The following is a 72,089-nucleotide window of genomic DNA, read 5'->3' as shown; positions in this document are numbered from 1 at the left end:
TAATAATAATAATAATAATAATACTCTTATTTCATTTCTCTCTTCCAGATCTTCTTCAGTCCTTATCTAAATAACTCAAAGTTGAACAGTAACGGTAAAAGAAAGTAAAGCAAAAAGACCTGTGTTGGCTCAGGAAGGCTATTAAGCAGCCATCATCCTACATAGCCGGGGCATTTGGTTTTCTTATAGTTCTTTTACAAGTGAGGCTCACTAGAAGACCTAGAACACCCTAAAAAAAAAGAGTATAAATGGTATCAGAGCCTTAAGATTCTCTTCGGACTAGTTTATGAACAAGCTCCAATTTTCTAATTCCCATTACGAGGAAGATTTAGACTATTCCCAATAATTTGTTAAATCCAAAGACATAGGCTATAGCAATTCTGCCTTAGTAAGCCAAGGAGACCAAATTCTAGTACAACAGAATAACACGATCCTAGCCTTACTTACTTCTTTGCATTATAGAGTTACAATCTTAGAAAATCAAATTCGTACTTTGGAAAATCACATACATAAAAACACTCAGACACAGGATCTAAAGCAAAACTTAGAAAATATAAATAAAGATCTTAGTAAACTTTTCCTAGGAAAAATTATTACTAAACACCCACCTACCACATATAAATTCTTAAAAATACAAGATTCACCTTCTAATGGCTCTACAAACTAAAACACAAGTTGAAAGTTTTTCTGGTTCCTCACATACACTAAGACCTCAAAAGAATCTCTCTATGATATCCAGAAAATCTACAAGCACTCAAGCTACCTATCAATTAGAAAAACTTATAGATATAGACCAAAACTTAGACACTTTCTCTAATGAACAATTAAATACACTAAAAAGACAAAGCGGAATCTTTTAGTGGGTTGTGTACTGATCTCATAACAAAAAAAAAAGAGTATAAATGGTGTCTTCTAGGTCTTCTAGTGAGCCTCACCTATAAAAGAACTATAAGAAAACCAAATACCCTGGCTATGTAGGATGATGGCTGCTTAATAGCCTTCCTGAGCCAGCACGGGTCTTATTTTGGGTTACTTTCTTTTACCATTACTATTCACCTTTGAGTTACTTAGATAAGGACTGAAGAAGATCTAGAAGAGAGAAATGAAATAAGAGTACGTATTATTAAGCCAGGTATTTTATAGATGCATACATGGTTTAAACAGCAGAATTACCATTTTACAAATGCATACATGGTTTAAACAGCAGAACTATCATACATGGTTTAAACATCAGAACTATCTTACAAATTGAGAAGTAAACTTAAGCAAACTCTTACATACTGAAATAAAAATAGTTAAAAGATATTACATATTGAAATTGACTTATTTTACATACTTACAGACAGAAAGGAAGGCCTTTGAGAGGGAGCTAGAGAGGGAGGTTGAGAGAGTGTGAGGAGGCAAAGAGGGAGAGATGTCTTCGGGAGGAAGGAAACATTTGCTTGGGAGTGAAGGAAAGCATCTTGGAAAGTAAGACAGATGGAAGGAAGGTGTTGTTTAGGGTTAAAGGAAGGCATCTGCAAAAGAGACAGGTGGAAAGTAGTATTGGTTTTAGCGGTGGCACTGGTGAGTGGTGGTGCCACTATTGAGTGCTGTTGTTGTAGTAGTGGTGGCACTATTGAGTACAGTTGTTGGCATTCTTAGTTGTCTATCATATTATCAATGTTGTCTTCTCCGGTTGAGTCTAAAGATGGTGCTTATGAGACGGAAGCTTGGTTTGGTGCTCTGTGTCTGGCTAAGACAGCTCGATAGGCTCTAGCTGAAAGGGTGGAACTTGCTAACCTCTTGTTACTCATTCTCTTTATCTTTCTGGTAATGTTGAAACATGGTAGTATGCTGTGTAGTAAAGTGAAAAGGGAAAAACCTGGTACCCATATCTTTTGGCCAATAAATTTTTTCAGTGAATGATTCTTCAACCAGGAGATAAGTATCAGGATCTTCAAGTCTGTCCCAGCCCCAATGCGTCCCTTGGACTGAAGCTTTCTAGTGTTTGAGTTGGTCGGAAAAGGAGGGAGGAGCTTCCCAATCACAGTCTGGGTCTGTATGATAGTCTTGTAGCTCGGCTTGGTAGCCACCAACTTCATTTACGTCAATTTTAACTAAATGTCAGGTTGGCTCGATTTTGAGGTCCAGCCATTCTGGAGGAGTACTGTCAAATGTGCATACTACAAATGTTTCTTCTTCTTCCAAAGCAGTAGAAATAACAGTACCAAGTTTCTTTGGGAAATCTTTAACTGAGTCTGGGTCATGAATCCATAATTTATGTAAGAGGCCATAGTCAAGAAGAGTAAAAGGGGTAATTTGTCTCCCTTTGTAAACTGTAGTAATGTAGGATTCATAATCCATGTTAGCTCTTCTGAAAGCATAGAGAAGCTGGCATTGACATCCATATTTATCTGATTCTATACAAGGTGGCCCATTCTTTTGGCATTTAAGCTTTGGGTTGAACTCAGCTTCATATACAATAGTCATTCCTTTAGGAGGTGTTTTGTGAAAAGTTTTTAGGGCTTCACATAATTCGATAAACGTTTGTAAATAGATTTTTCAGCCAGACTACGAACATAAATATGAATGTCCTCAGGAATAGTATTTGGGAAGCCTGCCAAGCACATCTCAGATGCTCTTTGTAAAGCTGTACTCTTATTTTATTCTTTAAGTTAAGCCAAAGTTAGATATTCTGGTCTGATAGGAGTAGTGGTGTGTTCTATTGAACGCTCTGCCATGCTATTCTCAGGAGTGCGTTGTACAACTTAAGCATAAGTAAAAGTATTTGTATCAAGGCTAGTAGCTTGTATTGGTGTTGTTTGCAAAGTTGTACTAACAAAGAAATGTGGTCCTAGATGGACTCTGGCTGCTGTAAAAGCCTCTTCAAGTGAATAATAACCTTTAAATTATGGATGTTCTAGGTTTTGAATGGCTAAGTTGGTTTCTTCCCATGTAGAGTATACCCCTGCCTGCAGTCCTTAAAAGACTACGTAATAGGAAAATTTCTTTCTTGCTGGTTTCTAGATAGTAGTAAGAAAATAGTTGGAAAGAGCGTTTATTACTGCAATTTTATGTCCACAGCTTCCTAAGAGTGTAGGGATATGTCAAATATTGTCAATAAGACAATTTTGGATGTGGTCAAGTCTGTCTCTGCCAACAAAGCGAAAATGATCTTCTGGTTGTGTGAATAGTTGTAAATCTTGAGTGCCAAAATGCATGAATTTGGTGGAAAAAGTACGAATTTTCCTTGGTCTGTCCATCCTATAAGGACTAAATAAATAAAATGTTAATGTAACAATCTTGATAATGCATCTACTAAAGAATTATTAACCCCTTTAATATGTTCCCATTGTATCTTAAGTCCTTTATTGATTATGGTATCTGTAAATTTTAACCAACGCTTTGTACTGAGGCCTTTTCTGTCTGTTTTAATTTGTTGACCATATTTGACTATGGCTTCGCAGTCTGTTCTAATAAGGATTTCTGGTTTGTTACAAATAAATAGTCTAAAAGCTTCTAAGCAGTAAATAATTGCTAAAATTTCATAATCTAATGATGTTGATTTAGGTTCATATTTGGAAGTTTTGCGATATAAGATACCACCCCAACCAGTCTCACAGCCATCTGTTTCAATAATTAAATAATCTGAGTCAAGAGGTAAAGTTAACTTAGGGATAGTTTTAACCAGTTGTTTGATTTGCTGAACTAAAGCAATATCTTGTTGGTTGAAATGTTTTTGTCCAGTCAAAGATGTCTTATTGTATAAAGGTCCATTAATTTTTCCTATATCTTTTAGATAGGGTCTTGCATAAGTTAGAAGACCTAGAAATGCTCTTAAAGTCTTAGTATCTTCCATTTTGTTAGGAAAGGCCAGAATTTTAGCTGAAATATGAGGTTGTAAGGTGATTTGTCCTTGGCCTATTTCAGCCCCTAAGAATTCAACATGTGTAACAACTAGTTTCATTTTCTTTCGTGAAATAATCAAACCATGTTTTTCAAATAGATTGAAGATTGTGTGTAAATGAGCATAGTGTTCTTGTTTAGTTTTGGAAAAAAACTAAGATATCGTCTATGTAGACACAGGTGAAGTGAGCAACATTTCTAAAAATATCATATATTTTTCGTTGAAATATTTGAGGATCTATTTTAAGACCAAAAGGCATAACAAGTCACTCAAAGTGGCCTTCAGGACAGGAAAAAGTCATCCATTCTATAGAGTATGGGTGCATCCTTACATGTCAGAAACCTAATTTCATATCGAACTTTGAGTACCATTTAGAATGTTGTATTTTATTCATAAGTTGGTATTTATTTGGTATTTTGTAGCCATCCTCCTGGTAGTTATCATTTAGCCTTTTGTAATTAAATACCATTCAGGATTGACCTCGTTTTTGCTCGGCTCCTTTATTTACTATAAAAGCTGGGCTTCTATGTCTGGAGGTAGATCTCTGAATGGCTCCTAAGTGTAGTAATTGTTGAATATGTGTTTTGTATTCTTCAATTTCTCAATTTGTGTATCTTAAGTCTTGAGCCTTAATAGTTAGGTCAGAGTTAATGATTGCTAATTTATAATAAATGTTATCCCGTTCCCAATATTTAGTTGGGTTGTCGCAATTAATTTCTAGTTTTTCTAGTCGAGAGATAAGAGAGTCTATATCTGGCTGATGGGTGTTGATAGTCTAAAGCAATTGTTTAGGGAGAAGTAGATCATTAGGAATATCCCAGAAGGAAAGATCATTTAGTGGGCTTGTCCAGCCAAGTAAGTCTAGTTTTCCTGATATTCAGAAAAGGCAAGGTCACAGGATGACATGAGAGGTGTCTGTTTGTATGCCCCTTTTATAGTACACTGGCAAGTAGTGTCCTTAGACTAGGTTCGAGTTTCTGTTGTCCGTGATAAAGCTGTTAAAGACTTAACTACAGAGGGATAATCTGACACAATAGGTGCAACTATTGGATTAGAGAAGAATAGAGCATAATCTTTTGTAAGTAAAAAGGTTCTGTCTGTTGATATGAGAAAATTTTATCCCAAGATAAGGTGGATATTCTGATGTAGTAACGGTTTAACCCATAATTTGGAGAGAGTTTGGGGAACACTATAGGTACCATAGTTATTATAAAATTTTATATGTATGTTTGTGACAAATTGGGTACTAATAAGTTGTTGGCCATCAAATTATGCACTAATTAAAGGTTGTGATGAAATTTTGATCAAATTTTTAGGTAAAATAGACAGAAGTGTAACCTCATCTATAGTAGAATTAGTGGCTCCACTATCTAAGAAGGCTTGTAATGTAAATTCATGGCCATGTATATTTACTAAGCATTTTACCCTAACATCAAGAGTTCTATTTGTATTACAAATACTAGGGGTTTTTATAAAAACCATATCAATGTTTGGTGAATTTGTTATTTGTAAACTTTTACCCTTGTTAGGTGGTGGCAACTCCTGTGATGTCAGTTCTTCCATTTGGTTTGTTATTATATCCACATGAGTTTTTAGTTGGTTTATTCGTGTTTCTAACGTTGATACTCTTGTTTCTAAAAGGATATTTCTAGTACTGCTTTTAATAGGTTGTGTTATTGGGATTAGAACATTAAAATAGTTCTGAAGACAAAGATTACAAGCCTATTTTTTACAGTTTATACAAGTACCTCTTTTATCAATGGCTGAATAATAACTACACCAATAGTAAGGTATATTATATGTTCTTCTTTTTAATTTCCAATCATGTGTACAATTAGAGTCGCTTAAATTTGTAGTTAGTTGTGTAAGCATTAAATATGTATCTATAAGAGGAAAGTCATCCCATAATTCTTGTTCTAGGTTTATTGATTTGTAGTCAAAGTCTGTATAATATGGAGGTTGTAGGAAGGAATTACTAGACTATAGTCTGAAGAGGGGGGAATTTCTTCCATGTCATCTATGGAAATAATAGAGTAGATGGAAGATGTGTCTGAGACGTCTGATTGAATTTCTACTAAATCTAAATTTGTGCAGGTGACTAATTTAGCTTCTCTAGTATATAGGCTTTTCTTATTTGGGCAGACAGAAGACAAATGTCCTAGTTCATTACAAGCAAAACAAGTAATAGTGTTAGCATAAGTTTTCTTTGGTTTGTATTTTCTGACATGTTTTTCTTTATTTAAATATGGTTTCTTTTCTCTGCTTTTCCGAACATAATATGTTTTTCTTGGCCTGACATTTTTAGTTTTAGCTGGTTGTATAGTTGCTTTAGTATTTCAATAATGCCTTTATTTTTGTTTAGGTATCATTGAACCATACTGTTGGGGGTATATATTTGACTACAAAACTCATATTGTTGGTTTTTAAGTTATTTTTGAATATGGATATAAGTACATTTTTCTTTTAATACATAAATTATGTGTTGTATACGTATTCCTATATTGTCATATTGTGGTGCTACTTTCATGTCTATCCAAGCCTTGTGTATTTCCTTTCCTAATTCCCTGGAAGTTTATTAAATAGTCATTCTCCTAATTCTGGGTTACAGTAATTTCCTGATACTGCTGTTAAGGCAAGGAAGTCATTGCAAAAAGGTTTAATCTAATTTCAATTAAAAAGTTGTAATTGTTCTAAATCTCTCATAGCTTCTTTTTGTCTAATATCTAATCATATATTAGTATCTCTTGCTGTAAAAAGTCTGTGGATAGTATAACAAAAATTAAGTATATTATTACCTTGTGAAGCAATCCTAGCTATTTCTTCAGAATGAGTAGTTTTATAAGATTCTCATGCTGCTCTAGCTACATCACCTAAATAATTTTCTCCTACTCTTATCATAGCTTCACTAAATTCTATATCTAATTCATGTTTTGCCTGGTAGTCTCTTTTGACAGAGACTATCCATTGTTCTAAATAAGTGTCATACATTTGTGGGTTGTCACATTCTCCTATATTATGTAAGACTGAATTCTTTCCAAAGTATGTAATTTCTGGTGGTCTTCTTTTCCCTATAGTTCTTGACAAAGGATTATTGTTGGTATAAGGATGAATTTGTGTTCTTGGAGGATGCCCTTCTCCATAATCCATATTTCTCATAGAACTTTCTGAGTATCTTACCTGTAAAGGTTGTGGTGTATTAGTAGCACTAGATTCTGCAGGATTCATTAAAGCAACGTTGGAAAAATAGTCTTTCTTTTTAGCTATAATATTATGGTCCTCATCAAAATATAACTTCCAATCTTCATCTAGCTTATGATGCAGTATGTCAAAAGTTTCTAATTCTGTAAGATCTTCTTGTGTAAAATAATTAGCTATTTCAAATGGAAGGTAGATGTATTCATTTAAATCATCATAAAATATGAAGTTGTCTTTTTATTTTTGTGAGTGTGTACTGATCTCTATGTTTATTAGATTTAAAGTAGGTTGGTTATTTTCCTGGTTGTCTTCTTGGGAAGTTGAGGGTTTGTAATTATGAAATCTTACTATTGATTTACCATGTCTATCTTTATAGATTATGGATTCTCTTGGTTGTAGTGTTTGTGGGGTAATATTTAGATCTAGGTTAAGATTCCAGTCTAATCCAGCAAGTAAGTCAAATGAAAAGTCTTTGGGTTTGATGAAATAGATTCCCCTTGTCATGAGGATTTCTATTATATTATTAATTTGTACTTTGAAACTGTTGTTTATGCTAGTCATTGTTTTTCTGAGAAAAATTATGTTTATTTGAATATTATGTTTCTGAAAATCAACATATCCCCTAGCTTGAACAAAAATTTTAATATGGTCAATAAAGTCTGGAATGATCATATTAAAATTAGGACAAAAATACATAATTCCTAAATTACTATTCATATCTACTTCTATAAGTCTAATAACCGCTTTGTCATTGTCAAAGAACCTTGAGTCATATAGTACTAAAAAGACTTTAGCTCCTATGCTTTTTCGAGTAAGTCCTCTGAGGCCAAACACAATAAGTCCTAGGTGAATATAGTTATGTTTTCTTTGTAAGAGTAGTCTAGTTGATTCTTCATTCATAAGGTTAAATCTTTCTTCTCCCCTATCTGGTAGGTGTAATGGTTGGGTTCTATGATGTCTATAAAGTGAAGTGGAAAAGGATAACAACCCTTGATGATATAATCATTTTGGGTTTAGTGTATTTAATTGCTCATTAGAGAAAGTGTCTAAGTTTTGGTCTATATCTATAAGTTCTTCTAATTGATAGGTAGCCTGAGTGCTTGTAGATTTTCTGGATATCATAGAGAGATTCTTTTAAGGTCTTAGTGTATGTGAGGAACCAGAAAAACTTTCAACTTGGTTTTAGTTTGTAGAGTCATTAGAAGGTGAATCTTGTATTTTTAAGAATTTATATGTGGTAGGTGGATGTTTAGTAATAGTTTTTCCTAGGGAAAGTTTACTATGATCTTTATTTATATTTTCTAATGTTTGCTTTAGATCCTGGGTCTGAGTGTTTTTATGTATGTGATTTTCCAAAGTAATGTTAGTTAGAGCCCTAGAGCCAATCATATGATGATTGTTATATGGACTCGATGTATCATATTCCTATATATATATAAAGGTATTTCTTTTATGATTATTATACTTACTTGTATTGGTGTCAAATAACTAAGTATAATAGCGTCCCTGAGTAGAAGGTTCATATCTATATCAATCGATTGGTTGAATCGATAGTGAAATAATATAGAGAACACTACTCTTAATCATTCCTAGTCAAGTATTAACATTCAGGGACAATGTTAATGCGACGAGACTAGCATGTAGGTCAACTCGATGACTTGATCTCACAAGTCATGGATATAGAGATATCAAGTTGACACATGGGTATGCATTAGAGAATGTATACTGAATGACCCGCCATGAGAAAGTATCATGGATCGTTATATGAGTGTCATATACTTTCTCATGTGACTATTAGTATGACTATCAGTCATTAGACCTGAAGTCACCATGGTTCCCTACATAAGGAGTTACATACTTTGGCTTCATCAAACGTCACCCGTAACTGGGTGGACTATAAAGGCGATTACTGGGTATTTAACAAATTATGCGGAGGGATGTGAGTGATGTAGATGAGATCTATCCCTCATATATAACGGGAGTGACATCATCATTCTTGATAGAGTGAGACTACTAAGTGCATGGTCATGCCCAAATGAGTCAATATGAGATATTGAGCTCATTTGTTTAGAGTGAGTCTACTTGGAGTTCAAGATATAGATTGATTAGAGGATGACATGGTCTATGCCTCAATTTAATCAATCTAGATGTCAAAGATAGAAGGACATTATCATATATTGTGAAGGGTCACAATTAGTAGTCACAAGGTGATGTTGGATCTAAACATTCTTGTAACTTGGGTAGTAATGATGTGTTGCTAGATACCGCTCATTACTTATGCTTCTAAATGAGTTTAGGAGCATTGCCAACATTACAAGAACCTATAGGGTCACACACAAAGATCAATCAGATGGAGAATGAGTTCATATGATGAACTAAGAGGATTAGGTTCATATGATGAACCAAATTGGATTAAGAGTAATCCAAATTAAACTAATTGAGTTGGACTCAATTTGATTCATGTGTTAAATGAGTCTAATTTAGACTAGGATTTATTAAGAAAATTTAATCCAATGAATATAGATTCATTACATTAAATTGATATGAATCAAATGGTTGGATTTGATCAACCATGGGAGATAAGAGGTCAAGTTTGACTTGACTTGAGAGGGAAGATGAAGAGTCAAGTTTGACTTGACCTTGACTTGACCAAATGTCATGTCATTGTGACTTGGCATATGGTCGGCCAATGATGGTGTTACACATCATCAAGGCCACATCATTTGGTCAAGATTGACTTGACCAAATGCCATCTCATGAGGGAGACCAAGAGCCATGACTCTTGGTATCCCATGGAGGTTTATAACCTCTCTATTGTGGCCGGCCACTTGAATGTGTAAGTGATTGCATTTTTTGCTCATTCAAGAGGTCTTCTTCTTCCTCTTCTCTTCCTCTCTTCTCTCCCTCTCTTCCTCCATTGTCGTGACCTTCTAAGGGTTATAGCACACTCTTAGTTGTGTTTTTCTCCACCTATTGTTCGTGTGGATACATATAGAGGAGTGTACGTTTGACACTCTCGAGATCCGGCAACCCTTCTGGATGAGCGGGATTTGCGAAGGGCTTCGCTTTAAAGGTATAAACCCCTTTCTTGTAGATCTAGTGTAGATCTAGGATTAGAAAACATGTACATGTAAATTTTATATATCTTCGCACGGATTCGTGGCAAGACTTCGGGGTTTCCACAACGCAAAAAGCGGTTTTTACGGCCCGAATGTCCCAACAGTGGTATCAGAGCCACGTGCGAAGCATGTACTTTTTTCGTTTTGTATTTTTATGAAAAATATAAGATCTGTAAGTTTATGTAAATTTTCTATTTTTATGTATTTTATCGGTATTTTTCTCGTAGAGGCAAAGCAACAAGTGTTTGGACACTTGTAGGCTACGACTATCGAGAAAAACCTTCCGAATCGGCAAGGTCTCTCCCAAATTGTTTTGGGACAGCGGCTCAAGGTGCTGTAAGATCATAAATGGACACTCGTGTGACTCATTTCGTGAGAAGAGGCGCTGCCCCTAACCCCGCAAGGGCATTGTGATGGATCGAAAGCGCTAGAGGGGGGATGAATAGCGCTCGTGGCTATTTTATCGATTTAAAACACAGAGTAGAAACGCAGCGGAAAGTAAATGCAAATACACAAAGACACAAGTGTTTTACTTCGTTCGGAGCCTATCTCGACTCCTACTCGAAGGCCCACGGTTCTTGACCGCTTTTGGTGGGCAACAACTATATAGCGCAAATCTTTACAAGTGAATAAGTATAATAAAGTGCAATAAAGAAACTATACCAACGAAAAAGAGAACAACGAACTTTGGAGTGTTTTGTTGGAGTAGCAGAGCGTTGTTGAGGCGTTAGCAGTAGCACATGGAAAAGCGCAATTTTCTGTTCGAGATCGATGTTCTGAGCTGCACCTCGAGACCTCCTTTTATAGCTCTGCAAAGTCTGATCCAGATCCCCAAGCTTCGGGATCAAGTTTGACTCGACGCGGATCGATCGACCGATCCCAATGTTCGGTCGACCGATCAGGCGATCTTCTCCCATCCGATCCGCCCAATCCTCTCGCTCCGCTGGTCAAACTCTATCTGAGGTTGGGTCGACCGATCCCAGGGTCCGGTCGACCGATCAGTCTCCTCTGACCCGCACACCTCGGCTTGATCCAGTCGACACCTATCCCAGGTTCGGTCGACCGATCCCGAGGTCCGGTAGACCGATCCCTGGTCGAGCCTGTTCAACTTCTGGAGACCTGATCTGTTATCTTGGAGGTTCGGTCGACCGAATCTAAGGTTCGGTCGACCGATCCCGGTTTCTAACCCTGCACAAAAAGATTAGTTTCATGCAAAACAGAGTTAGAACACAAAAGATAATATATAGTAATTAATTTGACAGTCATCGAACTTTCCAGATCTGACTTCGGGTTTCCGACCGGAAACCCTAGGTCGACCCGACGCCTACTGTTCCCTCTAAGGGGAACGCGTCCTCACCTACTCCTCTCAGGAGATTTACTTGTTGCCAGTACGATCCTCCAGATCGACTGGACTTTTGCTCAGCGTCCGATGCTTCCGGTCTTCATACTGGATGTTCGGTCCTCGACCCATCCAGACTTCTACCTGGTTCGCGACACTAGGATTTTAACCTAGGGTTACCACCCCCTAGGATTTTTTCCCGAAGCGCCAACCCGCCAAGACTTCCCGCATAGGGTTACCACCCCCTATGACATAGGGTTACCACCCCTAGGGTTTTTCCTTGCCTAACCGCAGTTAGGACATTTCTCCACCTAGGGTTACCATCCCCTTGGACCTAGGGTTATCACCCCCTAGGGTTTTCACCTGCCTAACCTCAGTTAGGACTTTCATGAAACGCTCATTCAACATGTTAGATAACAAATAAACTTAACTTTGAATCCCTTTGCCATTATCAAAACTAAGGTAAATGAGTACAAGCATAAATAAAAATCTACGCACATTGAAGCTCCCCCTTAATGGAATCTCCCCCTTTAACTGATTTCTTTTCGTTTTTGAATTTTTGATTTTAGTTTTCCTTTTATTTTCCTTTGAATTTCTTCTTTTATTTTCCTTTGAATTTCCTTATACTCTCCCCCTTTGCCATATATCAAAATAAGGAGGGGAAAAAGATGAGTTCTGAAGTAAACACTTAGCTTTTCAAATTAATTTTCTTGTAAACATTAAAGTCTAAGTGTTTCTTTTAAAAGAAATTCCTTCTAAACTCTAAGTTTTTTAAATTATTTTGAATTAATTTTCAAAGTATTTTACAAATAATTTTTAAAATTAATTTTCAAAGTATTTTTAAAATTATTTTGAAATTAATTTTCAAAGTATTTTTCAACTGATTTTGAAAATAATTTTCAAAGTATTTTTCAAATAATTTTTGAAATTAATTTTCCAAGTATTTTTCAAATGATTTTAGAAATTAATTTTCAAAATAATTTTTCAAAGGATTTTTCAAATAATTTTTCAAAGGATTTTTAAAATAATTAATTTATTTGATTTAAGTTAATTAAGTCGTTTCATTTGATTAGATTGAATTTATTTAAGACTAAGTTTAACCTAGATCCATCTCATCCGACTCTAAGTTATCAATCAGGTAATCTTATATAATTTTGTGAGATGGTTATATGTAATTTAGGTTATTTATAAGGATTAATTTACATTTGAGTTAAAATTAGGTTTTTTTAATTAGTCAATTAAATAAATATTTCAATGATTGGTTCCCAGGTCAGGGCGAGGCTCTAGGCCTTCTTGGGTATGGGATCATCCACCCCTTCTAGACAGAACCGTTCAAAGAAGATATATATTTAATTTTCTTTTTAAAACCCCTAGATTTAACTAACAAGTGTAAATTATGCCTAGGTCCTTAAGCTATCCTAAATCTAAACATGCATAACGTAAAGAAGAATAAATAAACAAGCAACAATCTATCTCTTGGTAAAGATGGTCTTTCTATAGGCTCCCCCTGGATCATAGCCTCGATAGGGTCTATCAAGGTAATGGATCTGATCCTTGGGGACCCAATATAGTCCAAGTCCAACTTGATTAACCAAGTTTGACTTGGGGATCCATGCTTGAATTATGGTTTTATTATTTCTATTTACTAAAGATAGATATGATTTATATTTGTTTTTGGTTTTAAATCCAAGTCCGGATTTGTTGTAAACGGCTCGCTGTTTTCCAAGAATCAGATCCAAATTCTTGGAACCTATAGTGAATCGTTCCAACGTGTCCTTGAGTTCTTTAATTTGAGTTTTCAAATTGGAATTTTCTTCCTCAAGTTGTTGGACTTGAGTTGAACTTCCAATTCGAATAGGCTCAGTTAAGGAACTCGAGTCCGTCACCTCCTTAAGGGTTGTTACCTCCTTTTGGAGTGACTTGACACGAACATTGGATTTAGCTAATTTCTTAAGCAAGTAAGGAATTAACTTTTGCAAATCAAATTGAGTTTCGGCAAGTAAGGCACTTACAGTGGGGTTCGGTCCTTCGGAAACGAATGCGGATCTGTGGCTTCGCTCGGACTCAGTTTCCGACTCACTCTCGGTTTCGGACTCGAATTCGGACTCAGTTTCGTCAATATTTACTTGTGCTGGCAACGCGAGGAAGCTTGTCGGTTCTTCTTCATCGGACTCGGATTCCTCTGATGACTCGGACGAGGTCGCCTTTAATGCCTTCCTTCTTTTCTTCTTGTTTGGACAGTCGGGCTTGTAGTGCCCCTTTTGGTTACAGCCGAAACAGGTGACTTCAGATTTCTCCTTCGGGTCCATTTGAGTTGCCCTTTTTGACTTGCATATCCTCCGCATGAGCTTTATTAGTTCGGAAATAACTTCATCTTCGTCCTCTGCGACTGATTTGTCTTTGGACTCGGGTTTGGATTTGCGCCTTGACGTCGGTTCACGCGTTCTGCTGGTACTTGCAACCAAAGCAACACCTTTCTCGACCGTGCGTGTATTAGTCTGTTCATGCAATTCTAATTCCGAAAAAAGTTCGTCTAATTTGATTGAAGAGATATCCTTAGAAACCTTGTAAGCATCAACCATGGATGCCCACAAGGTGTTCCTTAGAAAGGCACTAAGTGCGTACCTTATTATGTCGCGATTATCTACCTTCTGTCCAATTGCAGAAGACCGTTGAGTAGATCTTGAATCCGAGCGTGGAGTTAGGCAGCTGTCTCACCTTCCTGCATTTTGATATTAAATAATTTATTGAAGATTAAGTCTCTTTTACTTACTTTGGTGTCGGACGTTCCTTCGTGAAGTTCAATGAGCTTCTCCCTCAGCTCCTTGGCACTATTGAAGGGGCCGACGCGGTTGAGTTCTTCTTTTGATAGGCCACACTGGAGGGTGCAGGTCGCCTTGGCATTAGCTTCCACCTTCTTAATCAGAGACGTGTCCCAGTCCTCGTATGGTAGTGGTTTTCCGGCGCTATCAGTTGGTAGTTGGAGTCCGGTTTTGACGATCATCCAGACTTAAAAACGAGTCTGGAGATATGCCTCCATCCGACCCTTCCAGTACCCGAAGTCATCTCCGGTGAATAGAGGGGGGGGGGGTGGGCGGGTTGTACTGTAGCCTTCTTGAAGGGTCATTTTAGATCAACTATGAAACAAAAATAAACAACAAGAAAATTCCAGGACTTGGCCCTGACTTAGTAGTGCGGAAGAGAAAAAAATAGAACACGAACTCGGGTGGCGTTGCACCAACCTCGAGCAAAGAATCGATTCGAGAATAGAATTAGAATATAGCTATAAAGCTAAATTCTAATTGACTCCGTAAAATCTGAAAATACCACGAAAAAAATTGTTTTGAATGGTGGTTGCACCGATTCAAAACGACCCCGCTCTATTACCAATTGATGGATCGAAAGCGCTAGAGGGGGGTGAATAGTGCTCGTGGCTATTTTATCGATTTAAAACACAGAGTAGAAACGCAGCGGAAAGTAAATGCAAACACACAAAGACGCAAGTGTTTTACTTCGTTCGGAGCCTATCTCAACTCCTACTCGAAGGCCCGCGGTCCTTGACCGCTTTCGGTGGGCAACAACTATAAAGCGCAATCTTTACAAGTGAATAAGTACAATTAAGTGCAATAAAGAAACTATACCAACGAAAAAGAGAACAGAGAACTTTGGAGTGTTTCGTTGGAGTAGCAGAGCATTGTTGAGGCATTAGCAGCAACACACGGAAAAGAGCAATTTTCTGTTCGAGATCGATGTTCTGAGCTGCACCTCGAGACCTCCTTTTATAGCTCGGCAAAGTCTGATCCAGATCCCCAAGCTTCGGGATCAAGTTTGACTCGACGTGGATCGGTTGACCGATCCTAATGTTCGGTCAACCGATCAGGCGATCTTCTCCCATCTGATCCGCCCGATCCTCTCGCCCCGCTGGTCAAACTCTATCTGAGGTTCGTTCGACTGATCCCAGGGTCCGGTCGACCGATCACTCTCCTCTGACCCGCACACCTCGGCTTGATCTAGTCGACACCTATCCCAGGTTCGGTCGACCGATCCCGAGGTTCGATCGACCGATCCCTGGTCGAGCCTAGTTCAACTTCTAGAGACCTGATCTGTTATCTTGGAGGTTCGGTCGATCGAATCTAAGGTTCGGTTGACCGATCCCGGTTTATAACCCTGCACAAAAAGATTAGTTTCCTGCAAAACAGAGTTAGAACACAAAAGATAATATATAGTAATTAATTTGACAGTCATCGGATTGTCCGGGTCTGACTTCGGGTTTCCGACCGGAAACCCTAGGTCGACCCGACGCCTACTGTTCCCTCTAAGGGGAACGCGTCCTCACCTACTCCTCTCAGGAGATTTACCTGTTGCCAGTACGATCCTCTAGATCGACTGGACTTTTGCTCAGCGTCCGATGCTTCCGGTCTTCATGCTGGATGTCCGGTCCTCGACCCATCCAGACTTTTACCCGGTTCGCGACACCAGGATTTTAACCTAGGGTTACCACCCCTACGATTTTTGCCCGAAGCGCCGACCCGCCAAGACTTCCCGCATAGGGTTACCACCCCCTTTGACCTAGGGTTACCACCCCCTAGGGTTTTTCCTTGCCTAACCGCAGCTAGGACTTTTCTCCACCTAGGGTTACCACCCCCTAGGACCTAGGGTTACCACCCCCTAGGGTTTTCACCTGCCTAACCTCAGTTAGGACTTTCCTGAAACGCTCATTCAACATGTCAGATAACAAATAAACTTAACTTTGAATCCCTTTGCCATTATCAAAACTAAGGTTCGATCGTCAGATGCTTCCCGCACCAACAATCTCCCCATTTTTTATTATGGCAACCGAAATTCAAAGTTAAATAAAAAAAAATGCAATAAAGGTAAATGTAAATGAGTACAAGCATAAATAAAAACCTACGCACATTGAAGCTCCCCCTTAATGGATGCTCCCCCTTTAACTAATTTCTTTTCGTTTTTGAATTTTTTATTTTAGTTTTCCTTTTATTTTCCTTTGAATTTCTCCTTTTATTTTCCTTTGAATTTCCTTATACTCTCCCCCTTTGCCATATATCAAAATAAGGAGGGGAAAAAGATGAGTTCTGAAGTAAATACTTAGCTTTTCAAATTAATTTTCATGTAAACATTAAAGTCTAAGTGTTTTCTTTTAAAAGAAATTCCTTCTAAACTCTAAGTTTTTTAAATTATTTTGAAATAATTTTCAAAGTATTTTTCAAATAATTTTTAAAATTAATTTTCAAAGTATTTTTAAAATTATTTTGAAATTAATTTTTAATGTATTTAAAATAATTTTGAAATTAATTTTCAAAGTATTTTTCAACTGATTTTGAAATTAATTTTCAAAGTATTTTTCAAATAATTTTTGAAATTAATTTTCCAAGTATTTTTCAAATGATTTTTGAAATTAATTTTCAAAATAATTTTCAAATAATTTTTCAAAGGATTTTTAAAATAATTTTTCAAAGGATTTTTAAAATAATTTTCAAATAATTTTTCAAAGTATTTTTAAAATAATTAATTCATTTGATTTAAGTTAATTAAGTCGTTTCATTTGATTAGATTGAATTTATTTAAGACTAAGTTTAACCTAGATCCATCTCATCCGACTCTAAGTTATCAATCAGGTAATCTTATATAATTTTGTGAGATGGTTATATGTAATTTAGGTTATTTATAAGGATTAATTTACATTTGAGTTAAAATTAGGTTTTTCAATTAGTCAATTAAATATATATTTCATTGATTGGTTCCCAAGTCAGGGCGAGGCTCTAGACCTTCTTGGGTATGGGATCATCCACCCCTTCCTAGACAGAACCGTTCAAAGAAGATATATATTTAATTTTCTTTTTAAAACCCCTAGATTTAACTAACAAGTGTAAATTATGTTTAGTTCCTTAAGCTATCCTAAATCTAAACATGCATAACGTAAAGAATAATAAATAAACAAGCAACAATCTATCTCTTGGTAAAGATGGTCTTTCTATTGACTCCCCCTGGATCATAGCCTCGATAGGGTCTATCAAGGTAATGGATCTGATCCTTGGGGACCCAATATAGTCCAAGTCCAACTTGATTAACCAAGTTTGACTTGGAGATCCATGCTTGAATTATGGTTTTATTATTTCTATTTACTAAAGATAGATATGATTTATATTTGTTTTTGGTTTTAAATCCAAGTCCGGATTTGTTGTAAACGGCTCGCTGTTTTCCAAGAATCATATCCAAATTCTTGGAACCCATAGTGAACCATTCTAACGTGTCCTTGAGTTCTTTAATTTGAGTTTTCAAATTGGAATTTTCTTCCTCAAGTTGTTGGACTTGAGTTGAACTTTCAATTCGAATAGGCTCAGTTAAGGAACTCGAGTCCGTCACCTCCTTAAGGGTTGTTTCCTCCTTTTGGAGTGACTTGACACAAACATTGGATTTAGCTAATTTCTTAAGCAAGTAAGGAATTAACTTTTGCAAATCAAATTGAGTTTTGGCAAGGAAGGCACTTACAGTGGGGTTTGGTCCTTCGGAAATGGATGTGGATCCGTGGCTTCGCTCGGACTCAGTTTCCGACTCGCTCTCGGTTTCGGACTCGAATTCGGACTCAGTTTCGTCAATATTTACTTTTGCTGGCAACGCGAGGAAGCTTGTCGGTTCTTCTTCATCGGACTCGGATTCCTCTGATGACTCGGACCAGGACGCCTTTAATGCCTTCCTTCTTTTCTTCTTGTTTGGACAGTTTGGCTTGTAGTGCCCCTTTTGGTTACAGCCGAAACAGGTGACTTCAGATTTCTCCTTCGGGTCCGTTTGAGTTGCCCTTTTTGACTTGCATATCCTCCGCATGAGCTTTATTAGTTCGGAAATAACTTCGTCTTCGTCCTCTGCATCTGATTTGTCTTTGGACTCGGGTTTGTATTTGCGCCTTGACATCGGTTCACGCGTTCTGCTGGTACTTGCAACCAAAGCAACACCTTTCTCGACCGTGTGTGTATTAGTTTGTTCATACAATTCTAATTCCGAAAAAAGTTCGTCTAATTTGATTGAAGAGATATCCTTAGAAACCTTGTAAGCATCAACCATGGATGCCCACAAGGTGTTCCTTGGAAAGGCGCTAAGTGCGTTCCTTATTATGTCGTGATTATCTACCTTCTGTCCAATTGCATGAAGACCGTTGAGTAGATCTTGAATTCGAGCGTGGAGTTCGGCAACTGTCTCACCTTCCTGCATTTTGATATTAAATAATTTATTGAAGATTAAGTCTCTTTTACTTACTTTGGTGTCGGACGTTCCTTCGTGAAGTTCAATGAGCTTCTCCCACATCTCCTTGGCACTATTAAAGGGGCCGACGCAGTTGAGTTCTTCTTTTGATAGGCCACACTGGAGGGTGCAGGTCGCCTTGGCATTAGCTTCCACCTTCTTAATCAGAGATGCGTCCCATTCCTCATATGGTAGTGGTTTGCCGGCGCTATCAGTTGGTAGTTAGAGTCTGGTTTTGACGATCATCCAGACTTCAAAATGAGTCTGGAGATATGCCTCCATCCGACCCTTCCAGTACCCGAAGTCATCTCCGGTGAATAGCGGGGGGCGGGTTGTACTGTAGCCTTCTTGAAGGGACATTTTAGATCAACTATGAAACAAAAATAAACAACAAGAAAATTCCAGGACTTGGTCCTGGCTTAGTAGTGCGGAAGAGAAAAAAATAGAACACGAACTCGGGTGGCGTTGCACTAACCTCGAGCAAAGAATCGATTCGAGAAAAGAATTAGAATATAGCTATAAAGCTAAATTCTAATTGACTCCGTAAAATTTGAAAATACCACGAAAAAAATTGTTTTGAATGGTGGTTGCACCGATTCAAAATGACCCCGCTCTGATACCAATTGATGGATTGAAAGCGCTAGAGGGAGGGGTGAATAGTGCTCGTGGCTATTTTATCGATTTAAAACACAGAATAGAAACGCAGCGGAAAGTAAATGCAAACACACAAAACGCAAGTGTTTTACTTCGTTCGGAGCCTATCTCGACTCCTACTCGAAGGTCCGTGGTCCTTGACCGCTTTCGGTGGGCAACAACTATATAGCGCAAATCTTTACAAGTGAATAAGTACAATTAAGTGCAATAAAGAAACTATACCAATGAAAAAGAGAACAGAGAACTTTGGAGTGTTTCGTTGGAGTAGTAGAGCGTTATTGAGGCGTTAGCAACAGCACACGGAAAATCGCAGTTTTCTGTTCAAGATCGATGTTCTGACCTGCACCTCGAGACCTCCTTTTATAGCTCTGCAAAGTCTAATCCAAATCCCCAAGCTTCGGGATCAAGTTTGACTCGACGCGGATCGGTCGACCGATCCCAATGTTCGGTCGACCGATCAGGCGATCTTCTCCCATCCGATCTGCCCGATCCTCTCGCTCCGCTGGTCAAACTCTATTTGAGGTTCGGTCGATCGATCCCAGGGTCCAGTCGACCGATCAGTCTCCTCTGACCCGCACACCTCGGTTTGATCCAGTCGACACCTATCCCAGGTTCGGTCGACCGATCCCGAGGTCCGGTCGACCGATCCTTGGTCGAGCCTAGTTCAACTTCTGGAGACCTGATCTGTTATCTTGGAGGTTCGGTTGACCGAATCTAAGGTTCGGTCGACCGATCCTGGTTTCTAACCCTGCACAAAAAGATTAGTTTCCTGCAAAACGGAGTTAGAACACAAAAGATAATATATAGTAATTAATTTGACAGTCATCGGACTGTCCGGGTCTGACTTCGTGTTTTCGACCGGAAACCCTAGGTCGACCCGACGCCTACTGTTCCCTCTAAGGGGAACGCGTCCTCACCTATTGCCAGTACGATCCTCCAGATCGACTGGACTTTTTCTCAGCGTCCGATGCTTCCGGTCTTCATGTCGGATGTCCGGTCCTCGACCCATCCAGACTTCTACCCGGTTCACGACACCAGGATTTTAACCTAGGGTTACCACCCCCTAGGATTTTTTCCCGAAGCGCCGACCCGCCAAGACTTCCCGCATAGGGTTACCACCCCCTAGGGTTTTTCCTTGCCTAATCGCAGCTAGGACTTTTCTCCACCTAGGGTTACCACCCCCTAGGACCTAGGGTTACCACCCCCTAGGGTTTTCACCTACCTAACCTCAGTTAGGACTTTCCTGAAACGCTGATTCAACATGTTAGATAACAAATAAACTTAACTTTTAACCCTTTTCCATTATCAAAACTAAGGTTCGATCGTCGGATGCTTCCCGCACCAACACATTGTCTAGCGATCGTGCCCGAAAATCGCTAAACGGAACCGTCGGGAAGTTGCGACTCAAAAATCGTAAAATTAGTAGTAAAATTATAGAAATTTATGGAAATTATATAATTTAGAATTATGTATAATTTTTGTGATGGTCATGGCCCAAGAACCCAATTTGATTGGACAAATGTGTTGTAATTCATAATATGACCTGCGTGCCATTTTTGGATTGTGAGTGTTGTATTTGATATGCGACCTGCGTGTCATGCCTCCTCTATTTTAATATTCCTATTGTAAAATAGTTTTAGACTCGAATGTAACTCGAGTTTCACCTTTTTGTAATGTACAAAATGAAGCAGTGGAAGGTCAGAAGCTATTGACCCTAGGTTGACCGTCCGATCTTCTCATTGTCTTGAGAAGATCGTAGTAGGGCCATGACCTAATCAAAATTTAATTAATTTCTTGTGTATGTGATGCATGGTAATGTAGAGTAATTAATTAGTGTCATGATGCGTATAAGATATAAATCCACGATTAGATTAGATCTAAATCAACTCAACTCGAAATGCCTACCAAGTTTTGATACCCATCACTACCTCGATCACATGTTGTTGTTGAATCTGCCAAAGCATAGCAACGTATATTATCTTAGTAGGGTGTTGAGGGACAATCTTGATCCCGCCTATCAAGGCTTGGGAGAGTACAAACTCAATTAGATTGAGTATAACTAGTTAACTCAATTGGATCGAGTATAACTATAGGCATTTTCCAACGGTTGGACGATAGGATAAAAATCACATTTATACTAAATCTTGGGCAATTTAGCCAAAGCTAACTCAAGTTTTAATGTAAATGAGATTTTTGATCATATAAACAAGAGTTGCATAGAGATGTAATTGATAATTAGTTATCTACCGATTATACTAAGTCTTGGGTGATTTAGCCAAAGCTAACTCAAGGCGTAGTATGATGTGGATCTTGTCCCGCAAGAATTATAACTAATTGGTTAGAATCTAGTAAGTGTGGTTTGACCACATCCATGACTTGATTCTACAAAAATTCTATAATTCAGTGGGAGCATCATTTAATTAAAGACCTAATTAAATGATTAGTGGAATATGATATTTATTTTCTACATTTTTCTGTTGTAGATTGTCATGTCGACAAACACGAACACCTTCTCTCTGCGTTCTGTCCTTGATAAGGACAAGCTCAATGGAGCTAATTTCCTAGATTGGTACAGGAATCTGAGAATCGTTCTCACACATGAACGAAAATTGTATGTCCTGGAGCAGCCCATTCCCGAGTCACTTCCTGCCATTGCCACGCGAGCTGATCGAGATGCTTATAAGAAGCATCAAGATGACGCATTAGATGTGGCATGCCTCATGCTCGCGACCATGAACTCTGAGCTTCAGAAGCAACACGAGTTGATGGGTTCTTATGATATGGTTGAACATCTTCAACAATTATATCAAGGACAAGCAAGGCATGAGAGATTCGAGATCTCCAATGCACTGTTTCAGTGCAAGATGCAAGATGGGACTCCCGTAGGTCCATATGTGCTCAAGATGATTGGATACATAGAAAACCTACAAATGTTGGGATTCCCACTTAGCCAAGAGTTGGCCACCGACTTAATCTTGCAATCCTTTCCAGAGAGCTACAGTCAATTTGTCATGAATTACAACATGAACGAAATTGACAAGCCACTGCCTGAACTGCTAAGCATGTTACAAACTACTGAGCTTAACCTTAAGAAGGTAAAGCTCAACTCCATTTTGATGATGCAAAGGCATAAAGGAAAGGGCAAGCCTAAAGGTAAGGGAAAGTCCCAAGCCAAGGGCAAAGGCAAAGCACTGAAACCCAAAGGAGGGGTTGCTAAGGATGCTACCTGCTTCCACTGCGGTCAGACCGGGTATTGGTAAAGGAACTGCAAAGTTTATCTGGAAGATCCTAAGAAGAAGAGAAGTGAGACTTCTACTTCAGGTATATATGTTATAGAAGTCAATATATCTATTTCTGCATCATGGGTATTAGATACCGGATGTGCTTCTCACATTTGTACTAATGTGCAAGTGCTGAAAAATAGCAGGGTATTGACGAAGGGCGAGGTGGACCTACGAGTAGGCAATGGAGCACGGGTTGCTACTGTTGCTGTAGGGACTTACTTTCTATCTCTGCCCTCTGGGCTTGTACTAGAATTAGATGAATGTTGTTATGTGCCTGCTCTTACTAAGAACATAATTTCAGTTTCTTGTTTGGACAAGAAAGACTTTTCATTTATCATAAAGAACAAATGTTATTCCGTCTATTTAAACGAAATGTTCTATTGTAGTGCACCTCTGATGAACGGACTCTATATTCTAGACTTAGAGAATTCCATCTATAACAAAAATACCAAAAGGTTCAAATCAAATTAACCAAACCTATCTCTGGCATTGTCGCTTAGGTCATATAAATGACAAACGCTTATCCCAGCTCCATAAAGATGGTTTGCTGGACTCATTTGATTTTGAATCATATGAGACATGCGAGTCATGCCTACTAGGCAAGATGACCAAGACTCCCTTTAGTGGTGGACATAGCGAAAGAGCGACTGACTTGTCAGGACTCATACATAGTGATGTATGTGGCCCTTTCAATGTCGCTGCCAGAGGTGGTTACAGGTACTTTATTACATTTACTGATGACTTCAGTAGATATGGTTATGTGTATTTAATGACACATAAGTCAGAATCCTTTGAAAAGTTCAAAGCATTCAAGAATGAAGTACAAAACCAGCTTGGCAAGAGTATTAAAATACTTCGATCAGATCGAGGTGGTGAATACCTTAGCCATGAGTTTCGTGACTATCTAGCTGAGTGAGGGATTCTATCCCAACTCACTCCTCCTGGAACACCACAGTGGAATGGTGTATCCGAAAGGAGGAATCGTACCCTATTAGATATGGTACAGTCTATGATGAGTCACACAGATCTTCCTATATCTCTTTGGGGCAATGCTCTAGACATAGCTGCCTTCACACTTAACCGTGTTCCATCCAAGGTTGTGATAAAGATACCATATAGGATATGGACTGGGAGAGATGCTCAGGTGTCTTTTATGAGGATTTGGGGTTGTGAGGCTTACGTTCGACATCAAGTCTCAGACAAACTCGGATACTGATTGACATTAGTGCTAGTGGAAGATTGTTAGTTAGAGCCCTAGAGCCAATCATATGATGATTGTTGTATGGACTCGATGTATCATATTCCTATATATATATATAAAGGCATTACTTTTATGGTTATTATACTTACTTTTATTGGTGCCAAATAACTAAGTATAATAGCGTCCCTGAGTAGAAGGTTCATATCTATATCAATCGATTGGTTGAATCGATAGTGAGATGATATAGAGAACACTACTCTTAATCATTCCTAGTCAAGTATTAACATTCAGGGACAATGTTAATGCGACGAGACTAGCATGTAGGTCAACTCGATGACTTGATCTCACAAGTCATGGATATAGAGATATCAAGTTGACACATGGGTATGCATTGGAGAATGTATACTGAATGACCCGCCATGAGAAAGTATCATGGATCGTTATATGAGTGTCATATACTTTCTCATGTGACTATTAGTATGACTATCAGTCATTGGACCTGAAGTCACCATAGTTCCCTACATAAGGAGTTACATACTTTGGCTTTGTCAAACGTCACCCGTAACTGGGTGGACTATAAAGGCGATTACTGGGTATGTAACAAATTATGCCGAGGGATGTGAGTGATGTAGATGGGATCTATCCCTCCTATATGACGGGAGTGACATCATCATTCTTGATAGAGTGAGACCACTAAGTGCATGGCCATGCCCAAATGAGTCAATATGAGATATTGAGCTCATTTGATTGAGTGAGTGTACTTGGAGTTCAAGATATAGATTGATTAGAGGATGACAAGGTCTATGCCTCAATTTAATCAATCTAGATGTCAAGGATAGAAGGACATTATCATATATTGTGAAGGGTCACAATTAGTAGTCACAAGGTGATGTTGAATCTCAACATTCTTGTAACTTGGGTAGTAATGATGTGTTGCTAGATACTACTGATTACTTATGCTTCTAAATGGGTTTAGGAGCATTGCCAACGTTACAAGAACCTATAGGGTCATACACAAAGGGCAATTAGATAGAGAATGAGTTCATATGATGAACCAAGAGGATTAGGTTCATATGATGAACCAAATTGGATTAAGAGTAATCCAAATTAAACTAATTGAGTTGGACTCAATTTGATTCATGTGTTAAATGAGTCTAATTTAAACTTGGATTTATTAAGTCAATTTAATCCAATGAATATAGATTCATTAGATTAAATTGATATGAATCAAATGGTTGGATTTTATCAACCATGGGAGATAAGAGGTTAAGTTTGACTTGACTTGAGAGGAAAGATGAAGAGTCAAGTTTGACTTGACCTTGACTTGACCAAATGCCATGTCATTGTGGCTTGGCATAGGGCCGGCCAATGATGGTGTTACACGTCATCAAGGCCACATCATTTGGTCAAGATTGACTTGACCAAATGTCATCTCATGAGGGAGACCAAGAGCCAAGACTCTTGATATCCCTTGGAGGTTTATAACCTCTCTATTGTGGTCGGCCACTTGAATGTGTGAGTGATTACATTTGTGTGCTCATTCAAGAGGTATTCTTCTTCCTCTCTTCTCTCCCTCTCTTCCTCCATTGTCGTGACCTTCTAAGGGTGCTAGCACACTCTTAGTGTTGGGTTTTACGGGCCGCAAAAACCGCTTTTTGTGTTGCGGAAATCCTGAAACCCCCATGCCACGGATCCATGCGAAGAAATAAAATTTCAAAAAACATTCACGTACGAGTTTCTAAGCCTAGATCTATACTAGATCTACAAGGAAGAAAGGTTACCCTTGATGCGAAGCCCTTCGCGTATCCCGCTCGTCCAAGTGATGTCGGATCTCGAGGTTGTCAAGTGTACAACCCTCTATGTGTATCCACACGAACAAGTCGATGGAGAGAACCTCTAAGGATGAGCTAGCAACCTTAGAAGATCAGTAACTATGGAGGAGAGGGAGAGAAGAGAAGAACTTGAGGAAGAAGATGGGAGTTTCAACACAAAATGAAACTTACCCCTTGAATGAAAGTGGCCGGCCACTTTTGAGTGGTTTGTAACCTCCATGGGATGCCAAGAGTCACAACTCTTGATCTCTCTCATGAGGTGGCACACACATGTGCTAACCTTGATGATGTGGCACATCATCAATAGCTACTTAATGCCAACTCACCAATGAGGTGGCAAATGGTCAAGTCAAACTTGACCCTTCATCTTCCTCTCAAGTCAAGTCAAACTTGACCACTTCTCTCCCTTGGTTGATCTAATCTAACCATTGGTTCAAGTCAATTTTAATTTAATGAATCTCTATTCATTGAATTAAATTAATTCAATGAGTCTAAGTCCAAATTAGACTCATCTAATACATGAACCAAATTGAGTCCAACTCAATTAGCCTAATTTGGATTACTCTTAATCCAATTTGGTTCATCACATGAACCTAATCCTCTTGGTTCATCATATGAACCTAATCTCCATTTAATTACCCTTTGTGTGTGACCCTATAGGTTCTTATAATGTTGGCAATGCTCCTAAACCCATTTAGAAGCATAAGTAATGAGCAGTATCTAACAACACATCATTACTACCCAAGTTATAAGAATGTTGAGATCCAACATCACCTTGTGACTACTAATTGTGACTCCTCACAATATATGACATTGTCCTTCTATCCTAGACATCTAGATTGATCAATATGAGGCATAGACCGTGTCATCATCTAATCAATCTAAATCTTGAACTCCGAGTAGACTCACTCAATCAAATGAGCTCAATATCTCATATTGACTCATTTGGGCATGGCCATGCACTTCGTGGTCTCACTCTATCAAGAATATCGATGTCACTCCCGTCATATAGGAGGGATAGATCCCATCTACATCACTCACATCCCTCGGCATAATTTGTTACATACCCAGTAATCACCTTTATAGTCCACCCAGTTACGGGTGACGTTTGACGAAGCCAAAGTATGTAACTCCTTATGTAGGGAACCATGGTGACTTCAAGTCCAATGACTGATAGTCATACTAATAGTCACATGAGAAAGTATATGACACTCATATAATGATCCATGATACTTTCTCATGGCGGGTCATTCAGTATACATTCTCCAATGCATACTCATGTGTCAACTTGATATCTCTATATCCAAGACTTGTGAGATCAAGTCATCGAGTTGACCTACATGCTAGTCTCGTTGCATTAACATTGTCCCTGAATGTTAATGCTCAACTAGGAATGATTAAGAGTAGTGTTCCCTATATCATCTCACTATCGATTCAACCAATCGATTGATATAGGTAAGAACCTTCTACTCAAGGACGCTATTATACTTAGTTATTTGACACCAATACAAGTAAGTATAATAACCAAAAACAAATGCCTTTATTTATATACAAGAATATGATACAACGAGTTCATACAACAATCATCAAATGATTGGCTCTAGGGCTCTAACTAACAATCTCCCACTAGCACTAGTGCCAATCAGTGTAGGCTCTAATGCCTAATGACCTAGTGTGACCATCATGCTTTCTCTGTGCCAAAGCCTTGGTCAAGGGATCTACGATGTTAGCCTCTGTGGGTACTCTGCAAATCTTCATATCTCCTCTATCGATGATCTCTCGAATGAGATGGAAGCGCCGTAGTATGTGTTTGGTCCGCTGGTGTGAGCTAGGTTCCTTAGCATGTGCTATTTCTCCATTGTTGTCGTAATAGAGCTCTATGAGATTAGCTATGCTAAGAACCACCCCAAGCTCAGTAATGAACTTGTGGATCCAAACTGCCTCCTTTGCTGCCTCTAATGCAGCAATATACTCGGCCTCTGTTGTAGAATCAGCGACTGTGTCCTGCTTCGAACTCTTTCAACTCACAGCACCACCATTTATGCAAAACACGAAGGCTGACTGCGATCGATAATCATCCTGGTCGGTCTGGAAGCTAGCATCACTGTAACCCTTTACAGCTAGCTCGTCATCACCTCCATATATCAAGAAATATTCTTTAGTCCTTCTCAAGTACTTAAGAATATTCTTGACCGCTATCCAGTGACTTTCACCTGGATCTGACTGGTATCTGCTCATCATGTTCAAAGCATACGAGACATCAGGACGAGTACATAGCATAGCGTACATGATAGATCCTATGGCTGAGGCATAAGGGATCTAATCCATGCGGTCTCTCTCCTCTCTAGAAGAGGGACCTTGAATCTTCGAAAGACTCACGCCATGTGACATCGGCAGAAATCCCTTCTTGGAGTTTTGCATGGCAAACCGTAGGAGTACCTTGTCAATATATGTACTTTGACTTAGGCCAAGCAATCTCTTAGATCTATCTCTATAGATCTGTATGCCTAGAATGCGGGATGTTTCACCTAAGTCCTTCATTGAGAAACAAGTCTTGACAGACTGCAGCAAAGGGATGTCTTTCCCAATGAGTAGTATGTCATCCACATTCAATATAAGGAAGACAACTGTGTTTCCTACAACCTTCTTGTAGACACAAGGTTCATCTTCATTCTTGATGAAACCAAACTGTTTAATTGCATCATCGAATCGAAGATTCCAACTCCGAGAAGCTTTCTTTAGTCCATAAATGGACCTATGCAGCTTGCATACTCTGCTAGTATGCTGTGGAACTACAAAACCCTCAGGTTGTGTCATGTACGCATCCTTGAGCAGGTTTCCATTCAGAAACACGGTTTTGACATCCATCTGCTAGATCTCATAATCGTGGTACGCTGCAATAGCAAGCATGATCTGAATGGATTTAAACATCGCTACTGCAGAAAAGGTTTCATCATAGTCAATACCATGAATTTGTTTGAAACCTTTAGCTACCAAGCGACCCTTATAAATAAGACCATCCATGTCAGTCTTTCTTTTAAAGACCCACTTACACCCAATGGGATTGACCCCTTCAAGTGGATCAACCAAAGTCCATACTTGGTTAGTGTACATGAATTCCATCTCGGATATCATGGCCTCTAGCCATTTATCAGAATCTGGTCTCATCATAGCTTCCTGATAGGAGGTAGGCTCATCCTCAATGAGCACAACGTCATCATGGTCAGACAAGAGAAATGAGTATCTCTCAGGCTGACGACGTACCCTATCAGATCTGCGAAGAGGTAGGTTTACTTGAATTGGTTGTGGTTCCTCAACTCCTTATGGAACAACATCATCCACAACACTTTGTGGTTCCAGTTCAACTTCCATCGAGGCTTCAGTGCTATGGTTCACATCTTGAACTTCTTCAAGATTGAACGTACTCCCACTAGTCTTTCTAAAAACAAAGTCCCTTTCTAGAAATATCCCAGTCTGAGCCACAACTATCTTGTGTTGACTGAGAATGTAGAAGTAACATCCCTTCATTTCCTTGGGATATCCAATGAAATAACACTTGTCAATTTGGGTCCCAGTTTATCCGAGACTTGACGTCTAACGTAAGCCTCACAACCCCAAATCCTCATAAAAGACACCTGGGCATCTCTCCCAGTCCATATCCTATATGGTGTCTTTATTACAGCCTTAGATGGAACTCGGTTGAGAATGAAGGTTGCTGTGTCTAGAGCATAGCCCCAAAGATACATAGGAAGATCTGTGTGACTCATCATAGATCGTATCATATCTAATAAGATACGATTCCTCCTTTCGGATACACCATTCCACTGTGGTGTTCCAGGAGGAGTGAGTTGAGATAGAATCCTACACTCAGCTAGATAGTCACGAAACTCATGGCTAAGGTATTCACCACCTCGATCTGATCGAAGTATCTTAATACTCTTGCCAAGCTGGTTTTGTACTTCATTCTTGAATTCTTTGAATTTTTCAAAGGATTCTGACTTATGTGTCATCAAGTACACATAACCATATCTACTGAAGTCATCAGTAAATGTAATGAAGTACCTATAATCACCTCTAGTAGTGACATTGAAAGGGCTACATACATCACTATGTATAAGACCTAACAAGTCAGTCGCTCTCTCACTGTGTCCACTAAAGGGAGTCTTGGTCATCTTGCCTAGAAGACATGACTCGCATGTCTCATATGATTCAAAATCAAATGAGTGCAGCAAACCATCCTTATGGAGCTGGGATAAGCGTTTGCCATTTATATGACCTAAGCGACAGTGTCAGAGATAGGTTTGGTTCATGTCATTTAACTTCAACCTCTTGATACTTATGTTATAGATAGGGTTCTCAAGGTATAGAATATAGAGTCCGTTCATTAGAGGTGCACTACAATAGAACATATCATTTAAATAAACTGAACAACATTTATTCTTTATTATAAATGAAAACCCTTTCTTGTCCAAACAAGAAACTGATATAATGTTCTTAGTCAAGGCAGGCACATAACAACATTCATCTAATTCTAGTACAAGCCCAGAGGGTAGAAATAGATAGTAAGTTCCTACAGCAACAGCAGCAACCCGTGCTCCGTTGCCTACTCGTAGGTCTATCTCGCCCTTCGTCAATGCTCTGCTATTTCTCAGCGTTTGTACATTAGTACAAATGTGAGAAGCACATACGGTATCTAATACCCACGATGAAGAAATAGAGATGTTGACTTCTATAACATTTATACCTGAAATAGAAATCTTATTTCTCTTCTTCTTAAGATCTTTCAGGTATCCTGTGCAGTTCCTCTTCCAGTGCCCTGCTTGTCCTTGATACAGTTGACGAAAATGTTCAACCATATCATAAGCACCCATCAACTCGTGTTGCTTCTGAAGCTCAAAGTTCATAGTTACGAGCATGAGACATGACACATCTAATGCGTCATCTTGATGCTTCTTGTAAGCATCTCAGTCAGCTTGCGTGGCAGTGGCAGGAGGTGCCTCCGGAATGGGCTGCTCTAGAACGTACAGTTTACATTCCTGTGTGAGAACAATTCTCAGATTCCCGTACCAGTCCAGGAAATTAGCTCCGTTGAGCTTGTCCTTCTTAAGGACATAACGCAGGGAGAAAGAGTTCGTATTTGACGTCATGGTAATCTACAATAGAAATTAAATCAAAAAGTAAATATCATATTCCTTTTATCATTTAATTAGGCTTTTAACTAAATGATGCTCCCACTGAATTATAGAACTTTTGCAGAATCAAGTCAGTGATGTGGTCAAACCACACTTACTAGATTCAAACCAATCAGCTATAATTTTGTGGGACAAGATCCACATCATACTATGCCTTGAGCTAGCTTTGGCTAAATCGCCCAAGACTTAGTATGATCGGTAGGTAACTAATTACCAATTACATCTTTATGCAACTCTTGTTTATAGGATCAAGATCCGCATTTATATTAAAACTAGTTAGCTTTGGCTAATACGCCCAAGAGTTAATATAAACGTGATTTTGACCTATCTACCAACTATTGGAAAATGCCTAGAGTTAAACTCGATCCAATTGAGTTAACTAGTTACTCAATCTAATTGAGTTGTACTCACCCATACGATGATAGGCGGGACCAAAATTGTCCCTCCGTACCCTACCAAAATAATATGTGTTGTTCTGCTTTGGCAAATTCAACAACAACATGTGATCGAGGTAGTGGTAGGTATCACGGCATGGTAGGCATTTCGAGTTGACGCAATTGAGATATAATCTAATCGACGAGGTGTATCATATACGCGATTTAGATCTAATCTAATCGTTAGGGCGCATCATGTACGCGATTTAGATCTAATCTAATTACCGAGGTGTATCATATACGCGATTGATCGAATCAAATCATTAAGGCGCTAATTAATTACTTATTCTAGCATGCATCACATATACACACACACAAGCAATTAATTAAATATTTTATGATTAGTCATGGCCCTACTACGATCTTCTCAAGCCAATGAGAAGATCGGATGGTCAACCTAAGGTCAACAGCTTCTCAAGCTCCTTCCTTTGACCACCTTGTGTTGCTCGCGCCCTCCTTGTAACTCTGTCTCGAGTGGACCTTCCACCGCTCCAATATGTACATTACAAAAGTGAAACTCGAGTTACATTCGAGTCTAAACTAATTTACAATAGGAAATAAAATAGGAAAGGCACGACACGCAGGTCGCGTATCATATACAACACGCACATCACAGAAAATGACACGCAGGCCATAATATGAATTACAACACAATTTTTCCAATCTAATTGGGTCTTTTGGGCCATGTGTTAGCTAGAGCCCTAGAGCCAATCATTTGATGATTGTATTTTGGACTTCTTGTATCATATTCTATATAAATAAAGGCATTTGTTTGGTTATTATACTTACTTGTATTGGTGCCAAATAAACTAAGTATAATAACGTCCTTGAGTAGAAGGTTCTTACCTATATCAATCGATTGGTTGAATCGATAGTGAGATGATATAGGGAACACTACTCTAAATCATTCCTAGTCGAGTATTAACATTCAGGGTCAATGTTAATGCAATAAGACTAGCATGTAGGTCAACTCGATGACTTGATCTCACAAGTCATGGATATAGAGATATCAAGTTGACACATGGGTATACATTAGAGAATGCATACTAAATGACCCGCCATGATAAAGTATCATGGATCGTTATATGAGTGTCATATACTTTCTCATGTGGCTATTAGTATGACTACTAGTCCTTAGACCTGAAGTCACCATGGTTCCCTACATAAGGAGTTATGTACTTTGGTTTCGTCAAACGTTACCCGTAACTGGGTGGACTATAAAGGCGACTACTGGGTATGTAACAAGTTATGCGGAGGGATGTGAGTGATGTAGATGGGATCTATCCCTCCTATATGACGGGAGAGACATCGGTATTCTTGATAGAGTGAGACCACGAAGTGCATGGCCATGCCCAAATGAGTTAATATAGGATATTGAGCTCATTTGATTTAGTGAGTCTACTTGGAGTTCAAGATTTAGATTGATTAGAGGATGACACAGTCTATGTCTCACATTAATCAATCTAGATGTCTAGGATAGAAGGACACTTGTCATATTTTGTGAGGAGTCACAATTAGAAGTCACAAGGTGATGTTGGATCTCAACATTTCTTGTAACTTGGGTAGCAATGATGTATTGCTAGATGCCGCTCATTGCTTATATTTTTAAAGGAGTTTAGAAACATTGCCAACGTTACAAGAACCTATTGGGTCACACACAAAGAACAAGTGGATGGAGATTAGGTTCATAGGATGAACCAATTGGATTAGGTTCATATGATGCACCAAAGATTGGATTCGGATTAATTCAAATTAGACTTATTGAGCTAGACTCAATTAGATTCAATTATTGAATGAGTCTAATTTAAATTTGATTCATTAAGTCAATTTATATTAAAGAATTGAGATTCGTTAGATTGAAATTGTCTTGAATCAAAGAATGAATTCAACTCAACATGGAAGAGATTTGGTCAATTTTGACTTGACCAAAATGGGAAGTTGAAACATCAAGTTTGACTTGATGAATTGCCACTTCATGGAGGATGACTCATCCTACATGGCAGCCACATCATCTCCTAGTTGTCAAGGAGGTTACAATCCTCCATTTAATATGGCCGGCCACATTAAATGAGGGGGTTACCCATGTGTGGCCGGCCACATAATGAGAGGGGTTTTCATTTTTGGTGGCATATTGATATGGTGGTAATTATTCCATCTTCTTCCTAGCTTCTTCCTCCTCCTTTGCTGTGGTTGCCGTGAGCTTTCATGGAGGGAGAAGGTGTATGAGTTGTGTTCCAAAAAAAGGGTGAAGTGAAGGTCACAAAGGAGGGTACCTAGAGGATTATGTGAGATCTTTTTCTTTCTCTCCTTTCTCCCTTTTTAAATCCTACCCGAGAGCCCTAGAAAGTGCTAGCACACTTGGGTGCTCTCTTCTCCATCCTTGTGTGTTAGAGAACACACCTTGTTCGTGTGGATATCACTAGAGAGTTGTCTACGTTGACAACTTCGAGATCCGGCGTACCATTGGACGAGCGGGATTTGCGAGGGCATACTTCAAAGGTAAAATATTTTTCCTTTGTAGATCTACTGTAGATTATAGTTTAAAACTCGTACTCGTGTTTTCGGAAAGTTTTCTTCGCACGAGATCCAATGGCTAGGGTGATTCGGGGTTTCCGCGACGCGAAAACGCGGTTTTCGTGGCCCGAAAAACCCAACACCATGACCATCACAAAATAATATATAATTATAAATTATGTAATTTCTATAAATTTATATAATTTTTCTACAATTTTTACAATTTTTATGAGAAAAAATTCCCGGCGGTCCCGTTTAGCGATTTTCGGGCGCAATCGCGGAACGAAACCCCTTGCGGGGTCAGGGGCAGCACCCCTACCCGCGATATAACCATCGTGAGTATTCCTAAGCGATCCTACAGCGCCTTAATCCACTGTTCCAAAACTATTTGGGTCGAAACCTTGCCGTTTCGGAAATATTTTCTCGGTAGTCGAAGCCTACAAGTGTCTAAACACTTGTGCTTCGCTTCTACGAGAAAAAATACCCATAAAAACTATAAAAATCATAAAAATACAGAAACTTATAGATCTGTAGAATTTCATAAAATTCAAATTTAAAACTCGTACGGTCTTCGCACGTGGCTCTGATACCACTGTTAGATTTTTCGGGCCGCAAAAACCACTTTTTACGTTGCGGAAACCCCGAAACCCCCATGCCACGGATCCGTGCGAAGAAATAAAATTTCGGAAACACATTCACATACGAGTTTCTAAGCCTAAATCTACACTAGATCTACAAGGAATAAAGGTTACCCTTGATGCGAAGCCCTTCGCGTATCCCGCTTGTCCAAGTGATGTCGGATCTCGAGGTTGTCAAGTGTACAACCCTCTATGTGTATCCATACGAACAAGTCAATGGAGAGAACCTCTAAGGATGAGCTAGCAACCTTAGAAGATCAGTAACCATGGAGGAGAGGGAGAGAAGAGAAGAGCTTGAGGAAGAAGATGGGAGTTTCAACACAAAATGAAACTTACCCTTTGAATGAAAGTGGTCGACCACTTTTGAGTGGTTTGTAACCTCCATGGGATGCCAAGAGTCACAACTCTTGATATCCCCCATGAGGTGGCACACACATATGCTAACCTTGATGATGTGAACATCATCATTAGTCACTTAATGTCAACTCACCAATGAGGTGGCAAATGGTCAAGTCAAACTTGACCCTTCATCTTCCTCTCAAGTCAAGTCAAACTTGACCACTTCTCTCCCTTGGTTGATCTAATCTAACTATTGGTTCAAATCAATTTTAATTTAATGAATCTCTATTCATTGAATTAAATTAATTCAATGAGTGTAAGTCCAAATTAGACTCATCTAATACAAACCAAATTGAGTCCAACTCAATTAGCCTAATTTGGATTACTCTTAATCCAATTTGGTTCATCACATGAATCTAATTGGTTCATCATATGAACCTAATCTCCATCTAATTACTCTTTGTGTGTGACCCTATAGGTTCTTATAACGTTGGCAATGCTCCTAAACCCATTAAGAAGCATAAGTAATGAGCGGTATCTAGCAACATATCATTACTACCCAACTTATAAGAATGTTGAGATCCAACATCACCTTGTGACTACTAATTGTGACTCCTCACAATATATGACATTGTCCTTCTATCCTAGACATTTAGATTGATCAATATGAGGCATAGACCGTGTCATCCTCTAATCAATCTAAATCTTGAACTCCAAGTAGACTCACTCAATCAAATGAGTTCAATATCTCATATTGACTCATTTAGGCATGACCATGCACTTAGTGGTCTCACTCTATCAAGAATGATGATGTCACTCCCGTCATATAGGAGGGATAGATCCCATCTATATCACTCACATCCCTCGGCATAATTTGTTACATATCCAGTAATCGCCTTTATAGTCCACCCAGTTACGGGTGACGTTTGACGAAGCTAAAGTATGTAACTCCTTATGTAGGGAACCATGGTGACTTCAGGTCCAATGACTGATAGTCATACTAATAGTCACATGAGAAAGTATATGACACTCATATAACGATCCATGATACTTTTTCATGGCGGGTCATTTAGTATACATTCTCCAATGCATACCCATGTGTCAACTTGATATCTCTATATCCATGACTTGTGAGATCAAGTCATCGAGTTGACCTACATGCTAGTCTCGTCGCATTGACATTGTCCCTGAATGTTAATACTCGACTAGAATGATTAAGTGTAGTGTTCCCTATATCATCTCACTATCGATTCAACCAATTGATTAATATAGGTAAGAACCTTCTACTCAAGGACACTATTATACTTAGTTATTTGGCACCAATACAAGTAAGTATAATAACAAAAAACAAATGCCTTTATTTATATACTAGAATATGATACAACGAGTCCATACAACAATCATCAAATGATTGGCTCTAGGGCTCTAACTAACACTTAGTTGTGTTTTTCTCCACCTATTGTTCGTGTGGATACACATAGAGGAGCGTATGTTTGACACTCTCAAGATCCGACAACCCTTCTGGACGAGCGGGATTTGCGAAGGGTTTCACTTCAAAGGTATAAACCCCTTTCTTGTAGATCTAGTGTATATCTAGGATTAGGAAACATGTACATGTAAATTTTATATATCTTTGCATGAATCTGTGGCAAGACTTCGGGGTTTTCACAAGGCAAAATGCGATTTTTGCGGCACGAAAGTCCCAACAAGTAAGAATTTGATTTTCTAAGACTGTAAGTCTATAATGCAAAGAAGTATGTAAGGCTACGATCATGTTATTCTGTTGTACTAGAATTTGGTCTCTTTGGCTTACTAAGACAGAATTGTTATAGCCTATGTCTTTGGATTTAGCAAATTATTAGGAATAGTCTAAAGCTTCCTCGTAATGGGAATTAGAAAATTAGAGCTTGTTCATAAACTAGTCCGAAGAGAATCTTAAGGCTCTGATACCATTTATACTCTTTTTTTTAGGGTCTTCTAGGTCTTCTAGTGAGCCTCACCTGTAAAAGAACTATAAGAAAACCAAATGCCCCGGCTATGTAGGATGATGGCTGCTTAATAGCCTTCCTGAGCCAACACAGGTCTTATTTTGGTATACTTTCTTTTACAGTTACTGTTCACCTTTGAGTTACTTAGATAAGGGATGAAGAAGATCTGGAAGAGAGAAATGAAATAAGAGTACGTTTTATTAAGCCAGATATTTTACAGATGCATACATGGTTTAAACAGCAGAACTATCATTTTACAGATGCATACATGGTTTTAATAGCAGAACTATCATACATGATTTAAACATCAGAACTATCTTACAGATTGATAAGCAAACTCTTACATACTAAAACAGAAATAGTTAAAAGATATTACATACTGAAATTGACTTATTTTACATACTTACAGACAGAAAGGAAGGGCTTTGAGAGGGAGCTGGAGAGGGAGGTTGAGAAAATGTGAGGATGCAAAGAGGGAGAGAAAGTTGCGCGTAGTGGATGCCTTGGGAAGCAGAGGAAGATAACCTTTTATAGGTAAGAGTGGAGAGATGCCTTTGGGAGGAAGGAAACATTTGCTTGGGAGTGAAGGAAAGCATCTTAGAAAGTAAGACAGGTGGAAGGAAGGTGTTGTTTAGGGTTAAAGGAAGGCATCTGCAAAAGAGACAGGTGGAAAGTAGTATTGGTTTTAGCGGTGTCACTGGTTAGTGGTGGTGGCACTGTTGAGTGTTGTTGTTGTAGTAGTGGTGGCACTGTTGAGTGTTGTTGTTGTAGTAGTGGTGGCACTGTTGAGTATGGTTGTTGGCATTCTTAGTTGTCCATCATATTATCAATGTTGTCTTCTCCGATTGAGTCTAAAGATGGTGCTTGTGAGCTGGAAGCTTGGTTTGGTGCTCTGTGTCTGGCTAAGGCAGCTCGATAGGCTCTAGCTGAAAGGTCGGAACTTGCTAACCTCTTGTTACTCATTCTCTCTGTCTTCTTCTGGTAATGTTGAAACAAGGTAGTATGCTGTGTAGTAAAGTGAAAAGGGAAAAACCTGGTACCCATATCTTTTGACCAATAAATTTTTTCAGTGAATGATTCTCCAACCAGGAGATAAGTATCAGGATCTTCAAGTCTGTCCCAGCCCCAACGAGTCCCTTGGACTGAAGCTCTCCAGTGTTTGAGTTGGTCGGAAAAGGAGGGAGGAGCTTCCCAATCACAGTCTGGGTCTGTAGGATAGTCTTGTAGCTTGGCTTGGTAACCACCAACTTCATTTACGTCAATTTTAACTAAATGTCGGGCTGGCTCGATTTTGAGGTCCAGCCATTCCGGAGGAGTACTGTCAAATGTGCATACTACAAACATTTCTTCTTCTTCCAAAGCAGTAGAAATAACAGTACCAAGTTTCTTTGGGAAATCTTTAACTGAGTCTAGGTCATGAATCCATAATTTATGTAAGAGGTCGTAGTCAAGAAAAGTAAAAGGGGCAATTTGTCTCCCTTTGTAAGCCGTAGTAATGTAGGATTCATAATCCATGTTAGCTCTTCTGAAAGCATAGAGAAGCTGGTATTGACATCCATATTTATCTGATTCTATACAAGATGGTCCTTTCTTTTGGTATTTAAGCTTTGGGCTGAACTCAGCTTCATATACAATAGTCATTCCTTCAGGTGGTGTTTTGTGAAAAACTTTTAGGGTTTCACATAATTCGATAAACATTTGTAAAGTAGATTTTTCAACCAGACTGCGAACATAAGTATGAATTTCCTCAGGAATAGTATTTGGGAAGTCTGCCAGCGCATCTCAGATGCTCTTTGTAAAGATGTAGTCTTATTTTGTTCTTTAAGTTGAACCAAAGTTAGGTATTCTGGTCTGATAGGAGTAGTGGTGTGTTCTGTTGAAGGCTCTGCCAGGCTATTCTCAGTAGTATGTTGTACAACTTGAGCATAAGTAAAAGTATTTGTATCAAGGCTAGTAGCTTGTATTGGTGTTGTTTGCAGAGTTATACTAACAAAGAAATGTGGTTCTAGATGGGCTCTGGCTGCTGTAAAAGCCTCTTCAAGTGAATAATAGCCTTTAAATTATGGATGTTCTAGGTTTTGAATGGCTAAGTTGGTTTCTTCCCATGTAGAGTATACCCCTGCCCGTGATCCTTAAAAGACTACGTAATAGGAAAATTTCTTTCTTGCTGGTTTCTGGATAGTAATAAGAAAATAGTTGGAAAGAGCGTTTATTACTGTAATTTTATGTCCACGGCTTCTTGAGAGTGTAGGGATATGCCAAATATTGTCAATAAGATAATTTTGGATGTGGTCAAGTCTGTCTCTGCCAATAAAGCGAAAATGATCTTCTGGTTGTGTGAATAGTTGTAAATCTTAAGTGTCAAAACGCATGATTTTGGTGGAAAAGTACGAACTTTCCTTGGTCTGTCCATCCTGTAAGGACTAAATAAATAAAATGTTAACGTAACAATCTTGATAATGCATCTGCTAAAGAATTATTAACCCCTTTAATATGTTCTCATTGTATCTTAAGTCCTTTATTGATTATGGTATCTGTAAATTTTAACCAACGCTTTATACTGAGGCCTTTTCTGTCTGTTTTAGTTTGTTGACCATATTTAACTATGACTTCACAGTTTGTTCTAATAAGGATTTCTGGTTTGTTACAAATAAATAGTCGAAAAGCTTCTAAGCAGTAAATAATTGCTAAAATTTCATAATCTAATGATGTCAAGTGTCCTTTTTCGTGATATTTTCCAGAGGCATAACGGCATAAGACTTCTGTTGATTTAGGTTTATATTTGGAAGTTTTGTGATATAAGATACCGCCTTAACCAGTCTCACAGCCATCTGTTTCAATAATTAAATAATCTGAGTCAAAAGGTAAAGTTAACTTAGGGATAGTTTTAACCAGTTGTTTGATTTGTTGAACTAAAACAATATCTTATTGGTTGAAATATTTTTGTCCATTCAAAGATGTTTTATTGTATGAAGGTCCACTAATTTTTCCTATATCTTTTATATAGCGTCTTGCATAATTTAGAAGACCTAGAAATGCTTTTAAAGTCTTAGTGTCTTCCATTTTGTCAGGAAAGACCAGAATTTTAGCTGAAATATGAGGTTGTAAGGTGATTTGTCCTTGGCCTATTTCAGCCCCTAAGAATTCAACATGTGTAACAGCTAGTTTCATTTTCTTTCGTGAAATAATCAAACCATGTTTTTCAAATAGATTGAAGATTGTGTGTAAATGAGCATAGTGTTCTTGTTTAGTTTTGGAAAAAAACTAAGATATCGTCTATGTAGACACAGGTGAAGTGAGCAACATTTCTAAAAATATCATCCATTTTTCATTGAAATATTTGTGGAGCTGTTTTAAGACCAAAAGGCATAATAAGTCACGCAAAGTGGCCTTCAGGACAGGAAAAAGTCGTCCATTCTATAGAGTATGGGTGCATCCTTACCTGTCAGAAACCTGATTTCATATCGAACTTTAAGTACCATTTAGAATGTTGTATTTTAATCATAAATTGGTCTTTATCTGGTATTTTGTAGTCATCCTCCTGACAGTTATCATTTAGCCTTTTATAATTAAATACCATTCGGGATTGACCTCGTTTTTGCTCGGCTCCTTTATTTACTATAACAGCTGGGCTTCTATATCTTGAGGTAGATCTTGGAATGACTCCTAAGTGTAGTAATTGTTGAATATGTGTTTTGCATTCTTCAGTTTCCCAGTTTGTGTATCTTAAGTCTTGGGCCTTAATAGTTAGGTCAGGGCTAATGATTGCTAATTTATAATAAATTTTATCCCGTTCCCAATATTTAGTTGGGTTATCACCAATAATTTCTAGTTTTTCTAGTCGGGAGATAAGAGAATCTATATCTTGCTGATGGGTGTTGATAGTCTGAAGTAATTGTTTAGGGAGAAGTAGATCATTAGGAATATCCCAGAAGGAAAGATCATTTAGTGGGCTTGTCCAGCCAAGTAAGTCTAGTTTTCCTGATATTCAGAAAAGGCAAGGTCACAGGATGACATGAGAGGTGTCTGTTTGTATGCCCCTTTTATAGTACACTGGCAAGTAGTGTCCTTAGACTGGGTTCGGGTTCTGTTGTCTGTGATGAAGCTGTTAAAGACTTAACTACAGAGGTGTAATTTGACACAATAGGTACAATTATTGGATTAGAGAAGAATAGAGCATAATCTTTTGTAAGTAAAAAGGCTCTGTCTGGTGATATGAGAAAATTTAGTCCCATGATAAGGTGGATATTCTGATGTAGTAACGGTTTAACCCATAATTTGGAGAGAGTTTGGGGAGCACTATAAGTACCATAGTTATTATAAAATTTTATATGTATATTTGTGACAAATTGGGTACTAGTAAGTTGATGACCATAAAATTATGTACTAATTAAAGGTTATGATGAAGTTTTGATCAAATTTTTAGGTAAAATAGACAGAAGTGTAGCCTCATCTATAGTAGAATTAGTGACTCCACTATCTAAAAAGGCTTGTAATGTAAATTCATGGCCATGTATATTTACTAAGCATTTTACCCTAACATCAAGAGTTCTATTTGTATTACAAATACTAGGGTTTTTATAAAAACCATATCAATATTTGGTGAATCTGTTATTTGTAAACTTTTACCCTTGTTAGGTGGTGACAACTCTTGTGATGTCAGTTATGCTATTTAGTTTGTTATTATATCCACATGAGTTTTTAGTTGGTTTATTCTGGTTTCTAATGTTGATACTCTTGTTTCTAAAAGGATATTTCTAGTACTGCTTTTAGTGGGTTGTGTTATTGGGATTAGAACATTAAAATAGTTCTGAAGACAGATTACAAGCCTGTTTTTAACAGTTTATACAGATACCTTTTTTTATCAATGGCTGGATAATAACTACACCAATAGCAAGGTATATTATCTATTTCTATTTTTAATTTCCAATCATGTGTACAATTAGAGTCGCTTAAATTTGTAGTTAGTTGTGTAAGCATTAAATTTGTATCTATAAGAGGAAAGTCATCCCATAATTCTTGTTCTAGGTTTATTGATTTGTAGTCAAAGTCTGTATAATATGGAGGTTGTAGGAAGGAATTTACTAGATTATAGTCTAAAGAGGGGGGAATTTCTTCCATGTCATCTACGGAAATAATAGAGTAGATGGAAGATATGTCTGAGACGTCTGATTAAATTTCTACTAAATCTAAATTTGTGTAGGTGACTAATTTAGCTTCTCTAGTATATAGGATTTTCTTATTTGGACAGGCAGAAGATAAATGTCCTGGTTCATTATAAGTAAAACAAATAATAGTGTTAGCATAAGTTTTCTTTAATTTATATTTTCTATTATTATTATTATTAATTTTTAAAATATTAATAATAATAGTGATAATAATATGAATATTACCTGTTCTATGATAAAAAATTTCCGAAATCGTCCCTATTTCGAATATATTAGAAATCTCTGCCCCTATTTTTGATTTTCTCCGTGGACCCCGTACAAGAAAAATTAATCTACAGGTTGGCGTGCCAGCGAGTCCATTTTCGTGTGTATAGAATTGGATTGAAAGAACATCGGATTGGAACCCACCGTTATATAAGAGGATAAGGACGGAGCTAAAGCAAGGGGAATATACTCAGCCGCTTCTCTCTCTCCCGCTCACGGCGACGGCGACGGCGACGGCGACGTGGGTGGACATCCCAACATCCCTCTTCCGCCAAGTCTTTCCCTCTCTGCCTCGCTCTCATCTACCATTCCATCGGCGTTATTCTCTCTCTTCCCCCTCTTTTTAGAGCCCTCGATTCCTCCCCCTCCTCCACCAGCGATCCTCCCGAAATCGACTAGTCCTTGGGCGATCTCCAAGGCATGAAATTTGGCAAGGATTTCAGGAACCACCTCGACGAGACGTTGCCAGAGTGGAGGGACAAGTTCCTCGCCTACAAGACCCTCAAGAAACTTATCAAGCACCTCCCCCAGCCACCGCCGCCGCCAGCAATGCAGGACGAACCGCTTAATCCTGCTGCTGCCGCTCCACCGTTGGTCGTCCTGGAAGCGTGGTTCGTCCGCATCCTGGACGAGGAGCTGGAGAAGTTTAATGATTTCTATGTCGATAAAGAGGAGGATTTCGTGATCCGTTTGCAGGTGATGCTAATCACAACTCCATCGTCTTTTTGTAAACGTCGTTGTCTTTAACTATAAAAACCTCTATACATTCCGTTTCACTGAGAAATTTTTTCTTACATTATGTTAAGTAAAATAAACGATAGCTGAACCAGATATGATCCGCATCTCACTTTGGAAAATAATGGAGATAACAAAAAATAATAAAAAGGCAAAACTTTGAGCTCTTAGGTATATTGAAATTATATGGCAAGAAATGATGATACGACGGCAAAGGGGAGTGGGCTTGTGTGTAAGTTAGAATTTGGAGTGTTCTCAGGATTGCAAGTTGAGTGTTCAGTTCTTTCTGTTTGCTGGGAAGGTAAAATAGCAGCCTTTGCATAATTCTGATACAAGCCCCACATAACAGGGAAATATCTTTCTCTCTACTGCCTCTCCACTTTCTTATTCTTCATTTTTTCTACCTCTCTCCATCCCTCCTTATGACCACCTTTACACATTGCTTACTAGTGAAGAAAGAAAAATAGTGGAAAATAAATGGGGATGGTTTATAGGTAAGTGTTATGGTATGAAAAATTGAAGTGAAAAACTAAAACAACTCTACTTACCAAAGAGGAAAAATATTATTAAGACATCTCAATCCTTTTTGAGACTCAAGTCAAGACTTAGTTATCTACAAACTTTCCAGAAATTCTTAAAAAAATCAAAGAACTTGTATAATTTTTAAATTCTAAAGTTTCAAAGAAAAATTCTAAATTGATCTATAATTTTTGAGCTAAGTCATTCTCCTTGGGGAACTTGACTCTAGGCAATATGTCAATCATTTTCTTTGGTTGTCATTTCTAAGGATAAGTTATAATGGACTTCTTAAGTTGATTGAGCATGCATTCTGTAGTACCTTTTCTTGGGTGGACTCTCCAATAAGGGAGAAACTAGTCCATATTTATCTTTTCTTTATTTCTCATGTCAATCTTTGTTAACACATTCTTCTTCGAAAGCTCTTTTTATCTAGTAAGAATTGGTTGTATTTTCTATCTTTATTCAAATAATGTTGGTGAATTTCAAACTCCGCACAACTTGTATGGAACCCTAAATAATCTTGAAGTACTAACCTACATTTTGCAATTTTTTAACAACTCTTGTGGTGAATCAGACTACCCACCACTTAAAATTTCTTTTCACCTATAGACAACTGTTGTTTTGTATTTTTTCTATAGAAATCTCTAATGAATATCTTGAGAGAATATGGATCTTCTTCTTCTAGCGACTTTGACTTAATCTCTTCAGGAATGATGTAGGAGCATCAAACTTGGTCTAAGGAATGAAGGCTAGTGGTGAAGAGACATACGAGATCAAATAACAATTTGAAATTACTCTTGTAAAGGAGGTGACACGGCTTTATCGTAGGCAATGTAACTGCATAGAGGATAGAGCCAACAAAGCTCTAGGGTGCTAGCGGTTGAAGTAGCAAGAGTGGAAGCATGTTGACGATGATAGCTAAGGCATGGCAATCTCACTGCAATAAAGTCTTGTAGATTACTTGGTGGAGAAAAGATTGATAAAGCAATTGAGAGATAGTAGAGGCAGGTAAACTCGATGGGGGTATGTAAATATGTGGTGCGCTAGTGTGAATAGCGTAGGCGATGGGTGAGAGAAGATTTTGTGAAGAGCAAATATTGAGCAATCTAGAGATGGGTAGATGTGACAAAAGATTCTCATTAGGCACGTCTATTAAGTGAAAGTTTTAAGCAATATTGAGATTGTGTCGAAGAAACACAAGTTTCAAATGACTAGAAAATTTCTACCGAGTCTTGAATTAGGAATTTAGCTATGATACCAATTAATATTGCATGAATAATCACACTTTAAATCAAACTCGGCCAATTCGACTTACAGAAGAGGAAAATATTTTTAACTTTGTAAAGATCTAATTTATCTCTAAAATCATGTTTAAAATACTTTTAAAAGTCAAATAACTTAGAAATTTTTAAAGAAAATTTCTAAATTGATCCATTATTTTTGAATTAAAAGCGGTAAATTTTTGAAAAACTAAGTTTGAAAAACTATATTTTTAGCCCAGTTCCTTATAAAAACTTAAGTATTGTTCAAAGGTTTTTAGTTATGTTAAACTCTACTTGAATTTTTTTTTTAAAAAAACTCTCCTTTTCAAAGTCTTTCAAAGCAAAACTTTTACTATTTGAAAAAGAAGTGTTTTGTTCCAAAGTATTTTTTAAAAGACAGTATTTTTCAAAGTATTTTAAAAGCTAAAGTACTTTTCCTCCCTAAATTGTTTTTGCTATATGCCAAAGGGGGAGAGAATGGTCAAAAGTCGAGTGAGAGTGATAAATTAAGGGGAGCTAAAATTGCTGTAGTCTGAAAATTGCTATGTTTTTTCTTTGAACTGCTATATATTTTTACTTAGCTTTTGAACCAGATTGCCATAATAAAAAAGGAGGAGATTGTTGGTGCAGAGAGCACTGTGTTTTGATAATGGCAAAGGGTTCAAAGTTAAGTTGTCTTGTTGTTTAACAAGTGTGACTGAGCTTGCAAGAAAGTCTTAAGTTGTCTTAGGCAAAAGTCCTAGTGGATTCTAGGCAGGTGGAAAGCTCTAGTTGTGATTAGGCAACGAAGTCCTAATCTAGGGGACTGGGCAAAATCTTGGCGGGTTGAGGATGTTGGGCGAAATCCTAGAGTCGAGGACTCTAGGTGAAAATTTTGCGATCGCGGACACTAGGTGGAAGACTGGATGGGTCGAGATTGGACATTCAGCATGAAGTTCTTACGTCTCGAACACTGAGTCAAAGTCCAGACGGTTTGGAGGACCGATCTGGCAAAAGGTAATTTCTCCTGAGAGGAGTAGGTGAGGACGCATTCCCTGTTGAGGGAATAATAGACGTCGGTTCGACCTAGGGTTTTCAAGAAATCCGAAAGTTAGAACCGGACAGTTTGGAGATTACCAAATAATTTATTATTTATATTTTATTGTGCTAACTTTGTTTTGCAGGGTATGCTTGGTATTTTGGACTAATGTATCTTACAGGGAGCAAAAAGCACATAAAAGGCTCGGATGAACAGTGTTCAAGACGCTTTCGGGGTTGTCAAGCGCCTTCAAAGAGATAAACTTCACAGAAAGTGGAAGTTATCGAGACTGAAGTTGCGGGGATAAGTTTCACAGTTGGAGGCGCCTTCCATGGGGTTGAAGGTGCCTTCAACATCCCATAAAAGGAGACAACGAGCAGATGCTTAATACAACACATCTTCACGATCTTTCTCTTGCGCGATGCTCCAAAGACGATCTAACAAAGCCGTAACACTGCTCCGATGACCGAAAGCTCTACTTTCAGAATTCCACGTTGTCGGTATAATTTTAAATTACTGTAATTAAGTTCTGCAATTGTAATTCTACAATTTGTAAAGTTTTTCTAAAGTTCTAGTGATTGTTCAACGAAAGCGATCAATGACCACGGAGCGAGACACGACCGTGCCGTTTATTTGGGCATGCTGTGGCTGGCTCTTGGAAGGCACGTGTCTTTTGGAGACACGACCATGTTAGCTTGAAGAACACGGTCATGGCAAGGGGTTCTTTGTTGTTTTTTCTTGAAAGTTGTTTCAATGTTTGTTTTTGCTCCATTATCGTTCCAAATCGTGTCCTGTCAATAAAAATATGCAAAAAACTGATAAAATGATAAAACACAGTGCTATAACGTAAATCATGCTCAAGAAATACAAGTGAATGTGTGTCAAATAATGTATTAAAACATATATAATCTATGTACATTAGTAAGTGCCTTGAAGATGAGATTCTCTTGGATCATGCATGAATTGGCTGATTATACTCACAACATATGCTATGTCTGGATAAGTGTGACCAAGTTATATGAGCCTACCAACCAACTTAATATTACATCCTTTTGTGCACAATTGGTTCTTCCTTAGCTCCTCTTATCTTGTGATTTGGATCCATTGAATCTTCCCTATTTCAGCTAATAGATTAGTCACCTAATTCGCTTGAGAAATAAAAATTCCTTTGGTAGAGTATGCTACCTCAATACCAAGGAAGTATTTCAATTTGCCCAGTTCCTTTATTTCAAACTCTATCAATTTCTGTTTTAGATTATGTTTTTCCTTTTCATTATTTTCAGTTACAATGATATCATCTACATAGACTAGAAGAGTCGTCACTATCCCTATAGTTGAGTGCTTAACGAAGAGAGTATGAGCCCCCTTGACTTTGGTTATACCTAGACTTCTTCATGACATTTGCAAATCTTCCAAACCATGCCTTAGGAGATTGTTTTAGACCATAAAGAGTCTTCCTCAATTTACATACTCTGTTACCAGTATCCCCTACAAATCTTGGTGGAAGGTTCATATAAATTTTTTTCATCCATGGAGAAATGCATTTTCACATCATAATGTAGGAGTTACAAGTTGAAATGTGTAGCCAAAGATAGTAGAACTTTGACGGAATTTATTTTTGCAATTGGAGCAAAGGTCTCCTGATAACTATCCTATAAGTCTGAATATATCCTTTGGTCACCAAACTAGCTTTATATCTCTCAAGAGATCCATTTACTTTGTATTTTAGTGTAAAAATCCACTTACATTCAACAATGTTCTTCCCCTTTAGCTCCTCAATAATCTTCCATGTCTTATTCTTTTCTAATGCATCCATTTGCTCCATCATGTCATGCCTCCCTCCCCCTTTTTGACATCGGAAATAGTATTGGGAATAGTCATAGTATTTAGACTCACAATAAATTTTTTGTGGGTTAGTGATAGATGTTAGTAAGATAGGGGATAGAGAGGGGTGTTTGGTGCATTCTCTAGTACCTTTTCTAACAACAATGGGAATGATCCAGTATGTTGTAAAGGTGGGTTAGATCTTATCACGATCCTAGTATTAGGGTTAGAGGTTCATGGTTGAGGTTCTTGGACCTGTATCACTTTTGGAGTCGCTTTTCTCCTCGAATACACTTGAGGAATACTTGGAGTATCACAAGAAACACTATATAGAAAGGAAGATGGAAGTGACTCACTAGATGAAATAGGAATAGAAGGTGATTCGGTATGGACTTGAGTAGGAGGAAGATCAAGAGCGTTAATGGATTCAAATGACTCAAAAGTGTTATCTTTTGTCACTTAAATCTCCCCTCGAGGATAGGACTTGAGAAGAATGGGATTTGTTCAAAGAAGGTAATATTAGCTGAAATGTAAAACTTTTGAAATGAAGGGTGGTAACACTTATACCCTTTTTGAGTGGATGAATATCTAAAGAAGATAAATTTGATGGCATGAGGGTCTAGTTTATCTCGTAGTGGATCATGGATATGGACAAAAGCAGTGCACTCAAAAATCCTAGGAGTAAGTCCATTTGTGATTCAGAAATGAGGATAAAAATCATTGAGTTGTATGAGACTCTTGTTATCTAAGACATACGAGGGATGTTTGTTTATCATGCATGTGACATTAAGGATAGTCTTTCCCCAATAGGATTCAGGGACATTGTTATGGAAAAGAATGACACGAGTAGTGCCCATTTTTCTTTTATGCTATTCCATTCTATTGGGGTGTATGAATATAAGACGAATCATGAATAATCTCTTGAGATTAGAAGTAGGAGGACAAGGTTTAGTTGAAGTTTTTAGCGTTATTGGTCCTAAAGCTTTTGATTTTCACTCCAAATTGATTTTGAATCATTGAGTGAAAATTAGGAATAATAATGTTGACATCAAATTTTTGTTTGGGGAGAAATAGCCATGTAACCCAAGTGTAATCATCAATTAAGGAGACAAACTATCGAACTCTAGAAACATTGGAATATTAGGACCCCATATGCCATTATGAATTAAATGAAAGGGAGTATAACTTCTTTTATTGCTAATAGAGAAGGGTACACAAGAATGTTTTGCCAATTTGCAAACATCACACTAAATTCAGAAACATCCAATCCTTGAAAAAGATGAGGAAACATAACCCTTTAAAACTCTTAAAGAGGGATGAGCAAGACGTTTGTGATACAGTCAAATATTATTTTTATTAAAAGAACTATGAAAGGACAAAGACAATTCTTCTTAGTGGATTCAAGGTAGTAAAGGCCACTATATTCCTTAGCAAGTCCAATGCTCCTTTCCGTATCTTGATCTTGGAAAACACAATAAGAAGGGGAAAAATGACTTGACCGTAGTTAATTTTTGAACGGAAACGTGGAGGACATTTTTAAGGTTACGGCTAGGGGTAAGGTGAACATTTCTAAAACCAGCAACAATAGCTAAAGATCCATTGGCTATTGCAATTTTTCTGTTACTTGGGTTGGGGTTATAAATATGGAAATTTAGACAATTGAGAGTTATGTGGTTTGTGGCACCGGAGTCTATTATCCACGATTTATCAAAAAAATTGTTAGAGGTATTTATACAAAAAGGGGTTTGAAGATACTTGAGAAAGTCAGAGTACGCGCTAGACGATTTATCAAGAGAACCCAACAATTCTTGAACTTTCTTAATATCTATATTATTCAATCTGCCTGAGAGTCAAAGAGCTTGAGTCAGACGGTTTATCAAGAGAACCCAACAATTCTCGAAATTTCTCAATATCTATATTATTGAATTTGCCCAGGCAATCCAGAAATGCAGAATCGGCTATGATGAATAAATGCAAAAGCATAGAATTGATAATGAAGGTTTAATGCTTTGATACCATATGAAAAGAATTGATATTTTCAATTGCATTACATTCAGAATAGGAATACCCATTATATATAAAGAGAAAATAAAGTTAATAGCGAATAGAAACTAATTATATTGTACATAGAAAATTAATATCTTTTTAATTGTCTCATTTCCTACTCTGTGCTCATAGTTGTTATAGCTGTTTATTTTGTTAAAGTTGTTGACACCTATTTGACAATATTCACTTAGACATCCAGCATATAGAGGTTATTTAGGTGGTCAAAAGTGATGTTAGCTTTGAGAAAAATGTTGAATTTTATGTTATATTTATTATTAATCTTAAACTAAATTATATCCCATCATTAATAAATATTATTAATAACTAATGGTATTGTTTGGTTATTTATGTTGGTTATTTTTAATTGATTTTGTTGATAATAGTTTTATGAATGTAATAATAAAGCAAATAGGAATATACATATGTCGGTAATTCACCACACATCCAACTTTTTGAATTGATCAAAAGGTGTATCATATTTTTATAATTACCAAAGGCCGCACTAATTTGTTTGGTCTTCCCATTCTACCCCTCCTATCGGTTGCATGCAATCTCAACATCTCCCTCTTTCTCTCTCCATATCCTCCCTCCACTCTTGGAAAGCAAATTTCTCTTCTCTCTCACCTATTGATTTGATCGAACCCACTGGTTGAGAGCTCCGATTATATCTATTTCAGATCCTGTGGATTTCTAAGATTATAAGGATTTAAAATATATCATCCATTATTTATTTTAGCTTCTCAATATATGTAAAAATGTTATTGAAAGAATCGGTTGAAATCCCACATTAGACCTGATATAAGTTCATATCAGACCCACGTTGGGCTTGATATAAACTCATATCAGGCCCAACGTAGAATTTTAATTGATTTCGGTCGAAATACATTAATTGACCTAAAAAGCTCCGATTGCATCCATTTTAGATCTTGTAGATTTCTGAGGTTGCAAGGAGTCTAAATGTAATCTTCATTATTCATTTTGGTTTTTTTGAAGGTGTTAAAATGTTATTGAAAGAATTAGCTGAAATTCTATGTTGGACTGAAGAAGCCGAAATAAACAATAGAGGACATATTTGGACTCCTTACAACATTGGAATTCCACATGATCTGAAATGAGTGTAATCGGAGCTCTCTAAGTCAATTAATAGATTTCGATCGAAATTGGCTGAAATCCCACGTTGGGCCTGATATGAATTCATATCAGATCCAATGTGGGATTTTGGTTAGAAAGCTTCGATTGCATCCATTTTGAGTCTTGTGGATTTTTGAGGTGGCAAGGAGTTCAAATATATTATTAATTATTTATTTCGGATTTTCCGGATGTGTTAAAATGTTATTGAAAGAATCGACTGAAATCCCACATTGCGCATGAGATTTCAACCGTTTTTTGTTGAAATCTATTAATTGATTTAGAGAGCTCCGATTGTACCTATTTCAAGTTCTGTGGATTTCTGAGGTTGTAGGAAGTCCAATTATGTCCTCCATTGTTTACTTTGGTTTTTCGGAGGTGTTAAAATGTTTTTAAAAGAATCGGTTGAAATCCCATGTTGGACCGGAGAAGCCGAAATAAACCATGGAGGACATATTTGGACTCCTTTAAATATCAGAAATTCATAAGACCTGAAATTGGTGCAATTGGAGCTCTCTAGGTCAATTAATGGATTTTGATTGAAATTAGCTAAAATTCCACATTAGGTCTGATATGAGTTCTTATCAGGCCCAACGTGTGGTTGATATGAACTCATATCAGGCCCAATGTGGGATTTCGATCGATTTTTTCAATATTTTAACATCTCCGGAGAAGTCGAAATAAACAATGGATAACATATTTGAACTCTTTACAACATGACTTGAAATGAGTATAATTAGAGCTCTCTATGTCAATCAGAAAGTTTGATTGACCTAGAGAGCTCTGATTGCATCCATTTTAGGTTTTGTGAATTTCTGACATTCTGATGGACCTAGAGAGCTTCGATTGCATCCATTTCAGATTATGTGGATTTATGAGGTTGCAAGGAGTTCAAATATGTTATCCATTATTTATTTCGGTTTCTCCGGTAGAGTTAAAATGTTATTGAAAGAATCGGCTGAAATCCTACGTTAGGCCTGATATGAACTTATATCAGGCCCAACGCCTGATTTCGATCGAAATCCATTAATTGACCTAAAGTGCTCTGATTGTACCCATTGTCATGTCGATTTTTGAGGTTGTAAGGAGTCCAAATACGCTCTCTATTATTTTTTTTTTCAACTTATCCGGAGGTGTTAAATTATTATTGAAAGAATTGATTTAAATCCCACGTTGGACCGGAGAAGTCGAAAAAACAATGGAGGGAATATTTGGATTCCTTATAATCTCAAAAATCCACGGGACCTGAAATCGGTGCAATCGGAGCTCTCTAGGTCAATTAATAAATTTTGACCGAAATCGGCTGAAATCCCATGTTGGGTCTGATATAAACTTATATCAGGAGAAGCCGAAATAAATAATGGATAGCATTTTTGAAATTCTCTGATTGACTTAGAGAGTTCTAATTGTACCAATTTCAGATTCTATGGATTTCTGAGGTTGCAAGCAGTTCAAATATGTTATCCATTGTTTATTTCGATTTCCTTGGAAGTGTTAAAATGTTATTGAAAAAATCGGCTGAAATCCCATGTTGGGTCTGATATGAACTTATATACATTGGCATGATATAGACTCATATTAGGCCCAACGTGGTATTTCAATCAATTTTGGTCGAAATTTATTAATTGACCTAGAGAGTTCCGATTTCATCCATTCCAGGTCCTGTGAATTTCTGAGATTACAAGTAGTCTTTTATTGTTTATTTCGGCTTCTTCGGAGGTGTTAAAATGTTATTAAAAGAATCAGCTGAAATCCCACGTTGGACCGGAGAAGCCAAAATAAACAATGTAGGTCATATTTGGACTTCTTGCAACCTCAGAAATCCACAGAACTTGAAACGAGTGTAATTGTAACTCTCTAGGTCAATTAGTGAATTTCGACCAAAATCGATTAAAATTCCAACTCATATTAGGCCCAATGTGAAATTTCGTCTGTTTATTTTGATAACACTTTAACACCTCTAGAAAAGTCAAAATAAATAATGGATAACATATTTGAACTCCTTGCAATCTTAGAAATCTATAGGATCTGAAATGAGTGCAGTTGGAGCTCTCGAGTGGAGAGAGATAAAGGAAGTGGAGGGAGAGAGATGTTAAGGTTGCATGCGGTTGGTAGGAGGGGTAGAATATGAAGACCAAAAAAATTAGTGCGCCCTTTGATAATTACCAAAGTATGATACGTCTTTTGGTCAATTTAGAAAGGTAGGTGCGTCCTTTAGTAAATTGTCGTACATATGTAATTGTTTTTAGTAATATATGATACCAATATGAATACAAGTGTTGTCATATACTAATGTGACACATAATATACATATCATGCTGATATACTTATTAATTGGGCAAAAATCAAAAGGGCACCCCAAATTAAGGGAAACATTGATCCCTCTTTTTCCAAATAAATTGAAATGAGCATTCCTTTCATAATTTTATCCCGAAATTACCTTTTGATCCAGTGTTGTTGTCGAAGCTACTGGGTAAATGTATAACATGTAGAAGCTACCAAGTAGCTGCTATAATATGTAGAAGTTATCCAATAGCTTCTACACCGTGTTTAGGGTGAGCTTAGAATTTATGATTTAGGATTTATACTGTGTAGAAGCTACCTAGTAGCTGTTATAACGTGTAGAAGCTACTTGGTAGTTGCTACAACGTGTTTAAGGTTAGTTTAGGATTTGAGATTTACAACGTGTAGAAGTTACTTGGTAGCTTCTACATGGGAGGGACATCCATTTGGGTAAAAGGGTAATTTTGGGATAAAATCATGGGAGGGACACCCATTTGATTTTTTTTTTGAAAAAAGAATGCCCTTTTGATGATATGTAAAATTTGGGGTGGCCTTTTAATTTTAACCTTATTAATTTGATATAATTGTACATACTATTTACATATTTGATTAATGAGAATCACTAATATGATAATAAGTCTACAAATATTGTTGAATACAATAACAACCAAGTCTTATTCCATTAGGTGGAGTCGGCTATTATCGGCTATATGGATTTTTTTCATGCAATTGACCTCTATCTCCTACTGTATCATCATTTATACTTAAATAAATTTTATCTTGTTTTTATTGTTGCTAACCAAGTCTTTTTTGGTCTTCCTCTTTCTCATTGGATATGTGTATTTGTCATAGTTTCACATTGCCTAACTGAAGCATTTATTGATAGTTAAGTACATGCCCTAACCATCGTAAATGTATTTATCGAAGTTTTTTCTCAATAGATGTAACTCCGACTTTCTCTCTAATGCTCTCATTTCTTATTCTATCCATCCTCGTATGTGCACACATGCACCTTAGTATCCTCATCTTTTCAACTCTCATCTTCTGCTCATGTGCTCGAGCCATAGCCTAACATTCAGTTCCATAGGAGGTCTAACTACGATTTTGTAGAACTTTCTTTTAAGTTTTAGAGGTATTTTACAGTTATATAAAACAACCAATACTCTCCTCCATTTTAATCATCCTACTTGTATCATCTAAAGACATCTCTCTCAACTTTTCTATAGTTTTGTAAAAAATGATCCTAAATATTTAAAGCTCTCAGTTTCGGACAACTCATCATCCCCGTATATGCATTATATTTAATATTGCTAAACTTAAATTCTGTATATTCTGTCTTTATTCTACTAAGCCTAAAATCTCTCTTATAGTATTTTCCGCCAATATTCTAGTTTAATATTTAATCTTTCACAGATTATCGGTAAACAACATGCACCACGGTACTATATCTTGAATGTGTGTAGTGAACTCGTTCATAATTAGGATAAAAAGATAGGGACTTAGAGTTAATCCTTGATGTAACCCTATTTTTATTGAAAATATTTTAGTTACTCCACCTAAAGTCTTTAATCTGATTGTTACATCCTCGTACATATCCTTAATTAGTTCAATATATGTTACGTTAACACTTCTCTTTTCTAGAATTCTCCATATAATCATAAGTTTTTTCTAAGTTAATGAATATCATGTGAATGGGAGCCTTGGTGCAATAGTAAAGTTATTGCTTTGTGACCAAAAGGTCACGGGTTCGAATCCTGGAAACAACCTCTTGTGAAAAATAAGGTAAGACTACGTACAATGGATCCTTCCCTGGGACTCCGCATAACGGGAACTTCGTGAACTGAGCTATCCTTTTTTTAAGATGTATAATTTATATTGTCGACCTTCCAAGCATGAACCCAAATTGATTCGGTCACCGTGGTCTCCTTAATCTTTTTCCTATTACTTTTTTCTTAAAATTTCATGGTATGACTTATTAGTTTAATATCCCTATAGTTTGTATAATTTTGTACAGCTCCCTTATTCTTATATAAGGAAACTAGTGTACTTATCCTTCATTGATCTATTTTTTTTTTCATTTTCAATATCATATTAAATAATTTTGTAAGTCATTTAATATCTTGTTTCCCTAAATATTTCCATACCTCTATCGGAATATTATCTTGTCCAACGACTTTTCCATTGTGCATTTTATTTAAAATTTGTTCCACTTCTAAAGTTTGAATTTTACGATAAAAATTTAAATTTCTGTACTCATTTGACCTACTTAAATTACTTAAGTTAAGTTGGTCACTTAAACATTTATTAAAAAGTTGATGAAAATACCTTTTTCATCGTTTTTTTATTTCTCCATCGTTTACTAGTATCCTATTACATTCATCTTTAATATATTTTATTTCTTCCTTTTTCTCACTTTAGCTATTATATAAATGCTTCTTTCCCCTTTTTTTTATCCAATTTTTGATTCTTTGTTTCTTTCACTACTTCTTACACATATATAATTTCTTATAAACTGTTCTTTTTTCCTTCACTTTCTTTTGTACTTTCTCATTCTACTCCTAAGATTTCTTACTTAATGGTGTATGTCCTTTTGACTCACCGAGTACATTCTTAGCTATTATTTTCAACTTTGATACCATCTTATCGCATGTCATATTAGAGTCACCATATATTTTACCTATTACTTGTACTCCTACCTTCTCCTTAAATATATTTGTTTCCCATCTTTTAACTTTCACCACTTAATTTTAGAAGTCCTATATATATTTTTTTATTAATACTATGCTTGAGGCGTATATCTAACACTACTAACTTATGTTGAGTAGTTGAATTATCTCTAGGGATGACTTTGCAATCTTTATAAATTTTTCTATCCTTCTTTCTAACTATAAGAAAGTCAATATATAATTTATTATTTCTACTTTTGAACGTGACGAAGTGTTCTTTTCTTTTTCCTTAAAAAATATATATTAGTTAATATAAGGTCATATGCTATTGCAAAATCTAATATAGTTTAACCTTCTTCATTTCTCGTTCCAAACCCATAATCCTCATGTACCCTCTCATATTTCTTATTTTTCACTCCGACATGTCCATTTATCTCTTATTAAACTCATTTCATTTGGCGAAATGTTTTGTAATACTTCATCTAAGTCATCCCAAAATTTTAATTTAGTAGTTTTATCTAATCCTACTTACGGTGCATATACACTAATTATGTTCATAGTTTTTGTTGCCATTATTATTTAGGGACTATAATTTTATCACATTTTCTAACTACTCCTACAATAACTTCGTCCTTTAATGAACTATCTATAATAATACCGACTTCATTTCTTGTTTTACTTTTTCCTATGTACCATAGTTTAAAACCTAAGTTCTCTATCATTTTTGCCTTCTCACCTATCCATTTTATCTTTTGTACATATAAAATACTAATTCTTCTCCTAATTATTGCATCTACTATCTCCATTGATTTATCAGTGAGGATTCCTATGTTCTATGATTCAAATAGACTATTAGTTTTCCTATCATATTTGTTCTTATCCAACCTATGGTGTGAGAAAATTTGTCTATTTAACACTACACTTAAGTTCTTATGGAGATGTAACGGTCCTTGTCTATACGTTATAGTCAGACCTTGCAACGGGAACTCTACATATTTAGTTTTACACCCGAATTCTAGAGATGTAGTGATCCTTGCCGAGCGTGCTCATTCGGGAAACAACGTAGTCGGATCCTATAACGCGTTCCTTCTAAGAAACAACGTAACATTAACACAATAGTTTAATGAATCCATTCATTGAACATTTGTCATAGTTTTAACGCTGGCTAACAACCTAACGCAACCCTCCTTTATCCGGACTTGGGATCGGCTATGATTGATTCGTTGTGGATAGAGTTCTACAAGGACGGTTGAATAATCAAGATATTCAACTGTATTTGTTATATACATACATTGAATTATTTTATTTTATTCTTCATTTTTGTGAATTTGTAAATCTTTTTCTCAGTGAGCCCAATCCGATCAATCCTACCTAGCAAATACTTTCATTTTTGGAACAGTCAATACTGATATTGTCAACAATGGTTTGAAGGGTGCCATAGAAAGCTATTCTCATATGGTGGCTATGGTGTAAGAGCATTCTTATTGCAGGAAGGAAGGTCTCTTGCAAGGATCAATGATGTTGTGGTACCAAAGGAACAAATAATTGCATGGCTATTCTACTGTGAACTCTATTATCATATAGTGATCATCAATTACCAGGTATTGAGATGTATCGTTAATGAGCTAATCCATATAACAAACTGGAACATGCATTTGAAATTTAATACCTGGCGCAAGATGGTTATGCATCTGGCAACTAGAATGGGCAGAGAAGCTTTGTCTCATTGTTGGCTCAAGTACACTTTTGATTCTTCTGCTGACCCAGTTTGACTAAAATGCTTGCTGTGGGATTGGCAAATCAATCAAATGTGGCTCCATACACTACAAGGAAAACATCAATTAGGAACCAAAATTTCGGTCACTAAATAAACTTAGCCACCGATTAGCGATTGAAATTTTCGGTCACAATTTTTTGGGTCATTGATATCATTTAGCAATGGAATATTTATTTTCGTCGCTAATTTAGCGACGGAATTAGAATCCGAATTAAATTCCATCGCTAAATCCATCATATTTGTCCAAAAATCTATACAAAATTATAATATCCTAACAATTAAAATAATATAATTAACTACAACCAAATCTACACAATTACAATATAATATCAACACCAATTAATTTATTATTTAATAAAAATATCCAAATCATCAATTTCAAAATACAAATATTTATCCAAAAATAAAAAAAAGCAGCTCGGTGCATGAAGCTCTCGCCATACGGGATCCATTGTACGTAGCCGTATCCTGCTTTTTGCAAGAGGTTGTTTATAGGATTCGAACCCATGATCTTTAGATCACAAAACAACTTTATCCAAAAATATAAATATTTATCCACAACATGCAAACTTGAAAACTGGAGGAAAATAGAAGGATTCACAATGAATCTACTGCCGCCTTGACTTGATACTCTATCACTATGACCCGAGCTCTCAATTTTTGATTCTCCTCCCTTTAACGCTTGTACTTCAAATAGATGAAAAATTCAGACGACCCCTGGACCTAAGAACACACGATCAATTAAACTGTGATACTAATAATATGGAAATTATTATGCGTTTATGATTCATTACAAAGAATGCATAAATTGTAAAAGTAGGAAGAAATAACTTTATTAATACAACGTGATGTTTATGCAAGATAATGCAAGTAAACGAAGAGTTAGACAGAGTTGGTCAGTCCAAATTAGTCTCGAGAAAGAGAGAATATTTTTCCATCACCACACACATGAAGATAAGATTTTAATATCGCATTCAATTAATAACAAAAGAAGCATCTCTGAAAATTTACCAGTACCATAGTGTTGTTTAATCTACTCAACCTGCAAAAGTATAAGCAAATTAAGAAGACGGAATATTAATTCCGTTGCTAATTCCGTCAGTATTTGAGAGTTTTATGTGCACCAAGCAAAATCTGAAGTGATCAAGATACATTACTATATACTACACTTCTCTACACTAGAAAAATATAAACATCTATATAGGTCCGGCAAAGAATGTAACAAAAATTGTATTTATATACATATCTGACTAGCAACAATATCAATCAACAAAGAATCAAAGCGTCTCTGGTTAATGAACCAATGGGTGAAAGAATATTAACATGAACTTCCTGTGAAAAAAAAATATATATATATATAAAACAACAGGTTATATTCACAAGGCAAGTTAGCTAGAAACCAAAAACACTCCTAGCATACCTTGCTGAAGTATCATTGAATCAGTCATTCCTTGATTATTAACAAGTTAGCTAGGAACTAAAATAGCAACAGGTTATATTACAAGAGAAATAACAAAATAATTATGCAAAATAAACTAATTGCTTTAAAAAAAGAAATCTGACTTCTGTCTGTGATCTTAAACACATCTACAGAGCATTACCATTTCCTTTGCTAACGAAAGATTCAAATCTCACCTAATCCAGAAAAAATCATGTTTATCTAACTAAATTAAAAATTTAGTAGTAGATATGGATCTCTCATGCAATCGACGATTGGCATATCCAATGTGGGATGCTGAAACCTTAGGTTGTAGTAAACGGTCACTCCAGCGCCCCCCATGATCATGCCTAAAAGTCAGTATAGAAGGAAGATTTTCATTAACTGTTGCAAATAATTCAATGGACTAAGCAATTCCCCCAATAAAAATTCTTTAAATGCTTAGTAAGCATGGGATCAAGGTGAGCATGGGAACAAATATGCCGACACTCTTGAGTGCAAAGGTGAATGGGGATCCAAGCTCTAGCTCCTGAGAGGCTACGACCTGGCGGCCTCACCGTGAGAATGCAGGAGAGGTTGCGGTCTCGTGACCTCATCATGAGGGCATAGGTAGCCGAGGCACAACCTTGTAGTGAGGCCGTAGGCGGTCGAGGAGCGACAACCTAGCTGTGAGGCCGTGGCCGAAATTGCCCTTGGCCTTGTGACCTCGCGACTTCACTGTGAGGCCGCGGCGCGCATGAGGAGCGAGAGAGAAGTTTGATTGGGGAAATGGGAGAGAGGAGAGAAGTTTACCTAAGGTCGCACGCGTGAGGAGGGAGAGGATTGGAGATCGGTCGGAGATTGTGTGAGGGAGGGGGAGATCAGAATCCTGTGAGGGAAGAGGAAATTGGGAAAGTATGGTGGTGGAAATAAGGAGAGTAGGAAAAAATATACTAAAATAGCAATGGAAAAAATATATCCATTGCTATTTTAGCGACGAAAATTAATTCCGTCGCTAAAATAGCAATGAAAATTAATTCCGTCATTAATTGAGGGTTTTCTTGTAGTGATATGGAATGCAAAATGATAGGTTTTCTACTCAGTATTCCTACCTAGAAATATCTCATTTGCTGGTGTTGGTATCATTTGGTATCCTTTCACGGGCATACCTCATAACAAATGGGGTGTTGGTATCACTTGGTATCCTTTCATGGGCATACCTCATTACAAATGATTTAGAAAACTCGTTTCAAATGCTATCCTTTCATTGACATACCACAAGAGATTTGGTTTATACTTATGGTAGTAATGTTGTTTGCACAAAACTTTGGTCTTGGATTCTCCAGTGGGCTAAAGGGGATTGAAGCGGCAGAAAATCACTATAGTCCTTGTTCGGAAGGAAAGATTACAAGAGAGGGAACTGAAGAACCAATAGGAGAGAAAAAACCAAATAGTTGATTACAAAATTATCTGAAACATGAGAGATATGACAAAGGTAGTGGGCTTTCCATTTTTTTTTTTCATGTTTTCTTCTTTTCTTCAAAATAAACAATATAGAGAAATCTTCCTTCCCTCTCCACTTTATCCCTTCTCCACGCCTCTCCTCTATCAAGGATTTAAGAGGTATATTTTTAGTAGTGAAAGAGTGTTGTGGATTTTTTTTCTTCTCATTCTTTGTGATCTATTTGAAATCATTAAAATAATTCCTGAGATTTAAGCCTTGTTAAGTTCCTTGATAACTATCACCGGTCAGTTTGAATAAAGGTTAAAGCAATATGAGAATAATGTACTACAATAATATTCTGGAATGGAAAATGGTGGTCTTTAGGAAAGTGGTGATAGTTAAAGGAGGAGTGGTAGGGATTTGCCAATGCATATGCAATAATTGAGTACTGGCAGGGAAACATTTTTTTCTTAATTGAGCATGCTTAAGTGCTATATATTTCCCGTATGAATAAGTAAATATTTCCACTATTTATCAGCAGCTTTGCCAAAGCCTTTTTGACTGTCATTCCTTGGATTGGCTGACATCAGACTTAGAGAATAACACATCCAATAGAAGTGTTAATATATAGGATCATGCATCACCGAGATGGGACTTTATATCTGAGGATCTTCACAAAACCTCTTTTTATTCTTCTCGATTACCACAATGAAAAGTAAAGCGTAGGGCTTTTCTCATCTTGGCTGGAAATTTTCGAGGAATGACTAACTTGATCTATACATGCCTTTTACTTTTGTTAAGGCAAATTCCTTGACAACTAGGTTTAATTTCTGTATTTCTTTCTCTGATTTTCTCTTCATGTTTAACTTCTTGTGATATTATTACCTGTGAATGAAAGTGAAATAGTAAGGAATATCAATGTCCTTAATGCAACTTTTTGTGCTTATGACTCTCTTTCTATGTATAAATTCGTTCTTAACTAGACCATGCTTCCTCCATATGGGTATTCTCTGTGAGTATATTAAGTTTTGAGTCTAATCATCTCCATGATGCATGTTTCAATGTGTATGATTAGAGCTACATTTGAACTGATAGTCCATTTTTTCTCATGATTGCTTTTAGGAACTTAAGGAAAGCATCGAGAGGATCAGGACAAGCAGGAACAGAGCTTTTTCATCTGAAAGAGAATTCAGTGAGGAGATGTTGGAGATTCGTAAAGCCTTTGTTACTATCCATGGGGAGATGGTTCTACTTAAGAACTACAGCTCCCTCAACTTTGCAGGTTATTTAAGGGTCACTCTTTTCTTAGTCTGAAAGTGTTCTAGAGAGCTCAATTGCAATAAATATTTATCATTAGCACTCTGATTCCAGGACTTGTCAAAATTCTCAAGAAATATGACAAGAGAACAGGAGGTTGGCTTAGTCTGCCTTTTAGTCAACGTGCTCTTCATCAGCCATTCTTCACAACTGAGCCACTAACACGGCTGGTGCATGAATGTGAAGCGAATCTTGAGCTTCTATTCCCATTGGAACCTGAGGTGGTCGAACCAAACCAAGACGAGGCACATCAACAACGTAACCCAGAGGTTTCGCCGATTCGAGCTGATTTTGTATATCGAAGCACATTAGCTGCACTGAGAGCAATACAAGGACTTAGGAGAGCCAGCTCCACCTACAATCCCCTTTCTCTTGCACAGTTCTTTCATGGCGAAGGTGCAGACAATGAATATGGAGCTGTTACTTCTGAGAATTCCACTTCTAACTCCTTGACAACCTCGCAAAACAATGAGGCGGACTACGGAACCGATGACTAGTGGTTTCCTGGGAATTATTAATCTGCATCGAACTGTTTTCCTGTTCGTGGCTCTTGATTGCAAAGGACATCGGTTGTCTGGGAGAGACAACGATCAATGGACGTAAATAGAATTCTTCTCAAGGGAAGTGCATATATTGGAGCAAACATTTTCATGTTTTCGTTCTCTTTCTTCTCAGAATATGTTAATATTTTCTCGTCACGATTTGGTCCTCGCAGCAAGCTGAAGTCAAAACAACTTGTTTAATGCGTTCCTAGTTCATGTCATTTGTTGATCGTTTCCTGTGTTGCTCGTGTGGATTGGAGATTTTGCTCTTTGTTATGCGCTCGGTGAGTTTAGTGATTTTAAACCCTGACTGAGCTTGTATTGGTTGATCCCTTTGTAAATGTTTTGTAGAATCAGTATCTAGCTGTAAGTCTCGACCAACCGAATTGGGTATGGGTTAGTAGGCTGAAAGGGCACACCTCTTTAATTTCATTCGGTTTCAGATACAATAGTTTTACAATTTTTGTATAAGGGTCTGCTAGCTTAGGCATCTATCACTAGACTAGAAGAGTTTGATCAGGGCAGAATTCAGTTGATTGTGCTAAGTGGGAATGTGATTGGGATTCAACGCTGAATTGATATCAGGTAAGCAGCCGAGGTTTGAGGAGCATTTTGAAAAATTTACAGAAGTGAGTACGATTTTGATAACTTTCAAAAGTAGATGTACCTTTTAAAAATTCTTTTAAGTGTGGGTTAAAAACACGCTGTGCTTCTTGTACGGAACTAAATGCCCGCTATTTGCTGCTGCGGTACTTTCTGCAACGGCGGTAGTCCATTGGTGGTGAGACTTCCGGCGACAAGATGGTCTCCAACCTCACGGAAATCGCTGTCCCGGCCAACTGCTCAAGAATCGTTCCAGCTGATATCACTGCGTCGGCCCCGGCAACCTCCCACCGGAAACCAACCCATCCCGCTCCCGGACAATCCTTCCTCTCAAAAAAAGGTCTTCGAAATCTGTAACGACGATCACGAACTCAGCTCGGAGGACTCTTCGTGTTCTCCCTCCGATGTCCTCATGCTCATGGACGCCCTGCGGCTCCCGGTGGAGGAGGACCTTTACTTGTCCCTCATCAAGGAGTGCGCCGAGTCCAAGAACGCATCCCACGGCGCCGCTCTCTACTCCCACGTCCGACGAACCTGCCCTGGCCTTCTCCGCCGCCCCGCCGGCTTGCTCCTCGCCAACCGCTTCCTGCAATTATTTGCTGCCTATGGCTGCTCTTCCGCCGTCCTTCACCTGTTCGACCAAATGCCTCTGAGAGATGCAACCTCTTTTGCAGTTGTTATCTCTTCCCTCTCTGCCGATGGCTCCCACCGTCAGGCTCTGCATGTGTTTGTTGAAATGCACATGAGAACCGGTGATCGATGTTTGCCAGTGCTTGAGCCCAGAGTTTGCTGGTTGGCTGCTCTTGGTGTCATTCTCAGGTCATGCGTTCACGCTGGGGAGCTGTATTTTGGGCTTCAGCTCCATGGGTTGGTCATCAAGGTGCTCGGAAGCTGTGAGGGTGCTGTCTTTGGTGATTTGGAGGATTCACTTCTCCAATTCTACAGCAAGTTTCAACACCAAGAAAATGCCATGTCAGTGTTCAAGAGAGCAATCTCAGTCTCAAGGAGTGCAGGTTCATGGACGAGTATGATCACTGGGTACTACAGACAGGGTCAATTCAAGGAGGCCATCTACCTCTTTAGGGAGATGGGAAGAGCAGGAAAGAAAAGGAATTTCTACATTTTGTCGAGCACCCTGCCAGCATGCGCCAAGATGAGGGATGCCGGCTGGAGCGGCAAGCAAGTTCATGCCATTGCCATTAAACTTGGGGCAAGTTCAGATAAGTTTGTGTGCAGTAGCCTGGTGGACATGTACATGAAACATGAGCTCCCAATTGAGGGGCAAAGGGCATTTGACTCAATGGATGGCTTGCGAGATTATGTGTGCTGGAATGCATTGCTCATTGGCTATGCGCAGAGAGGATATGTCGTTGATGCTGCCAAGTTATTGAACAAGATGAAGGCTAATGGAATTGAACCGCAAGAATCAACTGTCCATCACTTCTTGATGGCATTCAATGGTGCTTTGTAGTGGAACATGGATTGAAAAGATCAAGAGATTTTTGAACAAATGGAGTTGAGAGGTAGCTAACTCCTCAGTTCTTAAAGATTTAAAATTAAGCATTGTCTGGCCTGTGTGAGATCCTGCAATTTAGCAAATATTAGAAAGTGCCAATTGCCATGATCAACAATGAGTAAGACTCAGTTAATGCAGACATAGTGATCTTCGGAATAATTGTTTATAGTGGCATTCTTGTTATGTTTTCCCTTTGCACTATCTGCAGCACAAACATCTACTCTCCTTTTAGAATTGTACATTCTTGTGTTAAGTATAGTGTATATTGTTTCAGATTGCATGAGTTGAGTTTCTGATTAATTTAGCAGAATATCTTGGAACTGACTAGCTTCGCTCTCAGTAATCATCGGCCTGTACATCGCCAACATTAAAACCGCATTGACGGTGATAATGTGAGTTAAGGTTAGGAATGTTATTTGGCTGAAACTTTAATCCGACCAATTTCCTAATCAAGAACCTTCCCAGTAATGAAACTGCAGGTCATAAGAACCCCAATAGATATCATGATTAGAATTAAGGTTTCGGAAGACATATAGATGATATGTGTTGACTTTGTATATTGCATAACAAGTGTTTAAGTTAAACCTTATAAGTTACAAGCTCCTAAAGAGAATAGCTTACGGTTTTTAACTCTATACAGTTCAATTTGGTATGTCATATGTGGCATTTGCATTTCAAACCTATCTAAGCAGATAAATATCTGACCTATGCAATTAATTTTTAAAACTATGATAAGAATCCTCAAACTATGGGAGGATATCTTCCTTGCCGTGACCATTGAATGGTATTTTTATCTTCCTGCTTCAGTGATTCTTTCATTGTTTGCAACTCTATGACATTCATAGCTTGTTCCATTTTTTACACACGAACTTAGCACTGAATGTTCCCTTCACTCTGTCTTCTGCAATCTACTTCTTACCTTTGTGTTCAATTGGGACTCGTGATCCTTACCCGACCCAGTTGCTTGCCTTTTATAGCTTAAAGTTAACCCTTAATTTTTCATTTTAATGAGGACTCAAGATCTTAAATGATATCTATAGCCTTTACAACTTATAACTTGCCCTTCTTTTTTATCGTGTAGGAACTCGAAATCTTACATGTGCTGTCCTTAGCAACTTCTAGGTCATGCATCCACAAGGTCATCTCTTGTCCTCTGCATTCCTAGGCAATCTTCCAAGGCCTCCGATGGAAGAGTCAAATTATGTCTCACCTGCAACTTATGCTCCATTCTCAATTCGTCTCACCTAGAACATATCTACTACTGACCGGGCAAACATATTGATAGACTTCCTGAAACAAAACCTCAAACCCTTTTGCCTCTATATTCCAGAAATCAGTTTCACTTTCTCAAAGTTCCGACAAAAGCTTGCCTTTACAACTTGATTGGCTTTCCCTCTGTGTTCGTCAACTAATAACTCCTTCCTCAATTTGATGCATTATGGCATCTCAGCACATGCTCAAGAAATTCAAGTAGCAACTACAACTCTCTTGGATTTGCTTGAATTATGCCCACATCCTTTCGACATGAGAAACTTCATCAAGAGGTGATAAGTTGTTAGAATCACCCTTTAACTTGTTCAAAGATACTACCATAAATTTCACTCTCTTCCAAAGTCACATTCATATCAATAATCACTAGAGTTCAATCTCACTCCTAGTGAACCCAGCCACGCCATCTCACAAATAATCAATCTTTAAGAAAGCATCAAACAGAAACATTTGTTGAACTCTTTCTTTTATTGAACACCTGGCGCTCTTCGAATCAAATAGTTTGCTATCTTCATTTAATGATTGAAGCATTTTGACGTTCCAAATTGACGTCCCATTCTAATTTTACAGCATTGATGACAATAGAGATGCTCAAGCTAAATTTGTGAAAATATATAACAACCATACAATACAGTATTGACAGTAAAGTTAGAAAGTCAATAAATAAAGAATGACAAATTTCATATTTATATCGGAAAATAGTGACTATGAAGTAATTGGATGGACTTCCACCAACATTATATCTTTCCAACATCTTTTGTTCATTTACACTTTAGTCCCTCGGTTTACCACATGTATTTTTCTCCCATTTCTTATTCGTACGGGAAGCATCTGACGATCGAATCTAAGTTTTGATAATGACAAAGGATTTAAAGTTAAGGTTATTTATGGTCTAACATGTTTGAATGAGTTTGCAGGAAAGTCCTAAGTGTACTTAGACAAAAGTCCTAGCTGTGGTTAAACAGGTAGAAAACCCTAGGGGACGGTAACCCTAGGTCTTAGAGGGTGGTAACCCTAGGTGAGGAAAAGTCCTAGCTGCGATTAGGCAAAGGAAAAATCCTAGGGGGTGGTAACCCTAGGTCCTATGGTAGGGGTGTCAATTCGGGTGGGTTGAGTCGGGTTGAGTTTTTTTTTTTTTAACCCAACCCGAACCCGACCCAAACCCGAGATGAACCCAAAACACCTCAACCCGAACCCGAACCCGACCAACCTGATCAACCCGAACCCGACCCATATAACCCGAAAATCCGATTCAAAATGACTTTTTTGGGTTATTTTCCCTATAATTCTTCACTTTTATCTCAATACTCCATCATTATCATACAAACATGATATTAATATACATAAAAACATCTAAAATTTTAAAATAAAATTTGATTTAACCCCAAAAAATCCACAAAATCCTATATTTAAGTCAACCCGGGTCAACCCGACCCGACCCAACCCGAAACTTTTTTACTCTCCAACCCTCCAACCCGAACCCGACCTGAACCCGAAAATGCCCAACTCGAACCTAATTTTTTTCGGGTCGACTCGGGTTGGGTCGTCGGGTCGGGTTCATTTTTGACACCCCTATCCTAGGGGGTGGTAACCCTAGGTGAAAAATCTTGGCGGGTCGAGGGCTTCGAGCAAAAACCCTAGAGTCGAGGACTCTAGGTGGAAAGTCCTGGTGGTCGCGGACCAGGTGAAAAGACTGGACGGATCGTGGAGCGAACGTCCAGCAGAAAGTCTTGGAGACTCGGATGTTGAGCAAAAGTCCAGTCGGTCTGGAGGATTGGTCTAGCAATAGGTAAACTCTCTTGAGTGGAGTAGGTCAGGACGCGTTCCCCGGTGAGGGAACAGTAAGCGTCGGTTCGACCTAGGGTTTCCAGAGGTGAAATTCGAAGTCAGAACCGGACAGTCCGGTAATTGTCAAATTCTTATATTAATTTTGTTTTATTTGTGCTAACTCTATTTTGCAGGATATATTTTTTATTTTGTACTAACGTATCTTGCAGGGAATGAAAAAGAACTAAAAGCCCTGATGAAAAGTGTCCGAGGCACCCTCCATGGATCTTGGAGGTGCCTCGGGTGCCTTGGATGAAGTAGCGCAGGAAGCAGGCCGAGGGCGCCCTCCATGGAGCTTGGAGGCGCCCTGGACACTGAGCTGGAAGCGCCCTCTATGGAGGTTGGAGGCGCCCTTAGGTGGATAAGCTATGAGTAGTGCGGAGCTCATCAACACGCGGCTGACCTGGGGCTTGGAGGCACCCTCCATGTAGTTGGAGACGCCCTCAACGACCTACTTAAGGCCGATTCGAACAGCAGCATAAAAAGAACTCGAAATCGCAATCTTCCTTCCGTGCTCTGCTCAAAGAATGATCTGACAAAGCTGTAACAAGACTCCGACGACCAGAAGCTTCAAGTTTACTGTTTTCCGTTGTCGGTATAATTTTTATTACTGTTTTAAATATTGTACTTCAAATTGTAAAGAATTTCCAAACTTATAGTGATTGCCCACCGAAAGCAATCAACAATCGCGGGCCTTGGAGTAGGAGTCGCCACATGCTTTAAACCAAGTAAATCTTGATATTTGTGTTTGCACTGTGTTTTATTTTTCGTTGTGTGTTTTACTCTAAAAATTAAATGAAAGCCACGAGCGCTATTCACCCCCCCCCCCTCTAGCGCTTTCGATCTTACAATTGGTATTAGACCGGGGTCACTTCGAATTGGTGAAACTACCATTCAAGTAATTTTTTCGTGGTAATTTTAAACTTTTCGGAGTCAATTGGAATCGATAAAATTACCGCCTTCCGATTTTTTCTTTCGATCGAGTTTTTTCGTTTCTCAAAGTCAATGCAACCACCACTCGAGTTCCTATTATATTCTTTTACTCCCGCACTACTAAATCCAAGACCCAGTCTTGGAATGTTTGCTGTTTTTTCTTGTGTGTACGAGGTTTCCTCTTAAATGACCCATCAAGAAGGCTATAGCACAACCCACCCACCTCTCTTCTCTGGCGAAGACTTCGGTTACTGGAAGGGTCGAATGGAGTCTTACCTCCAAACCCAGTTTGAGATGTGAATGATCATCAAAATCGGCATCTCACTCCCACTCGACGACACGGGAAAACCAACATCATGCGAGAACTGGGGCGCAAGTCTAATAAAGAAGGTCGAGGCCAATGTCAAAGCAACATGTACGCTTCAATGTGGTCTAACAAAGGAGGAGCTGAAACTAAGTTGGTCCATTCTCAAGTACCAAAGACTTATGGGAGAAGCTAATTGAGCTACATAAAGGGACCTCCAATACTAAAGTAAGTAAAAGAGATATGATTTTAAATAAATTATATAACATAAAATTGCAGGATGGTGAATCGGCAAGTCAATTGCACGCACGCATCCAAGACCCCCTCAACGACCTCCACGTGATCGGACAGAAGGTGGAGAATCGAGATGTAATAAGATACGCACTAAACGCTTTTCCGAGGATACGTTATGGGCATCAATGGTAGACGCCTACAAGGTATCCAAGGATTTGTCGTTGATTAAATTAGATGAATTGTTTTCCGAATTTGAATTGCACAAACAGATTAATATTCGTTCGGCCCAGAAAGGTATTGCGTTGATTACAGGTACAAGCAATGCAAAGGAGGCTAGAAAGAAGCATCAGATTGAACTCGAGTCCGAAGATGAATCGAACTCAGAGATGACGACAACGAGATCACAGCTGAGATCGTCAACCTAGTATGCAAGCTCTACAAAAAGAAGAAAGGTTTCTGTAACACCCCACCCTCCTCGCTACTAGTCCGTGAGGGCGGAGCGCTACTGGACTACTAACTTTACTTAACTATCCTTATTCACATGTTGATAGAAATTCCTAAAACTCTCAGAGAACTCAAAACATACAATTAACTAGCAGCAGAAGACTAAATGACTCATCTAATACATTCTTAATAAATGACAATCTTAATAAATTCTTATGCTAGGTCCCAAGGCTTCTATAGTCCAGGCATCACACATCCATCTGCACCTCCTTGTCGCCTTCCTTTGCTATAACTTTTCCTTTCCTTTATCTGTAGTAAGAGGAAATGCAACTATAAGCAAAATTACTTAGTAAGCGCTATCTAACTCACAAAACTCGAATATGCATGTAAACATACTGAAATCCAAGAACTGAAAACTCTAAGAAAACTAAAACTTGCTCACATGCTCATCTAAGAGGAAATGCAACTATAAGCAAAATTACTTAGTAAGCGCTATCTAACTCACAAAACTCGAATATGCATGTAAACACACATGCTCATCTAATAGCAAAAGAATAATGCATACTGGATGCTAAAGATGTAAAGCTAATCAGAATAACATGCTAGCAGAAGGGAAACTAAAACTTGCTGAATTCTAAACACTTTCTGAAACTTTTTTCACTTGCTTAAAAACTTATTCTTTTATTTCACTTGTTTAAAACTTATACTTTAATACTTTTATACTTATGTGAAACTTATTTTACTTATTCAAAAGCTTATACTTATAATACTTCAAAATAATAATCAACTTTCTTCTTGGGCCCAGACGTAGTACCATCTTATGCGCGCTCCCTAATAGGTTGGGGTAGCGAGCCACCAATCCTAAAAGAGCAGACCTTGGTCTACCAGGGCCAAGACCTCGGAATTGGACACCTGGATTTGTTTAACGACAACCTCGGAAGTCGGGTACTAGCCTCTTAAATAAAGTAAAATACTTGTTATCTTTTATTACTTCTAATATATAATGCCTCGACATTTTCTTTAAGCACCTTGTGTGCCAAAATCCCTAAAGTCTTGACTTTGGGATCTACTTAAGGCCTTGGCCTTTCTCTTTCTTTTCTTTATCTTTCTTACACTTGTTAATACTTCTAATAAAAGAATGTTTCTTTAAAAACTGAAATGTTTAAACAAATTCTAACTTTGAAATGCATAAACAAAAATCTGCATACTATGCTAATCAAAATTCTGCATACTATACTAATCAAGATTCTACATTCTATGCTACACTATTTCTGCATACTATGCAAACATAAATTCTGCACTATAATACTTAATCAAACTACACTATAATCTTTTTCTTTAAAAACTACACTATAAGTTCCACCAAAAATCTGCACTACAAGTTCCACCAAAAATCTGCACTATAAATTTCACTAAAAATCTGCACTACAAGTTCCACCAAAAATCTGCACTATAAACTTTAAAGAAATCTGTACCATAAGCTCTTAAGAAATCTGCACTACAAGCTCTAAAGAAATCTGCTCTAAAGAAATCTGCATTTTAAGCTCTAAGAAATCTGCACTACAAGCTTAATAAAAATCTGCAGTATAAGCTTACATAAAAATCTGCACTATAAGCTTAATTGAAATCTGCACTATAGGCTTAATTAAAATCTGCACTATAAGCTTAAATAAAAATCTGCACTATAAGCTTAATTAAAAATTTGCACTATAAGCTTAATTAAAATCTCCACTATAGGTTTAATTAAAATCTACACTATAAGCTTAATTAAAAATCTGCACTATAAGCTTAATTAAAATCTGCACTATAGGCTTAATTAAAAATCTGCACTATAAGCCTACATAAAAATCTGCACTATAAGCCTATATAAAAATCTGCATTATAAGCTTAATTAAAATCTGCACTATAAGCCTACTTAAAAATCTGCACTATAAGCTTAATTAAAATCTGCACTATAGGCTTAATTAAAAATCTGCACTACAAGCTTAATTAAAATATGCACTATAAGCCTATATAAAAATCTGCACTATAAGCTTAATTAAAAATCTACATTATAGGCTTAATTAAAAATCTGCACTACAAGCTTAATTAAAATCTGCACTATAAGCTTAATTAAAAATCTGCACTATAGGCTTAATTAAAAATCTGCATTATAAGCGCTTCTCATGCTTCGAATTCAAGAAGAACAAAGGTCCGAAACTACTCCTACTGTAGGTGAGAAGCACTTACCTTGCTTCTTGGACTCACAACCGAACAAAAAGGGCTTCTAGGACCTTGGCCGGCTGCCGGAGACGATGCCCTAACTCACTTTTATTTTCTGCCCGAGCTCCGCCATCGTACGCAGAAGAGAAGGAGAGAATGGTTTAAGTCACCGGAAAACAGAGCATCAACTTATCCCTTTTTATAACTTAATATTTTTGTTAACTCCTTAAATAAATTCGCTACCTTTTCTAAACAGACAAATCTAACATCAACTTATCCCTTTTATAATCCAATATTCTGTTAACTATCTTAAATAAATTCGCTACCTTTTCTAAACAGACAAATCCAACATCAACTTATCCCTTTTATAATCTAATATTTTGTTAACTATCTTAAATAAATTCGCTAACTTTTCTAAACAGACAAATCCAACATCAACTTATCCCTTTTATAATCCAATATTCTGTTAACT

At 37.6% G+C, this 72,089-nt stretch overlaps 2 protein-coding genes across 3 annotated transcripts; both read left to right on the top strand.

Moving 5' to 3' along the window:
- The first annotated feature begins 42,460 nt into the window (after nucleotides 1–42,460).
- Nucleotides 42,461–62,506, top strand: LOC122028710 (SPX domain-containing protein 4-like). Of its 2 annotated transcripts, XM_042587566.1 has the most exons (4): nucleotides 42,461–43,003; nucleotides 57,279–57,389; nucleotides 61,549–61,708; nucleotides 61,798–62,506. In XM_042587566.1, the coding sequence occupies exons 1-4, from the start codon at nucleotides 42,728–42,730 to the stop codon at nucleotides 62,238–62,240; spliced, it is 990 nt and encodes a 329-aa protein (XP_042443500.1). In that variant the 5' UTR covers nucleotides 42,461–42,727; the 3' UTR covers nucleotides 62,241–62,506. The 2 variants fall into 2 exon arrangements, with proteins under 2 accessions (XP_042443500.1, XP_042443501.1); XM_042587567.1 differs by lacking the exon at nucleotides 57,279–57,389 and having other exon boundaries at nucleotides 42,466–43,003.
- A 506-nt stretch (nucleotides 62,507–63,012) lies between these two features.
- Nucleotides 63,013–64,359, top strand: LOC122029126 (pentatricopeptide repeat-containing protein At1g31790-like). Its single transcript, XM_042588077.1, has one exon. It carries the CDS (start codon nucleotides 63,013–63,015, stop codon nucleotides 64,357–64,359), a length of 1,347 nt encoding a protein of 448 aa, XP_042444011.1.
- Nucleotides 64,360–72,089: the final 7,730 nt, after the last annotated feature.

Source organism: Zingiber officinale, chromosome 10B (assembly GCF_018446385.1).
Source record: "Zingiber officinale cultivar Zhangliang chromosome 10B, Zo_v1.1, whole genome shotgun sequence".
Taxonomy (NCBI): Eukaryota; Viridiplantae; Streptophyta; class Magnoliopsida; order Zingiberales; family Zingiberaceae; genus Zingiber; species Zingiber officinale.
Note: the sequence above shows the minus strand (reverse complement) of the source record. Positions and strands in the feature narration are given on the sequence as shown.

Excerpts from the sequence above, each read along its gene's own strand:
- LOC122028710 (XM_042587566.1), top strand. The coding sequence starts at position 42,728 with ATGAAATTTGGCAAGGATTTCAGGAACCACCTCGACGAGACGTTGCCA. Across the intron at positions 43,004-57,278 it reads ATTTCGTGATCCGTTTGCAG|GAAGGAAGGTCTCTTGCAAG; the intron begins GTGATGCTAATC and ends TTCTTATTGCAG. Across the intron at positions 57,390-61,548 it reads TAGTGATCATCAATTACCAG|GAACTTAAGGAAAGCATCGA; the intron begins GTATTGAGATGT and ends GATTGCTTTTAG.
- LOC122029126 (XM_042588077.1), top strand. The coding sequence starts at position 63,013 with ATGCCCGCTATTTGCTGCTGCGGTACTTTCTGCAACGGCGGTAGTCCA.